Source organism: Procambarus clarkii, chromosome 31 (assembly GCF_040958095.1).
Source record: "Procambarus clarkii isolate CNS0578487 chromosome 31, FALCON_Pclarkii_2.0, whole genome shotgun sequence".
Classification (NCBI taxonomy): Eukaryota; Metazoa; Arthropoda; class Malacostraca; order Decapoda; family Cambaridae; genus Procambarus; species Procambarus clarkii.
Window position 1 is genome coordinate 6,590,155 of NC_091180.1, and position 72,089 is coordinate 6,662,243.

Consider the following 72,089-nt stretch of genomic DNA (forward strand, 5'->3'; position numbering starts at 1 on the left):
CGGTGCCGTCGGATGCTACTCCTGCTCCTGTCGCTGTTGCTCCCGTGTACCTTCCTGTTGCTCCCTGTGAGGCATCGCCGTGTGCACACCCGACTTCAGTTGCTGCGCCTGGCCCTGCATCCTCGCCTCGGGTCCCGGCTGTGCTGGATGCAGGGGTGGCTGTGGGGGCCCCTGATGAGTGTGGTCCAGTTTCCCCTGTGGTCGAGGCTGCTGCTGTTCTGCAGCGGGCGTCAGTTCGTCCGGCTAGTGGGGCCCGTGTTTCTGAGTCAGCTTCCGGCTCTGACGATCTCAGGCCGGTGCCCAAACGTTCCCGGCGTTCGTCGTCTGCCTGGGCTGATGTTGGGGAATTTAGTGACTGTGGGTCTTCGGGTGTGGATGGAGTAGTTCCGGATGCGTCGCTGGCTCCGCAGTTAGTGGTGGCGGAAGTCCATGTGCCTGCTGACGTTGGTGCCTGTGTCTCGGGTGTGCCTGATGTTTCTTCTCCACCGGGGGCCTCTCTGCGGTGGGGCGTGGTGGCCTCCGCTGCCAGGGATGGAGGGGTTGGGGATGGAGGGGTTGGGCGTGGCCTGGTGGTGACCTTGCGGAAGGATGTGCGCAGTTCGGTATCCCGGCGGTCGTCCGGTGGTGTGTGCGTCCACCAGCGTCTGGTGGACGCTGGTGCCCCTGTGATGGTGCCTTCTGTCCGGCTCCCTCCTCTGAGGATGTCCGTTGGGGACTTGGGGACTGTGTTACCAGAGGCTGTGATGCCGTTGGGTCACTGGGCGCGGATTGCTCTGTTACCGATCTGCGAGGAGGCGCTGGACTTTCAGGGTGGGGCAGTTCCATTGGTGTGGGAGCGTGTGCCGGTCACTCGGGTCAGGAGTGATACCATTTGGGTGCCCTGTTTGAGGGTGTTTGTGGCCAATGTCCCGGATGATATGGCGTCCCCGGTGGATGGTCAGGGCCCTTGGCAGTGGTTGCGATGGGAGGCGTTCCATGTACGATTCCCTCGGGACGTGTTTCCGGGCAAGTATGTCTGATGATTTTCTACTTTTGTACTTACTTTTGTGCTGTGTGCCCTTCTGGCTGTTTGTTTGCCTTTCGGTAGTTTGTGCCCGTGACTCTCCCTTTGTTTGTGGCGAGGCGGGTGGTTTGGTGTGTGTTTTAGTCTTCATGTATTTATTTTGTGTTATTACCGTGCCCTATGTGTTTTATTTTATGCTTATGTGTTGTGTTTGTCTTTATTTGTATCTTTTTTTTTATATTTTTTTGTTTGTTATTGGCTGGTTGTGTGGTGTGCTATTTTATTGTATTTTTTATTATATTTCATTTTGTTCATACTGTTGTGCTTTGTTGTCGGTCCTTCAGGCCGGCGCTTCTGTTTTGTTTCATACTGCTAAAATGTTTTGACTTGTTGCTATGTTCTTGTTTTGCTTGCATTGCATGCTTGTTTGTGTTTGTTTTCTGTTTTGTTCTCTATTTTGTAAACTTTTGTGTATTTATTCTGTATTTCCTGTACCCTTTCCAGTTTTGGTACTTGTTGTTCTGTCGGTCCTTCTGGCCGGCGGTTTCTTGTTTTGTTCTGTTATGTTTCTAATTTTATGTTTTATTGTAATTTAAATCGCATGCTTGCATGTAAAAATATAAATAAAAAAAAAAAAAAACTAGTATGACGTGGCTCACTGGCCACCAGAGGGCCAGGACGTGCTCGTTTGACCTGCCAGTTGTCGTCTGGTGCTGAGTGGAGGCGGGTGTGGATTGTGGTGTGGTGCGCCCGCTGGCCGGAGGGCCCGGCTGGTGGTATGGTGGTTGGTGGTGTGTCCCGCGTACGGTGGGTGGACACGGCGTGCCTTGACTTCTCAGGGGATGTGGACTTGGCGATTGTGGAAGTTGCTGTCGTCGATGTGCTTCAAGCGGATGTCCAGGATTTGATAGGGCTGGAAAAGCTTTCCCCTACGCGGGTGGCGATGACCTTCTGCAGGAGCTCACTGTACAAGGAGTTTGTGGCGCGTTGGGCCGGCCACTCGGTTCCAGTCACCGACACAGCTGTGTCTGTGGCCGTTTCGGATCCCTGGGGGGCCGTGCAGTACGTGAGTGTGCATGGTGTACCGGTGACGTTATCTGAGGTTGAGCTGCGGGTTGTGTTTGAGAAGTATGGAGTGGTGCAGTTTCATCGCTTCAACCATCTGCGTACAGGTCGGCTGAGCGGGCTGTGTACGGGCATTCGTACACTAGGTATGAAGATTACGTCACCGGTACCGTCTCGTCTTCTGTATCGTGGGCTCTCGCTCAGAGTATTTCATCAGGGACAGACTCGCACTTGTTTCCGGTGTGGTGCTGAGGGCCATGTGGCAGCGAGCTGTGATGCTCCTCGAGCTGAGGCTCCCTCCGTTTTCTTGGAGGGTGACTCTCCCCCTTTGGAGACGTGGGGGGCTTTCTCATCGCCTTCTTGCCCTAGCGAGGTGCCTGGGGTGGTTCCTGCGGCGGGTTCAGCAAGTGCTCCCTCTGTCCCTGTTTGGACATAGTACGTCTGCTTCCCCGGTGTGCTCTGTGGGAACGGGAGCTCCTGCCTCGGGGGTTCCTCGTTCGGTGGTGGCGGAGGTGCATCCGTGGCCGGAAGCTTCTGTGCGGTCCTCGGCTGCTGCTGTTGGTGTGGTGCCTGTTTCCCCTGCTGTAGATTGTCTGCTGCCTGGGGATGCTGGGGTGGTGGGGTGTGTGTCCTCCTCCCTGCCCTCTGACTCTGCGTCGACTCCCTCGTCGTCTGCGAAGGTCGCCTTGTCCAGTGGTTCATCAGCTGCGATTGCCTCGGCGTCCGTGGTGGAGGCCCCCTGTGAGCTGGAGTGTGCTCTCCCGCTTTCTGGGCCTGCTCCTTCTGCTCCGGTCTCCGGGCGTGGTGGTAAGCTGTGGCCCCATGCTGTGGAGGTTGCTGCTATGTGTGTCCGTGCTGCTTCGGCTTTGGGCCCGCCCGCGTCGGGTTCTTCTGGAGCACCCCTTGCTGGGGGTCGTTGTACCGACGATCAGCAGCCTCATGTGAAGCGCCGTCGTTCGGCTCAGGATACATCGCCTCGTCGGTTGTGGGCGGAGGGCGGTGTTGCGATGGAGGTTGCGGGCGAGGACATCGGGGAGGTTTCTTCTGTGGTGCCTCCAGTGACGGCAGCTGCGACTCCCGATGGTGGCACCCCTGGGTGGGTGGCTCATCGCGGTAACCGGGACCTGGTGGTCGTGTTGTCTAAAGATAACTGTCGGGGGGCTTCGGCCCTTGTTCCGGTTGGTGGGGGCTCTGCGGATCCGGCAGAGGGCTTGTCCGTGAGGCTGGGTACGGCGACTGGCGGTGTTCACTGTGATCGCCCTGGGGTCCAGGATGAAGTGCGGCCTGTGTGTCGCGACGGGTTGGGGGTGTCCTGAGGTTGTCCCGATGGCGCCCTCTGTAGTTTGTGCGTCCTTGAATGTTCGGGGTTTGAATGCTCTTGGGGTCCAGTTGGGCCTGTTGGATGTTTTGCAGGAGCAACGTGTGGATGTAGCTCTCATACAGGAGCATAATGTGCATGATGTGTATGTGTTGCAGTGTCTGAGCGTGCATTATCATGTGGTGCTCAACCCGCCGAGGACGCCTTTCGGGGGGACCCTTATGTTATTCTCTCGTAAGGCCTCCTTCTCCGTGCTTCACACGGAGTTGGACGAGGATGGGCGGGTGTTGTTTGTGCGGGTGGAGTTTTTGGGGGTCGTGATTCCGTTCTTGACAGTGTACGCCCCCTCGGGTGCAGCGCGTCGTCGGAAGAGGGAGGAGTTTTTTCGGGTGGGGCTTCTCTCTTTCTTGCGCCATGATACGCGGGGCATGATTTTTGGAGGGGACTTCAATTGTGTGATGAGTGCATGGGATTGTTGTAGCGCTCGTCCGCAGAATGTCTCGGGTGCACTGCTGGAGGTGGTGCGTTCATGTGGTTTCCGGGACGCTGCTGTGCTCTTTGGTGGAGGGTTGTCGTTTACTTTTGCTGCACGTGGGGTGCGTTCACGCATCGATAGGGTGTATGTCAATGGTGGGGAATGTACGGTGTATGATTTTCGCACTGTCCCGGTTGCATTCTCCGACCACAGTTTGGTGGTAGTCCGGGTTGGGGTGCCCAGTCAGGTGCGGGGTGGAAGCTAAACTGTGGGTTGTTGCATTCTCCGCGTGTTTGTCGTCAGTTTCGGTGTTGGTGGGTCGGGATTCGAGCCCGGCGTTGTGAGTTTCTGTCTGTCTTGGAGTGGTGGGAGTGGTGTAAAGTGCAGTGTCGTTTGTTTTTTCACGTGGTTGCTGAGCGCGAGGCTGCTGGGTGCTTTGGGTTGCTGCGGTTGTTGCAGGCGCAGCTGTCGAGGTTGTATGTAAGGTACGATGCTGGTGTTGATTGTTTTGATAAGATTGTGGACTACAAGGCGCATATATGCGGGTTGCAGAGTGAGTGGGCGGAGGGTGTGCGTGTGAGGGCTCGTGTAAGTGAGAGGGTAGACTGGGAACGGATTTCTCCATTTCTTTTAAGTAAGGTACGGGCCGCGCGGGACTCTGTTCTTTTTACGGCCTTGCAACGGCCAGATGGGACGGTTGTTTCGGACACTGGTGGGGTGTTGCACTATGTTTGGCAGGAGTTGGCTGCGCTGTATGCGGAGGTGGCTGGGGACGCCGCACTTGCGGAGGATTTCTTGGGTCGGTGCCTTCCTGGGTTGTTGGTTGCGGAGTGTGCTGGTCTGGTGAAAGAGGTCTCCTTGGCGGAGCTGCTTGTGGTGGTGCGGTCGTTTCGCTCCGGGAAGGTGCCGGGTTCGGATGGTCTTCCTATTGAGTTCTATGTCGCCTTTTGGGATGTGTTGGGGGATGTTCTGCTGGAGGTGATCCAGTCTTGTCTTCGGGAGTGTGTTCTGCCTATGTCTCAGGGCGTTGGGATTGTGCGGCTTCTCCCGAAGTCGGGCGATTTACGGTTCTTCTCAAACTGGCGGCCCATTACTTTGTTGAATGTAGACTACAAGATCCTGTTTAAGGTCTTGGCTGGTCGGTGTCGCAGTGTTGTGGCGTCTGTTGTCTCTGTGGAGCAGTTTTGTGGTGTTCCGGGTCGTTCCTTGTTGCATTGCAATGCATTGTTTCGAGATGTGCTCTTATACGTGTCCAACTCTCGCTTGTCGGCAGCGATGATTTGTCTGGATTGGTCGAAGGCTTTTGACCGTGTGTCGCTCGATTTTGTGTTTCGTGTGTTGGGGAGGCTGGGATTTCCGCCCTTGTTTGTTTGTTCGTTGGGTGCGTATGTTGTACACTCAATGTTGTAGTCGGGTCTGTGTAAATGGGTTTTTGAGTGATTCTTTCCCTGTGCGTCGCTCGGTGCTGCAGGGTTGTCCGCTTTTGATGCTCCTGTATATCGTCTTTCAGGAGCCATTTTTTCGGGCGATCAAGGGATGCCCGTTGATCGTCCCCCCCCCCCCCGTTTGCCGTCGGGTCTTCGGTTGCCTATCTGCGGTTATACAGATGATACCGTCCTGTTCATGGCCTCGGAGGGGTCGGTTGGGGCTTGGGGCAGTCCAGGTTGTGGTTGAGAGGTTTGAGTTGGCCACTGGGGCGCAGGTAAACCGTGCGAAATCCGGTCTTATGGGTCTTGGTGGGTGGTCCTCTCGCCATGTGTGGGTGGGGTCATGGTTTCCGGTTGTCACGTCTATGCGGGTTTTGGGGCTTACCTGGTTCGCTTCCTATGAGCGGTCCTTGGCTTGCAATTGGGATATGGTTTCCCGGAGTGTCGGTGTTGCGATTGGGTTGCTGGCTGTGCGCCCGTTGACGCTTTATCAGCGGGCGCTGCTTGTGAATTGCAAAGTTTTGTCCCGGGTCTGGTTCGTGGCTCGGTGTTTCCCCCTGGATCGTAAGCTGGCTTTCGGGTTGGAACTCCAGGTTTATCGTTATGTGTGGTGTGGTCGTTACCACCCAGTTCGCCGGTCGACGTTGGTGTTGGCTGTGCGGGAGGGTGGGGTGGGCATTCCTGATGTGTTCACGAGGGCTCGGGCGCTCTTTTGGGTCTCGTTGTGTCAGGGGTTTGACTTGGGTGGGGGGCTCAATGGTTTGTGTGTTTATTATTGCTCTGTTAGGTTTAGCTATTTGGTGGATTTTGGTGTTTGTCAGGAGGCGGCGGTCTGTACCCCCCCCCCCGGTTTACTCTTGGGCAGTGGCGATTCTTCGGGAGGTATGCCGTTGTCCGGGGTTCCTGTCCTTGTCGGTCAAGGCGGTGTATCGGGTTTTGTTTCGTCGTGTTCCACCGCGGGTGGAGGGTTTGTTCCCGTGTTGGGATTGGGGGGATGTGTGGGCGGCGCTGGGGGCTCGGTTTCTGGCTCCGCAACAGCGGGAATTGTTGTTTCGGCTCTTGCATTTGTCGTTGGCGTCTAATGCACGGTTGTGCATACTGGGTTTGAGTGCCTCTGATGCGTGTGTGCACTGTGGTTTCCCTGAGACGCAGTTGCATGTCTTTTATTTTTGCGGGCGGTTGCGGGGTTTGCTTGATTGGTTTCGGGATGTGTTGGTTGGGGTTTGTGGACCTGAGTGTCGGGGTGACCTTTTGAGGTTTTTGTTTTTGTCCTTTCCGCGGAGGTCGCGCTGTGTTCGTAATATGCTTTGTCTTCTTGTTGCTGACTTTGTGTATTGTGTGTGGGTGGGTCGGAGGGAGGGTTATGGGGTTGCTAGGCTTTTGGGGTTTTTGAGGGGTCGTTTGCGGTTCACGTGGTGGTGGGTGCAGCGTGCGTTTCCGAGCGAGTTCCGTGGTTGGTTCACGGGTGGGTATGTGCATGGGGTTGCTTTTGGGTGAGTGGTCTTCTGTTTTCATCCTAGATCCCCGGCCCTCCGGTGGGCCTCCTCGGGGGGGTTGTGCTGGGTGTGTGTGTGGTTGCTCCTGTGGTTGTGTGTTCGGTTTGATGTGTGGGGTTGTGTGTGAGTGTGGGTTTGCTTCTGTGTTGGCTCCTGCGTGGGCCGTTGCTTGTTCCTTGTGTGAGTTGAATGCGGCTGTTTTGTTACTCATTTTGTTGGTTTGATTGCTGTTCTTCCTGGAAGTGTGTTTGTTTAGGGTACGTGTATCTCTGTGTTTCATTGTTCGCCACGGATTCTTTCTTGGGGTTGTCATATAGTAGTGCCTGGGCCTTGGCCATGGTTTGTTTTTATGTTACTTATATGATTTGTGTGCGATATGCTTATGCTTTGTGTTATTTCTGTACTTGTGTGCATTGTGTATTTATATGTGTGTCTGGTTTATTCTGTATATGTTTGTTGTGTCTTTCCATGTCCGGATGCGTCCGTTTGTTGTATGTCCGTTACTATGTTTATTTTGTATTCGGACTTGTGTCCCTGGAGTTTCTGGGGTCTTATTATGCAATGTTCTCTTTTATGCCTGTTTATGATTATGTTTTTGTTGTTATGTTCTGTTCTTAGGTTCATGACATGTATATATTGTGCTATACTTTGTATATTTCTTTTATCAAATTAAAAAAAAAAAAACTAGTATGACGTGAGTTGGTGTTGTTTGCCAGTTTCGGCCGGTTGGGAGCGGGTGTGTCTCTGCTCGCCTGTGCTGACGTGGCGTTACGATGGGGGTCCCTCTACCCCCTGTCGTCTGGGCTCAGTCTGTGGGACTAGAGTTCTCTGTGCGGGCTGGTTACCCGGAGATTGCCCTGCATTGTGAAATGCTCTCTGTCCCTGTGTTTGCGATTTATGGGGTCGAGTTGGTAACGGCCCGTAGGGCAATTGTGAAGTTCGCAGAGGAGGTGGCATATCGCGATTTTCTCTGGCGATACGTGGGGCGGACACTACCCCTGCCGGATGGTGCGGGCACTGTAACCCTCTCGGATAGGAGTGGTGCACTTACTTACATCAGTGTGCATGGGGCTCCCTTGGAGTTTCCAGAGGCTCTGCTACGGCGGTATTTCGGCCGGTTTGGCGCAGTTGTTAGTGTGAGGGTGAACGTGGTGTCTTCTAGTCCTCTTAAGGGTGTGAGGTCTAACATTCGCACCCTGGGCATGAGACTCCGGGCGGATATTCCGTCCTCTGTGCGCCTTATGGGGTACAACGTTCGGGTGTTTTACGCCCGTCAGCCCCGGACGTGTTATCGTTGTGGTCTTTTGGGCCATCAGGTTGCTGACTGTTCTGCGCCTGCTGTTGCACCAGTGAATCTCTTCAGTGAGGAGGATTTTTCGCCCCTTCCTGTGGGGGATGATTCGGTGGGTGTGGACGTCTCTTCGGCTGAGCAGGTGCCCTCTGTATCGGCTGTTGCTCCGCCTGTTGCGCCCCCCTGTTGTTGCCGCATCTCCTCCGGAGGTTGTGTCCTCGCCTAGTGCCCCGCCTGCTCCGGCTGGTGTCCCTGAGCCTCTTCCAACTGCCGTTTGCTCGGACCCCTCGTCTTCCAGTTCTTCCTCTGCTGTGTCTGTCCCGGTCCCTGCACCCTCGCCGTCTGTTCCGGCTGTGCTGGGAGCTGGGGTGGATCCGGCATTCCCTCCTGTGCCTGGCCTGGTGCCCCGTGTGGTTGAGGAGGCTGCCGTGCTGCGGCGTGCGTCGGTTCGCTCGGCTGGTGCTGCGCGGGTCGCTGAGTCTGCCTCCGGGTCTGATGATGTGCGGCCCGAGCCTAAGCGTTCCCGGCGTTCTTCTGAGTGGGCTGAAGTTGGCGACTTCAACGAGTGTCGTCCTTCCGTTGACGGTGGGGTGGCTCCGGATGTGGTGCACACTACGGTGGTGGCGGAGGTACACTTGCCTGAGGATGCCGGTGCCGGCGTTTCGGCCTCCCCTCCTGGGCTGGTGTCCGAGGGTCCTGCTTCAGGTGCGTCGCCTGCGTGGGGTGGCTCCGGTTCTTCGTGGGGAGTGGTTCCCCCTGCTGTGGTTGGTGGCCTGGTGATGGTGTTGAGAAAGGATGCTCGCTCTGAGAGTTCTGTGGCCCCTTCCTCGGTACCCGTTTCCTCGGCAGCGGTCTTGCCGCCTCTTCCGTCTCCAGCAGTCTCTTCTGTGTCTCCTGCGGTATCCATGGAGGTGCTACAGTCTCGGCGTCCGGCCCCTGCTCCTATGTGTGCAACTTCGTGGCAGTCTCGGCGGCCCTCGTCCGCTTCTCCAGTGTCGTCTGCTTCCTCGATGGGCGTGGATGGCGCTCCCCGGCCTCGTTATGCGACTTGCGTTAGTGACCTCGGGCGTTGGCCGATGCCGCCCGATATAGATGTTCCTGAGTTTATGATACCCCCTCGGGCGAGGGGGATCAAAAACCCTACCGACCTTGAAGATTTGGTCTGGGAGGCTTACAAGGCGAAGTATCCTACCGATGTTTTCCCGGAGAAGTACATTTCTCACGCTGTTCCTCGCAAATGATTTCTGTGTATTCTGTGTTTCCTGTTGTGTACAGTGCGGATGGGGTGTGTGTGTGTGAGTGGGTGGGGTGGGTTTTGTTTCCCGGTTCCTGCGTGCTCCGGTGTATGTTGTAGGTTTTCTTTGTATGGCTGGTGGGTGGGTGTGCGGTTCCTGTATATTTGTGTGTTCGGTTGTGGATGTCGTATGCGCTTGTGTATGTCATATTGTGTGCCCTTCAGGCTGTTGGCGAGTGCTCTTTGTTCGGTTGTGCCATTTTGTTTTGCTTTCCGTTTGTTATGGCATGCTTTACCTGTTGTACGTGTTTGTTCTTTGTTTTGTTTGGGATGTATTGTGTTTGTATTGTTGTGTTCCCTGTTGTGCCTTTGATGTATGTTTTGTTTTATGGCGCTTTTGTTTTGTGATGTTATTGTGCTTGCTAGTTTGCCTTTGTATTACACTTTGCCATTGTTTTATATCTTGTTGTGTTATACCTTGTATGCCATTGTATTATACCTTGTTGTATGCTGTATTTTTCTGTGTCTTTATCGTGTTTGTGGTTTATTGTGACATGCTGTCGGCCCTTCTGGCCGGTGGTCTATTGTTTTCTTTTGTTCTGTTCTGTATTCTGTGTTGTTTTTATTGTATTTAAGTTGCATGCTTTGCATGTAAAAATAAAAATAAAAAAAAACTAGTATGACGTCACCCGTCGCCACGCCGTCGTCTGCGCAGCTCCCCCTTATCCCCTCCCCGGGAGGGGGAAGGGGGAGCCCCAGATCCCCCGTACCGGCGATCCACACCCCTAGTTTTTGAGGCTGATGCTATAGGCAGCAGTTGTGTGCTCTGGCTCCAGACTTTTACAGAGCTGTGCTTTGTGTGTGGCGTCTGTTCTCCAGGGGTGAGAGAGCCAGGAGTTCCTCTTCAGTACTCGGGCTGCATGCGCCTAGGGTTACCTTCCCTAGGTGCCCTGTAAGTACCCCTTGGTGCTTGAGGTTACCTTCCACAAGTTCCTTGGGATCTGCCTCTGCGGTCCTTAACTGCTCGGTTTTTGGCCGCCCTTTGGGTACTTGGGTGTTTTGTCTCCCTAGTTTACCTTAGGGTAAGAGGCAGTTTTGCACTGGTGAGGGGGGCAGGTGCCGCGCAGCTTGTTGTCACCAATCACAGCGGTCGGCTCTGTTCTTTGAGGTACATTGTCCTCTTGCGGAGTTTTTTTTTTTTTTTTGCCTGGGTAGAGGTTTCTGCCCTACTTGCCACTGATGTTTGGCCTCATCCTGATGCTCAGTGGTGCCCCCTGCTAGGTCCCTGTGAGTGTACACGTCCCTGAGGTTCAACTGTAGACGGTTGTTTGGTAGTTTTGGGTGCCGGTTAGCAGTTCCCTGCCTGGGCTTACCTGAGCACGAGTCCTCTTCAAGTAAACACTCAGGATCCTGGGAATCCCCTAGGGGTCACGTGGGTCCGATGGATGTGACCCCGGAGTACCCCCTCGCTTCATGCGAGTTTGAGGGTTGCTCGGTCCACTTCTCTCAGAGTGACCCTCACTATTTTTCCCTCTGTCACACTGCCTGTTGGGTTGGTGACACGTTCGACCCAGAGTCCTGTGAGTTTTGCTGCTTGCTGGTAACTCAATTTACCCAATTTGTGGATGATCATCTTCGGGTACAGGTAGCGCAGGCGTTTCATGCTAGTTTCGGTTACTGCAACGTGCTAGGTTGGTTGCTCACCTGGATGCCCCGCGACTGCCCCGTTTTACTTATCAGGACCCGGACTTGGGAGTGGGGGTCTCTTCGATCCTTGTTGAAGGGTCGCACCTCCTCATCCTTCCCCTTCTGTTGTTCGTTCTGGTCCCCCCTCCCCTGCTTCCGGCCCCGAAACCTTTGAGGGTTTCGGGGTCGGGGCAGGGGTTAGTTGGTCTTGACTCAGGCAGCCTCGGGGGAATGCCTGTTCTGCTGTGGCGACGGCACTCCAGTCTCCTCCCCTAGTTGAAGCCTCTGGGGTCTGACCGGTGGGCCCCATTTCTTTCTGGCTTCTTCGGGTGCGCTGGCCTTGTCTGGTGGGGTCGGTGCTTGGGGGGGGGGGAGTACTCAGCCTCGGGTCCTGCTGGGGAGTACCTTGGGGCTGGAGATAGGCTAAGTTGGGGGTCTTGGGCCCCGCTGGACCCCACCTGGGTTTTTCTGCCCTCCGAGCGGGGCTTACTGTTACAAGAAGTGGGGGTTTTCTTTCCCCCCCTCTGCATACAAGTTGGACTTGATGTGTGCCCCTCCCCTGGTTCGGTTCCGTGTTCCCCTGGGTGCTTCACTGACATGTCGTCTCTTGGCTGGGACTTTGTGACCAGTGCTCACCAGGCCAGCCAGGGACAGTGGGGTCCGTCCTTCCGTCAAGCCCACAGCACTGTGCGAGAGTTCACGGCGGTGTGGTTTGCTCTTTGGAGGCTTCGTGTTGCCCCTGGTTGACAATCCGGCTCCATTCGGACTGCTCCCCAGTAGTTTATTGCCTGAACCCAGGGGGTTCCATGCAGTCCTTGGCTCTTTGGCGCTGGTCGCTTCGGGTGACTCGTCTGCTGAGTTCTCAGGGTTTGGCTTTCCTGGCAGTTTAGGTGCGGGAAGTGTCCAACGTTTTGGCCGACAGCCTGTCTCGTTTTGTTTCCCCTCTCCACGGAATGGACGGTCGACGCCGACTCCTTCCGTTGGCTTTGCCAGACATTTGGACGCCCAGAGGTGGACCTCTTTGTGTCTGCGTTGGTGCGGAGCCTGCTCCTTTATGTGGCGCCCTTTCCCGACTGCGAGGCCGTCGGGGTCGACGCGTTTCGGCAAGACTGGTCGAGATGGGAGGGTTCCTGTACCTCTTTTCCCCAGTTCGGCTGTTACTCCAGGTCCTGACTCACTTGGAGACTTACCAGGGGAGAGTTGTTCTCTTGGCCCCATGGTGGCCAGCCCAGCCGTGGTTTCAGGCACTGCTTGCTTGGTGTTCGGACCCGAAGGTTTTCCCATGGCTCCGCCTCTTCCAGTAGATCGGACCGGTATGTCACTAGGATGGTTCGATCTTCTCCTCGAGTCTTCGCGTATGGTATTTTTTACTTTGGTTTATCATCATCTCTATTGTGATCAGGTGGCTTCCTTATTAGTGTCCCACCTGCGGGCTTCGTCTCGGCGGCAGTATGAAGTTTCCTGGCGGTCCTTCTGGTTCTTCTTACGTCTTTGTCGTTGTACTTCGTTTTCTGTTAGGGTCGCATTATTCTTTCTCTCTTGGTTGTAACAGGACTGTCTCCTTATGCCTAACACTGTCACCTTGTCGTACAGCGCTGGCGGAGCCGCTTCAGCTTGCTTTCGGTATTGATGTTACGTCTGCGCCGTTTCGCATGCTGTCTTGGGCGTTGTTTCACCTCCGGCCTGCTCATGCGCTGCCTGAGCCATCCTGGTCTTTGGACAGAATGCTCTCATTTCTTTCTTCTCCTCGGTTTGTTGTGGCCTCTTCAGTTCCAGATTGTGTTTCAAAGGCTCTCTTCCTGTTGGCATTAGCCTCTGGGGGGTCGGGTTGGTGAGCTTCATGCTCTCCTCTGGCGCAGGGGTTTCTGCTCCTTCAGTTGGGGAGATTGATTTGTTCGTCTCCAACTTTCTCCCTCTTTTCTGGCGAAGAATGAGACTGCTGCTTTCCAGGGTTGTTGGGGTCCCTGGGTTGTTGATGCTTGGTTGGTTCGGCCGGGGGTGCCTCATGTTTTGTGTCCGGTTGCGGCTCTCCGTCATTATTTGCACACCACGGCTTCTGTGTCTGTGGACGCGCTTTGGGTTGATCCGGTTTCCCTTAATCCCTGTTCACGGGTGCGGGTCTCCCAGGCAGGGTTATTAAGGCAAGCCAGCCTTAATATTCGCATTCGCGGCTCTTGCCACTGTCTTTGGTAATATGTCCTGGGCTGACATATGGGTGCGGGTATTTGAGAAGTCAAACAGGGTCCTGGCTGCTCAATACCTTGTTAATGTTCCTGGGCCCAGTCGGGCTTGTGTCGTTTTGGGCCAGCGGATGTAGCCGGTTGTCTCAACTTTGAGTTGAGGAATGAGGGGCAACCGCCTCCTGGTAAGTCCCTATTCTTTCCTCTGTGGGTAGCTAGCTCCACGGAGCAGTAGGGGCTCCCCCCCCCAGAAAACCAGCGTTGAATATAATGAAATGCCATTTTCTGGGCGAGTCCCGGAGGCTCCCCGGCATCCCTCCCTCCCTCCGGTTGGCGTTTTTTCGCGTTTTTGACATTCGGCCTCAGAGCTGAGGTGTGGATCGCCGGCTCGGGTAGTCTGGGGCTCCCCCTTTCCCCTCCCGAGGAGGGGGGAGCTGTGCAGACGAAGGCGCGGTGACGGGTGACATCATATTGGTTTGCTCGTTTTTGTTTAAGGAGTTCTATCCACTCGTTCGGCTTTTGGTTGCAATTTTCACCAGAATCGGGGTTTGTTTTAGAACGCTTACCTTTCTGGGTTCCTAACCCGGTCGATGGCAGACATAGAATGCTTCCAACAACATGGGGGTTTCTATAGGTCATTGCTCCCCTTGCCTCTCTAGACGGGTCCAGGTTCTGGCTCGTGGTCCCCGGTAGGCCCAAAGAACTCCATACACATGACTGATGCCAAAGTCTGACATTAGCATATCAGCGTAGTAAGCTCCGGGAAACCTCCAGGACTCACCCAGAAAATGGCGTTTCATTACATTCAGCGCTGGTTTTTTTTTATCGGATGCACATCATGTTCGATGCTCAGACACGAAAGAAGCAAATCAAATGCAAGTTGCTTTCAAAAAGTGCTTTAGAGTTAATAGAATGCCGCCCTGCTCCTTATTATCCACCTGCATTGTCCGTCTTACAGTCGTGCTCCTCCTTGTAGAAGGTCCCGATTTTTAGGACAATCGTATGTTTGCAACTCCCAGTGACACTGATGGTGCAACAGTCTTACCAGTTTGGTGCCTTCTTTTGATAATTACTTACAAAAATATGTAGCAATAAGAAAAGTAAGTAATACAAAATAACAAGTATTTTGATGTTTTTAATGCCTTTGACACTTGACGATCAAAATGTAAGAAAACATTTGTTTTCTATCTCCATAATATCTGCAAATTTTTTACAAATACCATAATGGATAGATACATTGATTGCCATTGTTGATACCAGTAGTTAATTTAACAACAATATTATTGCAGTCTATCTGAATCCAAAGTTGAAATATTTGGTAAATTATATTTGATTCCATTTGTATACAGAATATGGTGCTTAACTAAACAAAATCAAAGTGAAATGCAGTTGTTCTTTTTGTACCCTGTAATTCCTGAAAAAAGTGCCTTTTCTCTCCAATAAGCAAAATAGCAGAAAGTAAGTTCAAATGCAACTTGAGAGACTATTCCTTTATATCAACTAAGGAAAACATCTACACAGTAGTAGTACATATTACTGATACTATTAGATGAGAGTAGAGGTCATTATAAACTCACTATCCCTCATGTTGTTAGTTTTGGTACAGTACTACAATATGCATAAAAAGTAAAGAATCATTAGGCCTTTCTATTTATATTATCATAATGCTCCAAAGAAGCTATATCATACTCAAGAGAGTGGTTCCTATTTCACAGAGGGAGGTCAGATCTTGGAGATAATGATTGGCAGATGTTAAGATGTTGAGATGCTTATCCTTGGATGCTAGTGAAGTGAGCAACATATCAGAAAATTGGTATGGTACCTCATCCTGAAATAAATTTAAAAAATATATAAGAATTAGTATACAGCACAATGAATAATTAACTAGTATGCATTTATATGGCATTTTGAGTTTCTTCCCAAAACATAATCATCATGTAACATCTGAGCATAAAAGCATTTTATTTAATAACTAAACTATGCAAGGATGTGGCAAATACGAAACACTGACACTGTTAATTGTTATATAGAACACCAATGTGATGTCTTCACTGTTGCCATTGTTCAGTTACTGCACATGCAGTAACTGAGCAATTTTACTACTTTAGAGTAGTAAAACAGTTTGAATTGTAAAGAGAAACTGGTTAAAAATAATCTATGCATTTACACGATATGCAAATGCTGCCTACAAAAGTGACTGGAACAAGAATGATGTTGGAAATAAATGCATTCTTAAATGCCTCATAAATCTTAAACAATTTACAGCAAAAATACTACAAATCATAACTTTCAAATAAAAGAACTTGTGTCAGGGTGAAATAGTATTGTAAGTTTCTACTTACAGATTCCCAATGAATGATGTATACTTTGGAGAAAATCTTTAACGAAGATGGTGCCGTTGGGATGAGGTACTGCCATGTCTCCTCGATCGTGTCTTCGTCTCCGTCCAACGTCTGCACTGTCTCTTCCAGATCTTCCTTACCATTGGGCAAGTCGTCAATTGCTTCAAAAACATTGTACATAGGTCCCAAGAGTAACAAGCCAGCCACTTTATCAGGATGTTTTAGCGCCAACTGAAGCGCGATCTGAAAAACATAATTGTGATAACATTATATTTGCGAGTGCCTGTACCTACACTGGCATTATAGTTTAGTTTTAGTAAGGAGTTCCTTTTGTTTAAATAACTAAAGTATGCCATACTTTAATGGTATTTAAATCTAACATTTTCAATACAATGTATATTGGAGTATGAAGCATGCAGTATGTTATTAGACTTACATGCAAATACTTTTATGACAAGGTACACAGACAATATGCAATAAACATTCAGAAAATTCAACAAAAATATAATAAAATATTAGATTTCTGTGGAGAGCCCCTTCGGCTCCCCGGAGCTATACCGGGGTGATGTTTGTATTATATATTAGACCATGGCAACAGACAATCGATGGAGTTCTATGCCTACTGGGGACCACGAGCCAGAACCTGGTCCCCAGAAGAGGAATGAGGAGCAATGGCCAACAGACACCCCATGTAGTTGGAAGCAATCTATATCTGCCAACTACCAGATGGCAGCCATCTCAGTAAAACACTGAGCCATGTAAAACTGTCATCTGCCATCTCGGTAAATCTTTGCCATCTTTTACTGCCATCTCAGTAAAACATCTAAACTATTGGGACCGACTAAAGAGCCTAAATCTGTACTCCCTTGAGCGCAGGCGGGAGAGATACATAATAATTTACACGTAGAAAATATTAGAGTGGCTGGTCCCAAACCTGCACACAGAAATAACATCACATGAAACCAGAAGACATGGCAGGATGTGCAGAATACCCCCGTTGAAAAGCAGAGGTGCAACAGGTACTCTGAGAGAGAACTCTATCAACATCAGAGGCCCGAGACTGTTCAACACGCTTCCGCTACACATAAGGGGCATAACTGGCAATCCCCTCAGTGTTCGAGAGAACTGGATAAGCACCTCCAAAGGATACCTGATCAACCAGGCTGTGACTCATACGTCAGGCTGCGAGCAGCCGCATCCAACAGCCTGGTTGATCAGTCCAGCAACCAGGAGGCCCGGTCGACGACCGGGCCGCGGGAACGCTAAGCCCCGGAAGCACCTCAAGGTAACCTCAAGGTAGGTAAGGTACCAGGTTAGGCACCCAGAAAGGTAGGAATTCCAATACAAACTACAGATAATTAAAAATTGCAAACCGAAAGTCAAACGAGCAAGTAGAACTCCCCAATCGGAAAAGAAGCCAAGAAGCATGACATCACCACAGGTGCAGCGCTGCTGTTTGTGCAGCTCCCCCCCTCCCCGGGAGGAGGAAGGGGGGCCCCCCAGACCTCCTGGCCTCCCGATCGACTCTGGCTAAAATCCTTGTGCAGTGCTGTGCCTTGTGGTGTTGTGCTGCTGTGTTGTGGTGTGTGAACAGATGTTATTCCAGAAGTACTGGGGCTGCATGCACTTAGGGTCACCTTTCCTAGGTGCCCTGTAATTACTGCCCTTGCAGTTTGAGCTTACCTTCCACAAACTGTTCGGGGGACTGCCTCTGCAGGGTTCTTTTGCTGCTTGGTGATTGCCCATGCTTGGGGTCAACAGGGGTTTTCCCTATCATTGTTTGGCCTTGGGTAGGAGGTTGTATCATCGCTGGCAGGGATGCTAGGTACTATGCAGCTGTCTTATGATGCGCATAGCAGCCGGTTCTGTTCCTCCTAGAGACGTTATGCATATGTGGGGTTTTTATTTTCTTTTATTGTGGTTTGTCTGGTGGGGGGTCTGCCTGGTGTGGCTGTAGGACCACTTGTATTATTTTGGTGGGCCCTCTGCTAGGTTCCCGTGATTGCCAACATCACAGGGGTTCAGCATTTTGTTTGTTTGGTAGTTTTGGGATAACTGGTTAGAAGTACCTTGTATAGGCTTCCCTTAGCAGTCAGCCTAAGGGCCCTGGAAACCACCATTGGGGCTTTTTGGTCCAATAGATGTGTCCTCTGAGTTTCATCTCACTTCGAGCAAATTTGAAGATTGCTCTGTCTCCTTGTCTCAGGATGTCACTCACCGTTTTTGCCTCCGCCATGCTGCCTGTTGAGTCAATGACACTTTTGACCCGGAGTCCTGCAAGTGGTGTTCCTTGCTTGTACTCCAGTTCACCCAGTCCACTGCTATTGATATTCAGATGCAGGCAGCTTCAGCATTGCATGCGAGGTTTAGGCTGCTGCAACTAATACCGAAACTTGGGGAACGTTAGTCGCCTCGACTTTGGTTTCGTCTGCGCTCCCTGGTCTTTCTCCCTGGTCTCCTACTGTATATAGTTCATACTGCTATACCCTCTGCTCCTGGCTTCCAAACGTCTGAGGGTTTCGGAGTCGGGGGCAGGATTTTCTTGGTGTCGAGACTCAGGCGGCTTCAGAGACTGCCCCTTCCGGATTGGCGGCAGAGGCATTCAAGCCTGTTTCTCCTGCCAGGGCTTCCGGCGTGTGCCAGCGGTGACCGCCCCCCTTCTTCCCAGCCTTTCCAGTGGACTCTGCCTTTTCTCCAGAGGCAGGGAGTTTGGAGGACTGCTCTGGCCTGGGTCCTGACGTGGAGGATCCTGGGCTGGGGAGGAGTTGACTTGGAGGGGGGTTTGACCCCACTTGGGTATTGGTACCCTCGGCATGGGGCTTGTTGTTACAGGGGGAGGGGTTTTCCTATCCTCTCCCCCTTCCCTGTACGAGTTTGATTTGAGTTTGGCTCCTCCCCAGATTTGGTTCTGGTATGGTATCTTCTGGTATACTAGGTTCCTTAGTTCCATCTTTCTGGAGATTTTCGGCTTCCCGCATCCCGCCTAGGGTGGTGCAGGAGGCCATTGCGGCTTACCTCCTGTAAGACCCGGATTAAGCCTCGATAATGGATCCTTCTTCATTTGAGTTTGGCTCTTCTTTTCCTTACTGGGTACGTTACGAGATGCCGGAGTCTTCCTGGCTGGCAGACTGCCGTTTTTTTCGTTGGGGGCGTGGCATGCATTCTGTTGGACTAGCACGTTTAAGTAGCAGGAGTTGACTACGGTCGTTCAGGTTTACCTGGGGAGCGAGTTGGAGCACTTCAATGCATGCTTGTTCGCCCCTGTGCTTTCTCACGATGTCGGCCAGGTGCAGCTTCACATGCAAGTTCCTTCCTTTTTGTCGTTCCTGGTACCTGAGGATTTGTACGCCTGTAGGCACTTGGCTTCAGTATTGCCCTTCTTTTCCCTCCTGGAGCTGTCTTCGGATTGGCTCGAGGAGGACATGGAGGAGCTGGGTTCTGGGTCAGCATCCCGTGCGCTTGCCTCGGCGGCTTGGGTATTAGCTGCCATGTTGAAGTTGTTTATGCTGATTCTGAAGGAAGTGGTGACTCTGGTCTTTGTTTCTTGCCTCGCATGCCAAAGGGCAGTGCTCGTCAAGTCTTTGAAATCTGCATGCTCCCTGGCTCCTAGATTTTAGTCCCCTTTTTGTCCATTGCTGTTTGCAGAGTCTGCAGTGGTGCATTTTCTGCAGGCACCTTCGTTTAGTTGCTGGCCTATGTCGGCATTTTTGGTCCTCCGGGAGGGCCGTGGGGATCCTGATCAGAAGGGTCGTGCCAAGGATTGGGGTTCCTTTGGTTGTGGTAAGCCAGTAGTGCCAAATTCAGGGCCGGCCCCTCCTGTGGAGCCGTCGGCGTCTGGTCGGCACAGTGATCGCTCTGAGCGTCGGTTGGGCTCTCATAAGGGTCTTTGGTCCTTTCGCGGTGCGCCCCATTGATGGGGCGATGGGGGAAGGCTCACGCAGTTTGCTCTCACCTAGTCCCACAATTCGTGGGCATTTTAGATCTTTTCCTCAGGTCTGCAGTGGCATTGGGTAACTCCTGCTTCTGGGGGTTGACACGACAGTGTCCCTCAGGTGGGTTTCCCGCCTGTTTCCAGTTCCAAAACGAGACTGTGGATCTGAGGTTCATTCTGGACTTGTTTTGTCTGAACCCCTGGGTCTTTTGCCCCTCTTTTCGGATGACCACTCTGCCCCCAGGTCTGGCTGCTTTTGGGACTGGGCACTTGGACCTCAAAGACGTATATTGGCACGTCCCAATTTATCCGGGATTCAGGGACTGGCTCGGTTTTGTTGTAGGGTATCAGGCTTACCACTTAAGTTGCCTTCCATTCGGCTTGAATCTGGCATCTCATGTATTTACACTCCTTATCCAGGTCGTGGTGACCTGTTTGAGTCTGTTTGGGGTTTGGGTTGTGGCCTACCTCGACGATTGGCTGGTCTGGGCTTCCAGCTAGTCCGAGGGATTTGGTTCTTTCCCAGCTCGTCGAGTTCGGGTTCATGGTGAGCTTGAGGAAGTCCCATTTGGTTCCCTCTCAGATTTGAACTTGGCTGGGTCTTGTGTGGGACTCTCAGACCGCTTCCTTGTCTCTCCCTCCAGCGGCTGGAAGGGGTGCACAACCAAAAACAGCCTTCAGGGTGTTTTTCGAGGGCACCCAGGTCACTCGTCAGTTACTCAAGCAGTTGTGTGCGTCTGAATTTTGCCGTGCTGGTCTACCCGTCGAGTTGTATTGTATCTAGCTTCGGCGCCTGTTCTTGTTTCTTCGGGGACATCCCTTCTGCCGCTTACAGAATCTCTGAGGTTCGAACCCCAGGGGCCTTGCGTTGGCTGCTGCATCGCCGGCATTCTCTTCGGGTTTTTCGGGATTCAGTGCTGTGGCACCTACCCGAGCTCTTGCTTGATGTGTTCACGGATGCGTCGTCTCTCGGCTGGGGTTTTGTGACCAGTGCTCACCAGGCTGGCCAAGGTTGGTGTGGTCTGTCCTTCCGTCGAGCTCACAGCAAGGTGCAGGAGTTCACGGGGGTATGGCTTCGGATGGTTCATGTCGCTCGTGGATCGACAATTTGGCTCCATTCAGACTGCTCCCCAGTGTGCTCCCCAGCGGTTCATTGCCTGAACCGAGGGGGGTTTGATGCAGTCCTTGCCTCTTTGGGGCTGATCGCTTCGGGTGACTCGTCTGCTGACTTCTCGGGGTTTGGCTCTCCTGGCGGTTCATATCCAGGGGAGTGTCCAACTGCCTGTTCTATTTCATTCCCCTGTTCACGGAATGGATGGTCAATAATGCCTCCTTCCTTTGGCTCTGCCAGACGGTCGGGCACCCGGAGGTGAACCTCTTCGTGTCAGCCTGGTTGAGGAATCTTCCGGTATATGTGGAGCCCTTCCCCGACTGCGTGGCTATCAGGGTCGATGCCTTTCGGCTGAACTAGTCGAGGACGGGTTACCTGTCCTCTTTACCCCGGTTTGGTTGTTGCTCCAGGTCCTGGCTCGTTTGGAGTCTGCAGGATTATTCCGTCCAGCCAGCCTGTGGTCTATCCCCATGCACACATGTATGTTTGCGGCTTTGGTTGCTGTTTTTGTTAACACTTCTTGGGCTGACATTCGGGCACTGGGCTTTTGGAGGTCGAACAGGTGCAGCTTCGACCTCCGACTACTGCACCTGTTTGGAGAACGAACAGGTGCAGTACTGTGTAGCCAAACTGGGCTGCACAGTACCTCGTTAATGTTCCTGGCCCTTCTCAGGTGTGTGTAGTCTTGGGTCCCAGGTTGCAGCCAGTTATCTCGACTTTGAGTTGAGGAGCGAGTGGCGGCCGCCTCCTGGGTAAGTCCCTTTTTTCCTTTATCTTTAGTTAGGTAGCTTCAGGGAGCCGAAGGGGCTATCCACAGAAAACCAGCGTTGAATGTACTGAAATGCCATTTTCTGGGTGAGACCCGGAAGCTTCCCGGCATCCCTTCCTCCTTCCCTCCATCCGGTCGGTGTTTTTTTTTGTGTTTTTTATATCCAGCCTCTTAACTGGGGTTGTTTACCTGGCGTGGGAGATCTGGGGCCCCCCTTCCCCCTCCCTGGTAGAGGGAAGGGGGGGCCCCAGAGCTGTGCAGACAGTGGCGACATCATGTTTGTGTGCTTGTTTTCTGATTGGAGAGTTCTGCTTGCTCGTTCGGCTTTCGGTTTGCAATTTTTAACCAGCTGTAGTTTGTTTTGGGATTCCTACCTTCCTCGGTGCCTGACCGGGTAGATGACAGATAGTCTGCTTTCAACTACATGGGGGTGTCTATAGGCCATTGCTCCTTGTGCCTCTCTGAGGGGCCAGGTTCTGGCTCGTGGTCCCCGGTAGGCATAGAACTCCATCGATTGACTGTTGGCTCGGTCTAATATATACTCATCAGCCCGTTATAGCTCCGGGAGCCTCCGAGCATCACCCAGAAAATGGCGTTTCATTACATTCAACACTGTTTTTTTAATGAAAATATTTAAATTTAAAACACTGCCTCATTTTATCACTGTATTTTTTAAATGTCAAAAAACCACTTATTTTAACTAAATATATTTTTAAGTTATGTTAACCGTAGAATATGAATTTTAATGATTGAACACATTACAGTACAGTACTTAGAATTTATATAAAACTCACCCATGCCCCAACTGAGTGACCAATGATGATCTGTGGCCCCCTAGTCTTGTTTAACATTTCAAGAGCATCGTCCATCCATATCTGTAAGGTATTTTTCATCTGCCTCGGACGCCAGATTATTTTGCTGTATCCCACGTGTGTGGGATCATACCTGAAAGTCACAACATGAGTGATCATACCTGAAACACACAACATGAGTCATCATACATGAAACACAACATGAGTCATCATACCTGAAACACACAACATGAGTCATCATACATGATACACACAACATGAGGGATCATACATGAAACACACAACATGAGGGATCATACATGAAACACACAACATGAGTCATCATACATGATACACACAACATGAGGGATCATACCTGAAAGTCACAACATGAGTGATCATACCTGAAACACACAACATGAGTGATCATACATGAAACACACAACATGAGTGATCATACCTGAAACACACAACATGAGTGATCATACATGAAACACACAACATGAGTGATCATACCTGAAACACACATGAGTGATCATACATGAAACACACAACATGAGTGATCATACCTGAAACACACAACATGAGTGATCATACCTGAAACACACAACATGAGTGATCATACCTGAAACACACAACATGAGTGATCATACCTGAAACACACAACATGAGTGATCATACCTGAAACACACAACATGAGTGATCATACCTGAAACACACAACATGAGTGATTATACCTGAAACACACAACATGAGTGATCATACCTGAAACACACAACATGAGTCATCATACATGAAACACAACATGAGTCATCATACCTGAAACACACAACATGAGTCATCATACATGATACACACAACATGAGGGATCATAAATGAAACACACAACATGAGGGATCATACATGAAACACACAACATGAGTCATCATACATGATACACACAACATGAGGGATCATACATGAAACATACAACATGAGTGATCATGCATGAAACACACAACATGAGTCATCATACCTGAAACACACAACATGAGTCATCATACATGAAACACAACATGAGTCATCATACCTGAAACACACAACATGAGTCATCATCATGATACACACAACATGAGGGATCATACATGAAACACACAACATGAGGGATCATACATGAAACACACAACATGAGTCATCATACATGATACACACAACATGAGGGATCATACATGAAACACACAACATGAGGGATCATACATGAAACACACAACATGAGTCATCATACATGATACACACAACATGAGGGATCATACATGAAACATACAACATGAGTGATCATGCATGAAACACACAACATGAGTCATCATACCTGATACACACAACATGAGGGATCATACCTGATACACACAACATGAGGGATCATACATGAAACATACAACATGAGTCATCATACCTGAAACACACAACATGAGTCATCATACATGATACACACAACATGAGGGATCATACATGAAACATACAACATGAGGGATCATACCTGATACACACAACATGAGTCATCATACATGAAACACACAACATGAGGGATCATACCTGATACACACAACATGAGGGATCATACCTGATACACACAACATGAGGGATCATACATGAAACACACAACATGAGTCATCATACATGAAACACACAACATGAGGGATCATACATGAAACACACAACATGAGTCATCATACATGAAACACACAACATGAGGGATCATACATGAAACACACAACATGAGTCATCATACATGAAACACACAACATGAGGGATCATACATGAAACACACAACATGAGGGATCATACATGAAACACACAACATGAGGGATCATACATGAAACACACAACATGAGGGATCATACATGAAACACACAACATGAGTCATCATACATGAAACACACAACATGAGGGATCATACATGAAACACACAACATGAGGGATCATACATGAAACACACAACATGAGTCATCATACATGAAACACACAACATGAGGGATCATACATGAAACACACAACATGAGTCATCATACATGAAACACACAACATGAGTCATCATACATGAAACACACAACATGAGTCATCATACATGAAACACACAACATGAGGGATCATACATGAAACACACAACATGAGTCATCATACCTGATACACACAACATGAGTCATCATACCTGATACACACAACATGAGTGATCATACCTGAAACACACAACATGAGGGATCATACCTGATACACACAACATGAGGGATCATACCTGATACACACAACATGAGTGATCATACATGAAACACACAACATGAGGGATCATACATGGAACACACAACATGAGGGATCATACATGAAACACACAACATGAGGGATCATACATGAAACACACAACATGAGGGATCATACATGGAACACACAACATGAGGGATCATACATGGAACACACAACATGAGGGATCATACATGGAACACACAACATGAGGGATCATACATGAAACACACAACATGAGGGATCATACATGGAACACACAACATGAGGGATCATACATGAAACACACAACATGAGGGATCATACATGAAACACACAACATGAGGGATCATACATGGAACACACAACATGAGGGATCATACATGGAACACACAACATGAGGGATCATACATGAAACACACAACATGAGGGATCATACATGGAACACACAACATGAGGGATCATACATGAAACACACAACATGAGGGATCATACATGGAACACACAACATGAGGGATCATACATGGAACACACAACATGAGGGATCATACATGAAACACACAACATGAGGGATCATACCTGATACACACAACATGAGGGATCATACATGAAACGTAAAGCATGAGATATCACACTTGAATCATAAAATCCAGAAATAATAAAAATTCAGAACAATTTGGAGGATGTTGTTCCGGACAAGTTCTTCAAAAGTTCAGATGTAACACACACACAAGGAGCAATATTATCAAGCTCAACAAGCCACAATGTAGGACTGAAGACGGGAGATGCTTTTTCACTCACAGGGTTACAATCCCTTGGAATCGCCTACCCGCTGAAGCCGTTAAAGCGAAAACTCTGTTACATTTTTAATTCAGCTGGAAAAAATCATCAGGGCAAATGGGGGAACCTTTGACAAGCTGCAGGCTTCCTGTTCTCATTGAGGCCATTTGAGTGTTAGTGGCCTTCAGGTAAATTCAGGTAAATGAAGCATAAGGGGTCATACCTGAAATATATAGCATAAGGCATCGTAGCTGAAATTGAAACAGAAATAGGTTTATTAAGGTATAAATATACATAAAGTGATGATGTAGTTCAAGCTATTCTCACCCCATTTAGTATATGATGTACTAAATTCATTATATATATATATATATATATATTATATATATATATATATATATATATATATATATATATATATATATATATATATATATCTTTCCAGGCGATATATATATATATATATATATATATATATATATATATATATATATATATATATATATATATATATATATATATATATATATATATATATAATGAATTTAGTACATCATATACTAAATGGGGTGAGAATAGCTTGAACTGCATCATCACTTTATGTATATTTATACCTTAATAAACCTATTTCTGTTTCAATTTCAGCTACGATGCCTTATGCTTTATATTTCAGGTATGACCCCTTATCTTACCAGCCCTATCAAACCCCCATACATTACGTCCTCCTTTGATGGAGTGATAGACGGCCGACAGGCCTTAATAAAAAAATAGGGTTGTTCTATTCTTAAGAATAGTACAACCTACAATGAACACCCAAATCACGGAACTATATACTCTACCCACCATGAGAGTAAGGACAAGACCAGAACATAACGATGCCAACACAGAAGACACTGTTCAACATAACAGGCCAATTACACCTGATTAATTTTTGTATGTAGATAGAAGCTGCCTCGTATGGGCCAATAGGCCTTCCTCAGTTACCTTTATTCTTATGTTCTTATGTGCTTCATCCCCCATTTATCCCTTATGTATCCCTATATTTTCTCTAATTTTTTTCTTATGAAATGATAAAGCTACCCATTTCATTATATATGAGATCAATTTTTTTTATTGGAGTTAAAATTAACGTAGATATATGACCAAACCTAACCAACCCTCCCTAACCTATCTTTATAGGTTAGGTTAGGTTAGGTAGCAGAAAAAGTTAGGTTAGGTTAGGTTAGGTAGGTTAGGTAGTCGAAAAACAATTAATTCATGAAAAGTTGGCTTATTAGGCAAATCGGGCCATGCATAGTAGGCTGAAAAGTGCGTTCTGGCTACCAGGTACGACATATATATATAATATATATATATATATATATATATATATATATATATATATATATATATATATATATATATATATATATATATATATATATTATTAAATATGACCGAAAAAGTAAGATTAATAATTCTAACACGAATTTTCTCAATCTTTCGTACATTACGCTTCACTGTTGGAGGTAAATCAAAAATCACTTCTCCAAAATTCATTTTTATTTCTAGTCTGACGCGACACGGGCGCGTTTCGTAAAACTTATTACATTTTCAAAGACTTCACAAATACACAACTGATTAGAACTTGCGTTTCCCTGATTTTATATCTACATTTGAGTGAGGTGGGAAGGGTGATGTGGCATTAACACAAGACAGAACACTAGGGGATATTAATAGGGTATTAAAAGTATCAACACAAGACAGAACAGAAACAATGGGTATTGAATAGAAGTGTTTGTAGAAAGCCTATTGGTCCATATTTCTTGATGCTTCTATATTGGAGCGGAGTCTTGAGGTGGGTAGAATATAGTTGTGCAATAATTGGCTGTTGATTGCTGGTGTTGACTTCTTGATGTGTAGTGCCTCGCAAACGTCAAGCCGCCTGCTATCGCTGTATCTATCGATGATTTCTGTGTTGTTTACTAGGATTTCTCTGGCGATGGTTTGGTTATGGGAAGAGATTATACAGTATGTTCCTTAATGGAGCCCTGTTGCTTATGCATCGTTAAACGCCTAGAAAGAGATGTTGTTGTCTTGCCTATATACTGGGTTTTTTGGAGCTTACAGTCCCCAAGTGGGCATTTGAAGGCATAGACGACGTTAGTCTCTTTTAAAGCGTTCTGTTTTGTGTCTGGAGAGTTTCTCATGAGTAGGCTGGCCGTTTTTCTGGTTTTATAGTAAATCGTCAGTTGTATCCTCTGATTTTTGTCTGTAGGGATAACGTTTCTATTAACAATATCTTTCAGGACCCTTTCCTCCGTTTTATGAGCTGTGGAAAAGAAGTTCCTGTAAAATAGTCTAATAGGGGGTATAGGTGTTGTGTTAGTTGTCTCTTCGGAGGTTGCATGGCTTTTCACTTTCCTTCTTATGATGTCTTCGATGAAACCATTGGAGAAGCCGTTATTGACTAGGACCTGCCTTACCCTACAGAGTTCTTCGTCGACTTGCTTCCATTCTGAGCTGTGGCTGAGAGCACGGTCGACGTATGCGTTAACAACACTCCTCTTGTACCTGTCAGGGCAGTCGCTGTTGGCATTTAGGCACATTCCTATGTTTGTTTCCTTTGTGTAGACTGCAGTGTGGAAACCTCCGCCCTTTTCCATGACTGTTACATCTAGAAAAGGCAGCTTCCCATCCTTTTCCGTCTCGTAAGTGAAACGCAGCACGGAACTCTGCTCAAATGCCTCCTTCAGCTCCTGCAGATGTCTGACATCAGGTACCTGTGTAAAAATGTCGTCAACATACCTGCAGTATATGGCCGGTTTCAAGTTCATGTCGACTAAGACTTTTTGCTCGATGGTACCCATGTAGAAGTTTGCAAACAGGACACCTAGGGGAGAACCCATGGCGACCCCATCTACTTGCTTATACATGTGCCCATCCGGGCTCAAGAAGGGTGCCTCTTTAGTACAAGCTTGGAGTAGTTTCCTCAGAATACTTTCTGGCATGTCAAGAGGAGTACAGGCTGGATCACGATACACTCTGTCGGCTATCATTCCGATTGTCTCGTCCACAGGTACGTTGGTAAACAGCGATTCTACGTCCAACGAGGCTCTTATCCCTGTGGCCCGTGCGCCCCGCAGTAAGTCCACAAATTCCTTTGGAATTTGTGGACTCCTTATGAATCTGCTGACTCCTTATGTTCCTTGCGCCTTCAGCCTGAAGTCTCCAAAGGAATTTGTGGACTTACTGCGGGGCGCACGGGCCACAGGGATAAGAGCCTCGTTGGACGTAGAATCGCTGTTTACCAACGTACCTGTGGACGAGACAATCGGAATGATAGCCGACAGAGTGTATCGTGATCCAGCCTGTACTCCTCTTGACATGCCAGAAAGTATTCTGAGGAAACTACTCCAAGCTTGTACTAAAGAGGCACCCTTCTTGAGCCCGGATGGGCACATGTATAAGCAAGTAGATGGGGTCGCCATGGGTTCTCCCCTAGGTGTCCTGTTTGCAAACTTCTACATGGGTACCATCGAGCAAAAAGTCTTAGTCGACATGAACTTGAAACCGGCCATATACTGCAGGTATGTTGACGACATTTTTACACAGGTACCTGATGTCAGACATCTGCAGGAGCTGAAGGAGGCATTTGAGCAGAGTTCCGTGCTGCGTTTCACTTACGAGACGGAAAAGGATGGGAAGCTGCCTTTTCTAGATGTAACAGTCATGGAAAAGGGCGGAGGTTTCCACACTGCAGTCTACACAAAGGAAACAAACATAGGAATGTGCCTAAATGCCAACAGCGACTGCCCTGACAGGTACAAGAGGAGTGTTGTTAACGCATACGTCGACCGTGCTCTCAGCCACAGCTCAGAATGGAAGCAAGTCGACGAAGAACTCTGTAGGGTAAGGCAGGTCCTAGTCAATAACGGCTTCTCCAATGGTTTCATCGAAGACATCATAAGAAGGAAAGTGAAAAGCCATGCAACCTCCGAAGAGACAACTAACACAACACCTATACCCCCTATTAGACTATTTTACAGGAACTTCTTTTCCACAGCTCATAAAACGGAGGAAAGGGTCCTGAAAGATATTGTTAATAGAAACGTTATCCCTACAGACAAAAATCAGAGGATACAACTGACGATTTACTATAAAACCAGAAAAACGGCCAGCCTACTCATGAGAAACTCTCCAGACACAAAACAGAACGCTTTAAAAGAGACTAACGTCGTCTATGCCTTCAAATGCCCACTTGGGGACTGTAAGCTCCAAAAAACCCAGTATATAGGCAAGACAACAACATCTCTTTCTAGGCGTTTAACGATGCATAAGCAACAGGGCTCCATTAAGGAACATATAATCTCTTCCCATAACCAAACCATCGCCAGAGAAATCCTAGTAAACAACACAGAAATCATCGATAGATACAGCGATAGCAGGCGGCTTGACGTTTGCGAGGCACTACACATCAAGAAGTCAACACCAGCAATCAACAGCCAATTATTGCACAACTATATTCTACCCACCTCAAGACTCCGCTCCAATATAGAAGCATCAAGAAATATGGACCAATAGGCTTTCTACAAACACTTCTATTCAATACCCATTGTTTCTGTTCTGTCTTGTGTTGATACTTTTAATACCCTATTAATATCCCCTAGTGTTCTGTCTTGTGTTAATGCCACATCACCCTTCCCACCTCACTCAAATGTAGATATAAAATCAGGGAAACGCAAGTTCTAATCAGTTGTGTATTTGTGAAGTCTTTGAAAATGTAATAAGTTTTACGAAACGCGCCCGTGTCGCGTCAGACTAGAAATAAAAATGAATTTTGGAGAAGTGATTTTTGATTTACCTCCAACAGTGAAGCGTAATGTACGAAAGATTGAGAAAATTCGTGTTAGAATTATTAATCTTACTTTTTCGGTCATATTTAATAATATATGTCTACAGGAAAGACTGCTACCAAAATATACTAATATATATATATATATATATATATATATATATATATATATATATATATATATATATATATATATATATATATATATATATATATATGTTGGTTGACTCTTCAGAGGTTGCATGGCTATTTCACCATTCTTTTTATGATATCCTCAATAAAACCTTTAGAGAAGCCGTTGTTGACTAGGACCTGCCTTACCCTACAGAGTTCTTCATCGACTTGCTTCCATCCTGAGCTGTGGCAGAGCACGGTCGACGTAAGCGTTGACAGCACTCCTCTTGTACCTGTCTGGGCAGTCACTGTTGGCATTGAGGCACATGCCTATGTTTGTTTCCTTAGTGTAGACTACAGTGTGGAAGCCTCCGCCTCTTTCCACTGACTGTTACATCCAGAAGGGCAGCTTCCCATTATTCTCCATCTCGTAAGTGAAACTCAACACAGAATTCCGCTCAAATGCCTCCTTCTTATCCCTACAGACAAAAATCAGAAAATACAATTGACAATTTGCTATAAAACCCCAAAAACGGCAAATCTACTCATGAAAAACTCGCCAGACACCAAGCAGATAGCCATGAAGGAAACCAATATTGTCTATGCCTTTAAATGCCCACTTGGGGACTGTAAGCCCCAAAGAACTCAGTATATAGGCAAGACAACAACGTCTCTTTCCAGGCGATTAACAGTGTATAAACAACAGGGCTCCATCAAGGAACATATAATCTCTTCTCACAACCAGACCATCACCAGAGAAATCTTAACAAACAACACAGAAATCATCGATAGGTACAGTGATAGCAGGCGGCTCGACATCAGCGAGGTACTACACATCAAAAAGTCATCACCAGCAATCAACAGCCAATTAATGCACAACTATATTCTACCCACTTCAAGACTCTGTACCAATATAGAAGCATCAAGAGGAAGTATAGGCCAATAGGCCCTTTGCAGTTACTTCTATTCTTCCCTTCCACTTATCCAATTTATACCCATTGAACCGTGTTCTGTCTTGTGTTAGTCAAAAGTTTGTTTCTAACAAAAGAGCTATTGCTCTGTACCTCATACAAGTGTGGTTTAGGCCCAATAGACGAGTGAGGAGGGGGACGCCTGAGGCCTGATCAACAGCCTCCCCTCGCAGGTCAGCAACACAGCTACAAATGCCACTTGTAATTCACAAGTGCAGGTGATAACCAAGTTTCAGACACACCTGGTGTGTATGTGTGTGTTCCAGATTGGCTATTAGGCTTCGTAACTGCAGGAGGTACAATTACACCCCCGATAACGAGTGCAAACGCAGGGGAGGACCCTCAAACGTCCGTCCCCTACGCTGCCTATGACATGACTGTAGAGAACAGGTGTGTATGTATATACACATAATATATATATATATATATATATAATATATGTCGTACCTATAGCCAGAACTCACTTCACAGCCTACTATGCGAGGCCCGATTTGCCTAATAAGCCAAGTTTTACTGAATTAATATATTTTCTCTAATTTTTTTCTTATGAAATGATAAAGCTACCCACTTCATTATGTATGAGGTCAATTTTTTTTATTGGAGTTAAAATTAACGTAGATATATGACCGAACCTAACCAACCCTACCTAACCTAACCTAACCTATCTTTATAGGTTAGGTTAGGTTAGGTTAGGTAGGTTAGGTTGTCGAAAAAACATTAATTCATGAAAACTAGGCTTATTAGGCAAATCGGGCCATGCATAGTAGGCTGAGAAGTGAGTTCTGGCTACTAGGTACGACATATATATATATATATATATATATATATATATATATATATATATATATATATATATATATATAATATATAAAAATATACATGTTATACCTAATAGCCAGACCGCACTACTCGGACTAGTATGCAAGCCCCGATTTGCCCATTAGGCAAAATGATTTTCGTTATTTTAAAAAATCAAACTGATTTATTTGAATTAATATTATTATATTATATTAAGAACATTACTTACTGACTTAGTTATGTTAGGTTATGATAGGCTAGGTTGTAACAGTTGTTGAAGTTATCGGGGAGCCGGTCGGCCGAGAGGACAGCACGCGTGACTTGTGATCCTGTGGTCCTGGGTTCGATCCCAGGCGCCCGCCGAGAAACAATGGGCAGAGTTTCTTTCACCCTATGCCCCTGTTACCTAGCAGTAAAATAGGTACCTGGGTGTTAGTCAGCTGTCACGGGCTGCTTCCTGGGGGTGCATGGAGGCCTGGTCGAGGACCGGGCCGCGGGGACACTAAAAAAGCCCCGAAATCATCTCAAGATAACCTGAAGAAGCTTACATGAGTGGAGACGTGTGAGATACCTGACTTAGGAGACTGTCACGGGGATGTGAGGTAAGGGCACACAAACCTCACCTAGAGAAGTCTCAAAGGTTGTTATTTATGTATTTATTTAGTTATATTATCCTTATAGTTATAAGGAGCCGGTCGGCCGAGCGGACAGCACACTGGACTTGTGATCCTGTGGTCCCGGGTTCGATGCCAGGCGCCGGCGAGAAACAATGGGCAGAGTTTCTTTCATCCTATGCCCCTGTTACCTAGCAGTAAATAGGTACCTGGGTGTTAGCCAGCTGTCACGGGCTGCTTCCTGGGGGTGGAGGCCTGGTCGAGGACCGGGCCGCTGGGACACTAAAAAGCCCCGAAATCATCTCAAGATAACCATCTCAAGATATACAAGAAGGTACATTGGGGGTTAAGAGAGAACATAGTAATGAAGTTGATTTGACATTCTTGTAAAGCCACTAGCACGCATAGCGTTTCGGGCAAGTCCTTAAACCAACAGATAATTTCAAGTAGATAATTCACAGTATGATTGACAAAAAATGTTTACAGGTACTTTACGGCTTTACTTTACAAGTACAGGTACGGATAATTTTAAGTAGAAAAATTATAGTAAAGTTGATAGAAAATGTTTACAGATACATTGTAAGAAATTTTGAGACAAAAACAAGGATTATAATAATATATAGTAATAACAATGAATAATATATAGTAATAAGAATGGACTATAATGAACAAGGATTACTATAGTAATAACAATGCACTATGATGAACAAGGATTACTATAGTAATAACAATGCACTATGATGAACAAGGATTACTATAGTAATAACAATGCACTATAATGAACAAGGATTACTATAGTAATAACAATGGACTATAATGAACAAGGATTACTATAGTAATAACAATGGACTATAATGAACAAGGATTACTATAGTAATAACAATGCACTATAATGAACAAGGATTACTATAGTAATAACAATGCACTATAATGAACAAGGATTACTATAGTAATAACAATGCACTATGATGAACAAGGATTACTATAGTAATAACAATGCACTATAATGAACAAGGATTACTATAGTAATAACAATGCACTATAATGAACAAGGATTACTATAGTAATAACAATGCACTATAATGAACAAGGATTACTATAGTAATAACAATGCACTATGATGAACAAGGATTACTATAGTAATAACAATGGACTATAATGAACAAGGATTACTATAGTAATAACAATGCACTATAATGAACAAGGATTACTATAGTAATAACAATGCACTATGATGAACAAGGATTACTATAGTAATAACAATGCACTATAATGAACAAGGATTACTATAGTAATAACAATGCACTATGATGAACAAGGATTACTATAGTAATAACAATGCACTATAATGAACAAGGATTACTATAGTAATAACAATGCACTATGATGAACAAGGATTACTATAGTAATAACAATGCACTATGATGAACAAGGATTACTATAGTAATAACAATGGACTATAATGAACAAGGATTACTATAGTAATAACAATGCACTATAATGAACAAGGATTACTATAGTAATAACAATGCACTATGATGAACAAGGATTACTATAGTAATAACAATGGACTATAATGAACAAGGATTACTATAGTAATAACAATGGACTATAATGAACAAGGATTACTATAGTAATAACAATGCACTATGATGAACAAGGATTACTATAGTAATAACAATGCACTATGATGAACAAGGATTACTATAGTAATAACAATGCACTATAATGAACAAGGATTACTATAGTAATAACAATGCACTATGATGAACAAGGATTACTATAGTAATAACAATGCACTATGATGAACAAGGATTACTATAGTAATAACAATGCACTATAATGAACAAGGATTACTATAGTAATAACAATGCACTATGATGAACAAGGATTACTATAGTAATAACAATGCACTATAATGAACAAGGATTACTATAGTAATAACAATGCACTATGATGAACAAGGATTACTATAGTAATAACAATGCACTATGATGAACAAGGATTACTATAGTAATAACAATGCACTATAATGAACAAGGATTACTATAGTAATAACAATGCACTATGATGAACAAGGATTACTAGGTACAGTAGGATCAAAGTTCAGGGTTATACATTGGTCCACTAAGGCACAATTTGAGGATCATTTCAAGGAATAATGCAGTAGATATGCACTCAATATTTCAACCATGATATCAGATGATATCATGGTTGAAATATCATAAGATTACAATGGTAAAGTAATATGGCTTAGGTACAGATATTGGGGGATTGGATAGCACTATATACAGTGCAAGTTAAAGCACTAGGTAGGAAACTATGAAGATGAAATTAGATAGTTTTTGGTTTTATTTTTGAATAAGGCAAAAGTTGGACAGTTTTTCAATTCATTAGAGAGTGAGTTCCATAGACTAGGTCCCTTTATTTGCATAGAGTGTTTACACAGATTAAATTTGACTCTGGGGATATCAAAAAGATATTTATGTCTGGTGTGGTGAGTATGTGTCTATTACATCTGTCCAGGAAGAGTTTCAGGGCAGGGTTTGCATTTAAGAAAAGGGTTTTATAAATGTAATTGACACAAGAGAATGTATGGAGTGAATTTATGTTTAGCATGTTTAGGGATTTAAACAGGGGAGCTGTGTGTTGGCTGTGTTTATTATTGTCCTGATAGCAGATTTTTGCTGGGTGATGATGGGCTTGAGGGAGTTTGCAGAGGTTGAACACTATGCACAGATACCATAAGTAAGATGGGGATAGATAAGTGTGTAATAGAGCGAGAGGAGAGCAGAGTAGGGTACATAATATCTGATCACTGAAGACTGGCGATGTGGTGTCTACACGGAAACTTCATCACTGCTGTATCTTGACTGTGTACTGGTCCCATTTGATCCAAACATCACAAATGTTGATAATTCTATTGCCTTGATAGGGAAGACAGATTAGGATTTATTATACTGAACTAATTAAATAAATGTATAATACTAAAAACTGTCCATATGGTGTGTCCATTCGTTCCTTTTTATTCCTTCATTGAGAGTTACCAGGCCCAAGTATCATGTGGGCATCTCTAAGTTTTGGTTACAATTGTTCACATATTAAATTATCTTCCTCCCGCCCGTAATTATCAAAAGTATTTTATAAATACTTGGATGCAAGTGAATAGTGAGAGTCGACTGTCGGCTGTCTAGAGTGGAGTCGAACCCTCTTCCCCCACTGTGCCAATGTCGATATTCCGGAATAAGTCACAGTAAGTGACTGTTCGAGTACGGTGCCCATCATCTTCTTAGAGTAATTAACATCTTCACCTCTCCCGTGGCTAGTACCCATCGCCGTCGTTCACTGTTAAGTACTCATTTTCATCAAAGACGAAGGTCGTGTCATACACTGCTCCAACACACTGCTCCTGACCCTAGCACAGCACTGCCCTGCCTCAGTACCTGGCTGTGTCCTACACTGCACCAACACTAACACACTGCTCCTGACCCTAGCCCAGCACTGCCCTGCCTCAGTACTTGGCTGTGTCCTACACTGCACCAACACCAACACACTGCTCCTGACCCTAGCCCAGCACTGCCCTGCCTCAGTTCCTGGCTGTCCTACACTGCACCAACACTAACACACTGCTCCTGACCCTAGCCCAGCACTGCCCTGCCTCAGTTCCTGGCTGTGTCCTACACTGCACCAACACTAACACACTGCTCCTGACCCTAGCCCAGCACTGCCCTGCCTCAGTTCCTGGCTGTGTAATACACTACACAAACACCAACATATTGCTCAGACAACTTTCCCAATATGCCACCACAACTCTGGGCTAAAAATTAATAACAGACTGTTGTAGAGGTTCATGCAAAATAGAAAAGAACTACAGTAGACTTTGAAAGAACATACAAGCATCCCGTCCCAAACACGACTCGTGAACAGAGGCTGTAGGATAAATACATGTGTGCAACATACATATCTCACCTTAGAAAAGACAAGTGGTACAAACTGCACAAGTTACTCAAGAATCGTATTGTCACACTTGTGTTGGTTGCCTCGTAGCCGGGAATATAGACGACACCTTTGTCACGACATCCTTCTTGTATTGTGTAGGCCAGCACACGAGAGCCATGGACATCCACAACCTAAAACAGTGAATGAGCGTAACATATGGTTATAAACCTGAAAGGCAAGTGTGTACAATTTTCCAGTATTTAAATGAAGATATGTAAGTTTTCCGGTTTATATTGCAACCTGCCACATAAAAGTAATTATACATATAGCGATTGGCTGGAATGTACAGAAATGTAGTTCCTGAAACAAAAAGTTCGGGCTTTGTTCTATTAAACTTGTCTCACCTTACAGATAGCTTCCCCCCCCCCCCCCCCCGCACCTTACCTTAGTTACAGACTCCAGCATCACCTCACAGCTCGCAGTATCTCGACACCACCTCGCCATGCTCGAAACTGTAACCATATTGTTAGTTTACTCTTCTGTCAAGGTAGCGTAAAGTGTATGAATCTGCTCTAGGCGCAGTCAAATCACCTACGATAGTCTTTTCCTTTCTTAAGGTCTTAACTTTTGGAGAGTTAAGTATCACATAACTCTTGGGGGAGTGGATAAACGTACACTTCTTTAGTTACTCTTCCCTAGTCCTGTCTAAACTGGATTATGGTTTATGGTTGCGGCACACACTCCGTCTCCGTGACCCTCCGTTGTCCTGATGCTCCGTATTGTGTGACATTGTGCAGACTCTGGAAACTTTCAGTCTTCACTAGTACAGAGTTTGTTAGTGACTGGTGTCCTGTCCTTGCATGATGGTCGTGATCAGTATTGTCACTGATATTACACGCGCTCCCTTCAAGAATCCTATCCTTATTTGTATTGTTGTTCTTCTTCTTCTTCATTTAGGGGCGACGACGATCGAGTGATCAGATGCACCCGGGCGTGCCCGTAAAGGGTTAATCGCGAAGCCTAATGGCAATGACGCCTGTCGGCGGAAACTCGTGTGCCTCGCGCCCAATAAACATGCAGATATGCAGATGATTGAAAAGCCCCTAGAGTCCCTCAGGGTGACAAGCACCGGCCCCGCCCCACACAGAGAACACTGGGGAGCCCCTAGAGTCCCTCAGGGTGACAAGCACCGGCCCCGCCCCACACAGAGAACACTGGGGAGCCCCTAGGAGTCCCTCAGGGTGACAAGCACCGGCCCCGCCCCACACAGAGAACACTGGGGAGCCCCTAGAGTCCCTCAGGGTGACAAGCACCGGCCCCGCCCCACACAGAGAACACTGGGGAGCCCCTAGAGTCCCTCAGGGTGACAAGCACCGGCCCCGCCCCATACAGAGAACACTGGGGAGCCCCTAGGAGTCCCTCAGGGTGACAAGCACCGGCCCCGCCCCACACAGAGAACACTGGGGAGCCCCTAGAGTCCCTAAGGGTGACAAGCACCGGCCCTGCCCCACACAGTGAACACTGGGGAGCCCCAGGAGTCCCTCAGGGTGACAAGCACCGGCCCCGCCCCACACAGAGAACACTGGGGAGCCCCAGGAGTCCCTCAGGGTGACAAGCACCGGCCCTGCCCCACACAGAGAACACTGGGGAGCCCCTAGAGTCCCTCAGGGTGACAAGCACCGGCCCCGCCCCACACAGAGAACACTGGGGAGCCCCAGGAGTCCCTCAGGGTGACAAGCACCGGCCCTGCCCCACACAGAGAACACTGGGGAGCCCCAGGAGTCCCTCAGGGTGACAAGCACCGGCCCCGCCCCACACAGAGAACACTGGGGAGCCCCTAGAGTCCCTCAGGGTGACAAGCACCGGCCCCGCCCCACACAGAGAACACTGGGGAGCCCCTAGAGTCCCTCAGGGTGACAAGCACCGGCCCCGCCCCACACAGAGAACACTGGGGAGCCCCTAGAGTCCCTCAGGGTGACAAGCACCGGCCCCGCCCCACACAGAGAACACTGGGGAGCCCCAGGAGTCCCTCAGGGTGACAAGCACCGGCCCCGCCCCACACAGAGAACACTGGGGAGCCCCTAGAGTCCCTCAGGGTGACAAGCACCGGCCCCGCCCCACACAGAGAACACTGGGGAGCCCCTAGAGTCCCTCAGGGTGACAAGCACCGGCCCCGCCCCACACAGAGAACACTGGGGAGCCCCTAGGAGTCCCTCAGGGTGACAAGCACCGGCCCCTGCCCCACACAGAGAACACTGGGGAGCCCCTAGAGTCCCTCAGGGTGACAAGCACCGGCCCCGCCCCACACAGAGAACACTGGGGAGCCCCTAGAGTCCCTCAGGGTGACAAGCACCGGCCCCGCCCCACACAGAGAACACTGGGGAGCCCCTAGAGTCCCTCAGGGTGACAAGCACCGGCCCCGCCCCACACAGAGAACACTGGGGAGCCCCTAGAGTCCCTCAGGGTGACAAGCACCGGCCCCGCCCCACACAGAGAACACTGGGGAGCCCCTAGAGTCCCTCAGGGTGACAAGCACCGGCCCCGCCCCACACAGACAACACTGGGGAGCCCCTAGAGTCCCTCAGGGTGACAAGCACCGGCCCCGCCCCACACAGAGAACAGTGGGATGCAAAACCAAAAACTTGGCCCCCAACTGGAACGCCGAGTCATCAAGTGTCCTCCGGCAGAGCAGAAGCCAGCCTCCCACCACGTCTGAGGGCACACCTGGAGCCCACCACACCAAACTCCCAGCACATCTCGGCCAAGTCGGCGCCGACCACCGTCTCCCAGCCCGAAGAACTAGCCAGAAAACGTTCAAAATCTATCAACTATCCTGTGACCCAAGGTGATATGTGCGCTAGGCGTCATAACAATCCGGAGATAGAAATGTCCGGATTGAATAGAAATGCGAGACGGCAGTATCAAAATCCAAAATCGCGAAACATACAACCCATTCTTGACTCAAGTCCATTACATCCAGCAGTCGACCCCACAGATGCATTCATAAATTGTTACATGCTGTACATTCAAAACGGGAATTTTTCCAAATATAACTTAATATTATAATATATTAGCAGATTGTACATATATAGGCATAGGTTAGATTAGTGTCAGAGGTTTCCCTCTGAGCTAGCTTACATTTATTAGATAGTAGAATATAACTGGATATTTTGGTCTTAGAAAATTTCAGGGGTGTGCACGGGTGTGCAACAAAGGCTTGGTGCACACCCGTGCACCAAGCCTATCTCCTACACTATCTCCCTTAGTGTAGGAGATAGGAGGTCGAAATTGGGTGTCTTTAGAAAGCAGATGCCTTCAGCTATCCGGGGAACCAAGGATCATTGCTGTAGCACTTCTGGGTGAAGAGTTACAGGTTTTGCCTGAATTTATGCATAAGACACATAGTAACAGGGAGAGAGAAGAGGGAAGTAGGCACTGGCTCAAGTGTTTAACGGTTCCCCTGCTGATGACGTGACGTCACCAGCCGGCTCCCTTCCCATTGGATCCAGCACCACGAGGCCCTAGGCCGAGCTCGAACCCGATTGGTCGAGCCTGGCACAAGGGGACACGTGCCCCGGCCTGCCCGTCAAAATGCCAGTATTCTGTCCTTAAGTAAGTAAGTAATTATCAAAAGAAGGCACCAAACTGGGAAGGCTATGTAGCACCATCAAATACGCAAAATAATCAGAGGGCGCTAAATATCACCAAGGATGCCAATACGAGAACAAAAACGCATAAGGCGAACGATATCAAAAGTATCCGAGTCACCAAGAATTCTATCGAGGGAAAGGTGACCGCGAGGGGCGGTCGGAAAGCAAGACACACGCTCGTCCTGGAAGTCAGGACATTCAAGAAGGACATGCACGACCGTAAGAGGGACAATACAACTAGGACAATAAGGAGCAGGGCGGCGCTCCATCAAGTGACCATGGGTTAAGCGAGTATGGCCAATACGCAACCTCGCCAGAGCTGTTTCCCACCGCCGGTTACGGTGGAAGGAGGACGGCCACGAGGAAACACAACATTTAAGAGTACGTAGCTTGTTACCAGTAACAGACAACCAAGAAGCCTGCCAACGGGTAAGGACTGACGACGACTCCCAGATCCGATTATACAGACTCAGTAAATACTGAGACGTGCTCGGAGGGAGATGGCGAAGCATCTCATAATGAATACCATCGGAGCCCGCCGCTGTAGAACAGCAGAGGGCCAGGGCAGAACGAAGTTCAGAGAGAGAGAAGGGATCATTATAGGGAAGCTGAAGATGAGTGCAGAAATCTAAAGGACGAGACTCAAGGACAGGTTTACGAAGAAGGAAAGATTGGGGAAGATGAAGACCAGAGCTAACAAAAGAAAAGTGGGAACCCAGTTCGGAAGCGACCTGCAACGGGTCCGCCACAAGAGTATCATGGAGGTGAAGGACCGGTGAAACATCGGGAACGAACTTACCCGCTATCTTGCGGATACGCTTCCAGATCTGGGCCAGAGGGGTTTCGGACGTAATTGTTGAGACATAAGATGCCCAACATTCACGTTTAGCCGTACGGATGGCCCTACGGGCCACCGCACTCGCTTTCCGAAAGAAAAGAAAAGAATCGGTCGTCTGCCTACGGCGGTGCCTCTTCCAGGCTGCACGCTTACAGCGGACAGCCCGAGCACAGTCCACATTCCACCAGGGAACGCACTTCCGTGGACCCCGGGAGGAAGAGCAAGGGATTGAGTGGAGGGCAGCGTTGAAGACAGTGTCATGAAAAAGGAGGAGAGCGCGAGAGAGAGGCAGAAGGGAGAGGTCAAAGAGAGAGTAGCACTGAGGGAAAATAGGGTCCAGTCCACCTTAGCAAACTGCCACCTAGGGAAAGAGAGGGAAGGGCGAAAAGAGAAAAAGGAAACAAGGATGGGGAAATGATCACTTCCATGGAGGTCATCAAGAACCTGCCACGTGAAATCTAAGTAAAGAGAAGAAGAGCAGAGAGAAAGATCAAGACAAGAAAGGGTGCGAGTCCGAGAGTCCAAATGAGTGGGCTCACCAGAATTCAGAAGAGACAGGGAAGAAGAGAGGAGAAACGGCTCAAGAAGGCGACCCCGGGTATTCGTCAGAACGTCACCCCAAAGAGAATGACGACAATTGAAGTCACCCAGCAGGAGCACAGGCTCCGGCAAGGAGTCTAGGAGGTGTTTCAAATCAGGAAGAGAAAGCGGGACACTCGGGGGGAGATAAATGGAACAAACAGTGTACCATTTCCCTACAAAGACACGAGCAGCAGAACAATGGAGAGGTGAAGGAAAAAGTAAAGGAACAAAGGGAACATCAGCACGAATCAAAAGAGCAGAAGAATTAGAAGCCCCAGCAACAGCTGGGGGGGGGGGGGAGAGAAAGGAATAGCCACGGAAACGACCAGGACGAGCACCAAGCATCGGCTCCTGGAGACAGACACAAAGGGGCGAAAACCGCGAAATCAGAAGTTGGAGTTCGAGGAAATTAGCGTAATAACCTCGAACGTTCCATTGAAGGATGGACAACGACGAGAAGAGAAAGGACAAAAACAGAGAACAAGGAAGAAACAAAGGCGAAAGAGCAACAGAGCACGTTAAAGAATATCAGGGTCGGGATCAGGGTCAGCAAAGTCAGGGTTAGGGGGCATGGGTAAACTGAGCAAAGACGGAGGGAAGGAAACGGGAGAACAGATCAGAGATGGGCGGGCGGGGTCCAGAGGAGGAGGACGAGGAAGAGGAGGAGACAATGGAGAGGAGCAGGCAAGGACAGCAGCAGGAAGAGGAGGGGTAGAAAGAGGGGAGCGTACCTCAGCAAGGGCAGCAACTGAGAGGGAAGCGGGGGCTAAAGAAACCTCCATAGCAGGAACAGGGGGCGCAACCACCGAAATGGGAGGGGAAGGAGCGAGAGAGGCAGAAGTAGGGGCCGAGGAAGAAAGCGAAACCTTCTTACCCGCCGGGGAGGAGGAAAGAGAGGAGTCAGGTTTACGCTTCTGACGTAAAGAGACAGGTGTTCCAGCAACCACGTACTGGGCAACGGATTCTAGCGTCTCAACAGGAGAAGCTGAACGAGAGCACACATGACGGCCGTTTGGAGAACGATGGACATCAGCCCGCACCGACAGGCGGCGGGGAGAGTCAAGAGACGGAGGGGAGGGATGGGAAGGAGGAACGGAGGGAGACGAGGAAGAAGACACAGGAGACACGACAGACCGGGTAGAAGGAAGGGGAACCCCAGACAGAGGACCAAGAGGAGGATCCTTCGGGAGAGAACCCAAAGGAACAGAGGAGAGGGCAGTGGGCGCATCAGGGTCCAGGGCCCGGAAACGGTTGTGAGTCTGAGGAAGGCGGGAAGGACGAGGAGAGGAAGAGCGCAACACGCGAGCATAAGAGATATTAGCATAAGGCGGGAGCCAGCGAACCTGGCGTCTCGCCTCAGGAAAAGATAAACGCTCCCGGTGCTTCAAGTTGAGGACGGCTGCCTCAAGCTTGTAATGGACACACGCACAGGAGAAGGCAGGATGGGCCTCACCGCAGTTGAGGCAACGAGCCTGGGGGAGAAGTGCACTCCGACTTAGAGTGACCTTCGCCACCACACAAAGGACAGAGAGAGACAGTCCCGGAACAGCGGAGGGCACCATGCCCAAACCTCCAGCACTTGTTGCAGAGCCGAGGAGAAGGAATGTACTCCTGGACAGAGCACCTGGCACCAGCAAGAATGACAGAGGGTGGAAGGGTCCTACCATCAAAGGTAATCTTCACAACCCGGAGGGGTTGACGGCGACTACCACGAGGGGGACGAGTAAACGTGTCCACCTGGAGAATAGAATGGCCCTGGGCAGCAAGGATATGTCGAATATCGTCGTGGCAGTCGCGCAGGTCCCGAACACCAGGTCGCAACATGGGGCGGGAGCAAAATAGTGCCAACACTGGCATTCAACTGAGCGTTCTTCGAGACCCGAACAGGGGTCTCGCCAAGGCAGGATAAGGCAGCCAAGCGGGAAGCAGCATCCTGAGAAGGAGCAGCAACGACACGTGTACCGAGACGAGTGGGGTTGAAAGTAATGCGATTACTTTCGCATTATTACATCCACGGAATCAACGAGATGTCGATGGAGGGAGAAATCGTCAGGAGGCGCAGAATCAAGAGGGAGGAGATCAAAATATTTGGCCCACGAAGCGGGACCAAACAAGGCTTGATAGGTAGCAGAACTGGAAGGAATCGAGCGAGGGCGGCCGTGACGAGGACGGCGGTGAGAACCCCCAGAGAGAGAGGGGTTAAAAGGCGCAGTAGTTACAACTAGAGAAGGAGCCGCGCCAGGGGACGAGGTAGTCACCACTGGGGGCTTGGGGCTCGACCCAACCACAGAGGAGGGAGGGGAGCCAGGGGAAGGAGTCAGAGAGGCCAAAGGAGGAGCAGGTCGGGGCCCGATGCAGCGGAGGCTACAGAGCCCGGTCTTCCAATACGGACCGACTCGGGGGCTTGGTCGCCCACCCCACGAGCCTGAGAAGGTAAACCAGAAGCAGCCGAAACAGGGGTTATCATCATTACGAAAAGAAGAATTCATTCACGAATGTGCCCCCACACCCACCATGGAGCCACAATTAGAGGCAGGACACCCAACAAGAAGCTATCGCCGATCTTGCCGGGGCCTCCTAGGGGTGCGTCGTGAGTATACGCCCCACAAACGCCACCTTAAGAAACCGACAGTCCGTCGAGATCGGGTTCAGTGACGAAAGGGGGATTGACAATAAAAGGTTCCCCTCGCTCTCGACGTCGGGTACTACAGTTCTACGGGTGCAAGAGTATGCCTCCTCAAGCACCCGGGCGTCAAAATAGAAGAAGTCCAAGGGAAGAACCAGAACGAGCAAAAGGTCGGCAGGAAACGGCAAGCAGATAGGAGAAGAGGGGGGAGAAAAACGAAACAGAAGGAAAAGGAAAAGATGCCCAGCAGAATTGGAGAGGACGGCAGCAGGAGCACAAGGCTTGAAAAGGACAGAGGACTGTCCCAAGGAGCATCATACTCCGACAGCCGCCCACTAAGCCCCCACACGGCGACAACGAGCTGAGCGGGGAGGGGGATTCTGTCCTTAAGTGTTGTCCTAGGTGGATGTGGTCTTGTCCTGTTCAGGCCAGAACAGGGTAATTTGCCTATCCACATCGAGTTCAGCCTATTGAAGTGATTCTACGCCGCTCCACGATTGCCGTTGCAGAATCCGGTAATCGCAGCTAGGGCTCCGTCAGAAGTCATATAACGAAGACACGAATTAGAAGGACTTAAGCCATCACGTGATCCCCGCAGAAGCACCTGGAGTGTGTGTCATGTGAATCATGTATCATCGGCTTAACCATGAGTGATCCGTCATTTTATTGCTCAGTAAACTGTGAGAAAGGAATCGAGAAATGTGATTCCAAGTGTTTGAGTGAAGATCGTGTTTTAATCTTCAAATTGTGGAAGTTGTGGACTCCAACTCTTTTGGAGTTGTGGACTCTGAAATGTCGTCCACTCTGTGATCACTGCGTGCTCCGTCACGTGGTGCCCCCTAAGATATTCCAGCGTGCATTCAGTCAACCTTCAGCAGTAATCATGCTAGTGTATAAACCGGTGTATAATTATGTGCGCACTTCTAAAAAGGTTATTGGTGTGGGAGCCAAGCCATTTTCGTCCTTAGTGTTTTGCGCGCGGCTACCTCATCTCAGCCGCCGCCAAGGGTCCAGGTAGTCACGCTCGCCTCATACCCTCACCACCTCACCCCAGCTGCCTGAGGCGGAGCCTTAGCCACGCTTCACCCAGCTGCACCTCAGTCCATCCTTGCTCACACTCGCTCCGCTATCTCCTGGGTCTACAATCAACAGCAGCTGGATTAGTGAGTGTTAATGTTACGTGAGTGGTTGTCGTACCGGTATAATTAACGTGAGTACTCAAACCTGAATTGTTCTCTGTATCATTCGTACGTGCCAAATTCCTGGTGTTGATTTAATCAGCCGATCGGTGTTCGTTCTCTATAATCCCTCTATGGGACCAAGTTCGATTCCCCGAGGAAGCACGATAGGTAAAGGCCTACTACAGTTATTCTGTGTGATTACTGTAGCTGGACCTTAAGTGTGTTCGTCATCTTACACTACATTATTACACATTTAGAGACTGTCATTTGTGTGTTTTATTGTTTTTAGTGTGGTTTCAATATTATACCACTATACTGTGTTGTTTAACCTACATCCATGCCGTGCTGTCTTTACTTCCAGGAGACCACACCAGAAATAAATATCTCTTTGATATCCCCAGAGTTAAACTTAATCTGTGTAAACACTCTATGCAAATAAAGGGACCCAGTTTATGGAACTCACTCCCTATTGAATTGAAAAGCTGTCCAACTTTTACATCATTCAAAATCAATACTAAAAAGTACCTAATTTCATCTTCATAGTTTTTCACTTTTTGCCTTAAAATTGCACTGTATCTATTGCTACCCAATCTCCCAACCTTTATGTACCCAATTTGAACATCTTTACCATTGTACTGAACATCTTTACCATTGTGATCATTGCTGTCTTATATGTGCTGTCAATCTGCTGTATGGTGTCTATTAATCTTGTTTAAATTACTAATCAAGCTGTCAATGTAATCAATCAGAGCTTTAATATAACAATGTGCTTTAATATACTTACTAAGCTCTCTCATCTCATTTTTCTCTTGCAATGTATCTTTATCATTTATCAATTCTGATAGAAATTACCTACTTAAAATTATCTGTTAGATTAAGGACCTGCCCGAAACGCTGCGCGTACTAGTGGCTTTACAAGAGTGTAAATACTGTACTATCCAATGTATTCTCACAAACCCAATGTACCTTCTTGTATATTTATAAATAAATAAATAAATAAACATGCTGTAAGTAACAAGTAAGGTTATTGTGTGTATTCATTCTTATTTTATTGACACGAGTGACAGTAATGCCCGAAACGCTTTGCGTAATAGTGGCTTTAGGCATTGTATGTACTAGCTATACCTATAAGTTAAACAATCCTTGTAAATATTTATTGTATGTATGTACCTTACCTAAATAAAATTGTATTGTATTGTATTGTGTGTTGTGTTCATTAGTGTGTACTATATTGTGTTGGTCTCAGTGACCCGGTGTTGTTTGACTCAAGTGTCATTATTGTGTACTGTTTGTGTTGGTCTCAGTGACCCGGTGTTGTTTGACTCAAGTGTCATTATTGTGTACTGTTTGTGTTGGTCTCAGTGACCCGGTGTTGTTTGACTCAAGTGTCATTATTGTGTACTGTTTGTGTTGGTCTCAGTGACCCTGAGACGAGACTTGCTCCTGCCACTAGTCTTAAAACAATGGCAGACCTCCCTCACCACTGATGCCTTGGCTCTCCTTGTCCAGATGTCAGTATGTGGTAGAAGGGTCACATTTACTCTATTATGATACTAATAATTAAGTTAATTGAAATGAGATGATGAGATTTTATGATGTAATAAGTCCAAAGACTACTATATTTAAGAATAATTCCCAACGGAATAGCTGGTGAATTTATAGTACTATGTGGCAATGATATCCCATTTTCTATTGACAGAAAATTCCACTACAAGTTACATTTTCTATGGGTTAACTTGTGTATACAACAGAAGCAATATTATCTGCCTATTGTATGTAATATTAATAAATGGTGTCGAGTTTTCCGACAAGATAGATCGACGGACGGATAGATGAATAAAAAGATGGATAAATTGATGGACCGAAATCGATTGACAGATGAATTGATGGATGAATTGATGGATGGATAGATCGGTAAATAGATGGATAGATGTTGGATATATAGATGAAAAGATGGATGGATACAGATAGATAGATGTATGGATAGATAAATGGACAGATGGGAGACAAACAGACCCAGGCAATGATGCCCCCCCCTTGTGTACTATATTAAGTCTCAGACAGCCTATATTAGGCCTAGGGTGATTAGACTAGGTTAGGAGTCATTAGCAACATAGATAGAATAACTTCCCAGGTTGTTCAAATGATTTTGAACAAATGATTTGTTCAAATAATACCAAAAGTCTATTACTGTCACTTGGTGGATCAGGTACATATAGTTGTAGGATGGAGCACATGGTTATACATGGAGTATAGCACATGGTATACTACACATGGTATACTACACATGCTATACTACACATGGTTAAAACACATGGTTACTACAGATGCTATACTACACATGGTTACTACACATGCTATACTACACATGGTTACTACACATGCTATACTACACATGGTTACTACACATTGTTACAACACATGGTTACTACACATGCTATACTACACATGGTTACTACACATGCTATACTACACATGGTTACTACACATGCTATACTACACATGGTTACTACACATGCTATACTACACATGGTTACTACACATGCTATACTACACATGGTTACTACACATGGTTACAACACATCATGTTAAGAGGATGGGTCGGGGTTGTTACCGATGCAAGGCAGCATTGATTGCATGCATGGTCACCACTCCACCACCTTCCCCAACTTACCTTGTGAAAGTGTACTGTGTCTTCCTCCTTGCCAGCCTCAGCCTCACTCACCTGGAGAGATTGTGGTTTACAGAAAGAAAATTCATTAAAATATTAAAGCCAACGTTTTTGTGACAAGTGTTTATTATTGTTGTTTTTAACGTGTTAATGAAAAGGCCAAAATAAGCTGCCTTGCATCAATACAATCATGGTCAGTAATCAACTTACTTCCGTCATTTTTGGTTAGCATATATTGTATAATGTAAAAGATGAGGAAATATTTTCAAAATTTTTACGAATTGACATCAATTTTGATTACTTTGAGAGCTGGAAATTAATATTGACTAGCACTTTTATTTGATAATTATTGCACTTACTAAGAGGTCACCTAACGATTTTTATAGTATTAATGTAATTATTGTTTAGGGTCTTCCCCTTCCTGATTGATAATTGAGATGGTTCAGCCAAGATCTTACATATCTCCTTCATATGCTCAACTTACACATTGTGACTCAAGAGGTAAAACAAGCCTCGCTATAGCCTCGCCGGTGATAGCCTCGGCTATCACCTCATTATGTCCGGTCGTGATGGTCAAGTGGATTAAGGCGTCTTGTACATACCAGATGCGTTGCTTCTGGGAGTATGGGTTCGAGTCACTTCTGGGGTGTGAGTTTTCAGTTGCATATGTCCTGGGGACCATTCAGGCTTGTTCGCATTTGTGTTCCTCACGTGTTGCCCCAAAGAATGAGGTGATTTGGTAAAATGCTATGCCCAAGATAACTATCCGAGTGCCGGCGGTGGGGTGGTTCAAATAGCCTCGGCTATCACCTCATTATGTCCGGTCGTGATGGTCAAGTGGATTAAGGCGTCTTGTACATACCAGATGCGTTGCTTCTGGGAGTATGGGTTCGAGTCACTTCTGGGGTGTGAGTTTTCAGTTGCATATGTCCTGGGGACCATTCAGGCTTGTTCGCATTTGTGTTCCTCACGTGTTGCCCCAAAGAATGAGGTGATTTGGTAAAATGCTATGCCCAAGATAACTATCCGAGTGCCGGCGGTGGGGTGGTTCAAATAGCCTCGGCTATCACCTCATTATGTCCGGTCGTGATGGTCAAGTGGATTAAGGCGTCTTGTACATACCAGATGCGTTGCTTCTGGGAGTATGGGTTCGAGTCACTTCTGGGGTGTGAGTTTTCAGTTGCATATGTCCTGGGGACCATTCAGGCTTGTTTGCATTTGTGTTCCTCACGTGTTGCCCCAAAGAATGAGGTGATTTGGTAAAATGCTATGCCCAAGATAACTATCCGAGTGCCGGCGGTGGGGTGGTTCAAATAGCCTCGGCTATCACCTCATTATGTCCGGTCGTGATGGTCTAGTGGATTAAGGCGTCTTGTACATACCAGATGCGTTGCTTCTGGGAGTATGGGTTCGAGTCACTTCTGGGGTGTGAGTTTTCAGTTGCATATGTCCTGGGGACCATTCAGGCTTGTTCGCATTTGTGTTCCTCACGTGTTGCCCCAAAGAATGAGGTGATTTGGTAAAATGCTATGCCCAAGATAACTATCCGAGTGCCGGCGGTGGGGTGGTTCAAATAGCCTCGGCTATCACCTCATTATGTCCGGTCGTGATGGTCAAGTGGATTAAGGCGTCTTGTACATACCAGATGCGTTGCTTCTGGGAGTATGGGTTCGAGTCACTTCTGGGGTGTGAGTTTTCAGTTGCATATGTCCTGGGGACCATTCAGGCTTGTTCGCATTTGTGTTCCTCACGTGTTGCCCCAAAGAATGAGGTGATTTGGTAAAATGCTATGCCCAAGATAACTATCCGAGTGCCGGCGGTGGGGTGGTTCAAATAGCCTCGGCTATCACCTCATTATGTCCGGTCGTGATGGTCAAGTGGATTAAGGCGTCTTGTACATACCAGATGCGTTGCTTCTGGGAGTATGGGTTCGAGTCACTTCTGGGGTGTGAGTTTTCAGTTGCATATGTCCTGGGGACCATTCAGGCTTGTTCGCATTTGTGTTCCTCACGTGTTGCCCCAAAGAATGAGGTGATTTGGTAAAATGCTATGCCCAAGATAACTATCCGAGTGCCGGCGGTGGGGTGGTTCAAATAGCCTCGGCTATCACCTCATTATGTCCGGTCGTGATGGTCAAGTGGATTAAGGCGTCTTGTACATACCAGATGCGTTGCTTCTGGGAGTATGGGTTCGAGTCACTTCTGGGGTGTGAGTTTTCAGTTGCATATGTCCTGGGGACCATTCAGGCTTGTTCGCATTTGTGTTCCTCACGTGTTGCCCCAAAGAATGAGGTGATTTGGTAAAATGCTATGCCCAAGATAACTATCCGAGTGCCGGCGGTGGGGTGGTTCAAATAGCCTCGGCTATCACCTCATTATGTCCGGTCGTGATGGTCAAGTGGATTAAGGCGTCTTGTACATACCAGATGCGTTGCTTCTGGGAGTATGGGTTCGAGTCACTTCTGGGGTGTGAGTTTTCAGTTGCATATGTCCTGGGGACCATTCAGGCTTGTTCGCATTTGTGTTCCTCACGTGTTGCCCCAAAGAATGAGGTGATTTGGTAAAATGCTATGCCCAAGATAACTATCCGAGTGCCGGCGGTGGGGTGGTTCAAATAGCCTCGGCTATCACCTCATTATGTCCGGTCGTGATGGTCAAGTGGATTAAGGCGTCTTGTACATACCAGATGCGTTGCTTCTGGGAGTATGGGTTCGAGTCACTTCTGGGGTGTGAGTTTTCAGTTGCATATGTCCTGGGGACCATTCAGGCTTGTTCGCATTTGTGTTCCTCACGTGTTGCCCCAAAGAATGAGGTGATTTGGTAAAATGCTATGCCCAAGATAACTATCCGAGTGCCGGCGGTGGGGTGGTTCAAATAGCCTCGGCTATCACCTCATTATGTCCGGTCGTGATGGTCAAGTGGATTAAGGCGTCTTGTACATACCAGATGCGTTGCTTCTGGGAGTATGGGTTCGAGTCACTTCTGGGGTGTGAGTTTTCAGTTGCATATGTCCTGGGGACCATTCAGGCTTGTTCGCATTTGTGTTCCTCACGTGTTGCCCCAAAGAATGAGGTGATTTGGTAAAATGCTATGCCCAAGATAACTATCCGAGTGCCGGCGGTGGGGTGGTTCAAATAGCCTCGGCTATCACCTCATTATGTCCGGTCGTGATGGTCTAGTGGATTAAGGCGTCTTGTACATACCAGATGCGTTGCTTCTGGGAGTATGGGTTCGAGTCACTTCTGGGGTGTGAGTTTTCAGTTGCATATGTCCTGGGGACCATTCAGGCTTGTTCGCATTTGTGTTCCTCACGTGTTGCCCCAAAGAATGAGGTGATTTGGTAAAATGCTATGCCCAAGATAACTATCCGAGTGCCGGCGGTGGGGTGGTTCAAATAGCCTCGGCTATCACCTCATTATGTCCGGTCGTGATGGTCAAGTGGATTAAGGCGTCTTGTACATACCAGATGCGTTGCTTCTGGGAGTATGGGTTCGAGTCACTTCTGGGGTGTGAGTTTTCAGTTGCATATGTCCTGGGGACCATTCAGGCTTGTTCGCATTTGTGTTCCTCACGTGTTGCCCCAAAGAATGAGGTGATTTGGTAAAATGCTATGCCCAAGATAACTATCCGAGTGCCGGCGGTGGGGTGGTTCAAATAGCCTCGGCTATCACCTCATTATGTCCGGTCGTGATGGTCAAGTGGATTAAGGCGTCTTGTACATACCAGATGCGTTGCTTCTGGGAGTATGGGTTCGAGTCACTTCTGGGGTGTGAGTTTTCAGTTGCATATGTCCTGGGGACCATTCAGGCTTGTTCGCATTTGTGTTCCTCACGTGTTGCCCCAAAGAATGAGGTGATTTGGTAAAATGCTATGCCCAAGATAACTATCCGAGTGCCGGCGATGGGGTGGTTCAAATAGCCTCGGCTATCACCTCATTATGTCCGGTCGTGATGGTCAAGTGGATTAAGGCGTCTTGTACATACCAGATGCGTTGCTTCTGGGAGTATGGGTTCGAGTCACTTCTGGGGTGTGAGTTTTCAGTTGCATATGTCCTGGGGACCATTCAGGCTTGTTCGCATTTGTGTTCCTCACGTGTTGCCCCAAAGAATGAGGTGATTTGGTAAAATGCTATGCCCAAGATAACTATCCGAGTGCCGGCGGTGGGGTGGTTCAAATAGCCTCGGCTATCACCTCATTATGTCCGGTCGTGATGGTCAAGTGGATTAAGGCGTCTTGTACATACCAGATGCGTTGCTTCTGGGAGTATGGGTTCGAGTCACTTCTGGGGTGTGAGTTTTCAGTTGCATATGTCCTGGGGACCATTCAGGCTTGTTCGCATTTGTGTTCCTCACGTGTTGCCCCAAAGAATGAGGTGATTTGGTAAAATGCTATGCCCAAGATAACTATCCGAGTGCCGGCGGTGGGGTGGTTCAAATAGCCTCGGCTATCACCTCATTATGTCCGGTCGTGATGGTCAAGTGGATTAAGGCGTCTTGTACATACCAGATGCGTTGCTTCTGGGAGTATGGGTTCGAGTCACTTCTGGGGTGTGAGTTTTCAGTTGCATATGTCCTGGGGACCATTCAGGCTTGTTCGCATTTGTGTTCCTCACGTGTTGCCCCAAAGAATGAGGTGATTTGGTAAAATGCTATGCCCAAGATAACTATCCGAGTGCCGGCGGTGGGGTGGTTCAAATAGCCTCGGCTATCACCTCATTATGTCCGGTCGTGATGGTCAAGTGGATTAAGGCGTCTTGTACATACCAGATGCGTTGCTTCTGGGAGTATGGGTTCGAGTCACTTCTGGGGTGTGAGTTTTCAGTTGCATATGTCCTGGGGACCATTCAGGCTTGTTCGCATTTGTGTTCCTCACGTGTTGCCCCAAAGAATGAGGTGATTTGGTAAAATGCTATGCCCAAGATAACTATCCGAGTGCCGGCGGTGGGGTGGTTCAAATAGCCTCGGCTATCACCTCATTATGTCCGGTCGTGATGGTCAAGTGGATTAAGGCGTCTTGTACATACCAGATGCGTTGCTTCTGGGAGTATGGGTTCGAGTCACTTCTGGGGTGTGAGTTTTCAGTTGCATATGTCCTGGGGACCATTCAGGCTTGTTCGCATTTGTGTTCCTCACGTGTTGCCCCAAAGAATGAGGTGATTTGGTAAAATGCTATGCCCAAGATAACTATCCGAGTGCCGGCGGTGGGGTGGTTCAAATAGCCTCGGCTATCACCTCATTATGTCCGGTCGTGATGGTCAAGTGGATTAAGGCGTCTTGTACATACCAGATGCGTTGCTTCTGGGAGTATGGGTTCGAGTCACTTCTGGGGTGTGAGTTTTCAGTTGCATATGTCCTGGGGACCATTCAGGCTTGTTCGCATTTGTGTTCCTCACGTGTTGCCCCAAAGAATGAGGTGATTTGGTAAAATGCTATGCCCAAGATAACTATCCGAGTGCCGGCGGTGGGGTGGTTCAAATAGCCTCGGCTATCACCTCATTATGTCCGGTCGTGATGGTCAAGTGGATTAAGGCGTCTTGTACATACCAGATGCGTTGCTTCTGGGAGTATGGGTTCGAGTCACTTCTGGGGTGTGAGTTTTCAGTTGCATATGTCCTGGGGACCATTCAGGCTTGTTCGCATTTGTGTTCCTCACGTGTTGCCCCAAAGAATGAGGTGATTTGGTAAAATGCTATGCCCAAGATAACTATCCGAGTGCCGGCGGTGGGGTGGTTCAAATAGCCTCGGCTATCACCTCATTATGTCCGGTCGTGATGGTCAAGTGGATTAAGGCGTCTTGTACATACCAGATGCGTTGCTTCTGGGAGTATGGGTTCGAGTCACTTCTGGGGTGTGAGTTTTCAGTTGCATATGTCCTGGGGACCATTCAGGCTTGTTCGCATTTGTGTTCCTCACGTGTTGCCCCAAAGAATGAGGTGATTTGGTAAAATGCTATGCCCAAGATAACTATCCGAGTGCCGGCGGTGGGGTGGTTCAAATAGCCTCGGCTATCACCTCATTATGTCCGGTCGTGATGGTCAAGTGGATTAAGGCGTCTTGTACATACCAGATGCGTTGCTTCTGGGAGTATGGGTTCGAGTCACTTCTGGGGTGTGAGTTTTCAGTTGCATATGTCCTGGGGACCATTCAGGCTTGTTCGCATTTGTGTTCCTCACGTGTTGCCCCAAAGAATGAGGTGATTTGGTAAAATGCTATGCCCAAGATAACTATCCGAGTGCCGGCGGTGGGGTGGTTCAAATAGCCTCGGCTATCACCTCATTATGTCCGGTCGTGATGGTCAAGTGGATTAAGGCGTCTTGTACATACCAGATGCGTTGCTTCTGGGAGTATGGGTTCGAGTCACTTCTGGGGTGTGAGTTTTCAGTTGCATATGTCCTGGGGACCATTCAGGCTTGTTCGCATTTGTGTTCCTCACGTGTTGCCCCAAAGAATGAGGTGATTTGGTAAAATGCTATGCCCAAGATAACTATCCGAGTGCCGGCGGTGGGGTGGTTCAAATAGCCTCGGCTATCACCTCATTATGTCCGGTCGTGATGGTCAAGTGGATTAAGGCGTCTTGTACATACCAGATGCGTTGCTTCTGGGAGTATGGGTTCGAGTCACTTCTGGGGTGTGAGTTTTCAGTTGCATATGTCCTGGGGACCATTCAGGCTTGTTCGCATTTGTGTTCCTCACGTGTTGCCCCAAAGAATGAGGTGATTTGGTAAAATGCTATGCCCAAGATAACTATCCGAGTGCCGGCGGTGGGGTGGTTCAAATAGCCTCGGCTATCACCTCATTATGTCCGGTCGTGATGGTCAAGTGGATTAAGGCGTCTTGTACATACCAGATGCGTTGCTTCTGGGAGTATGGGTTCGAGTCACTTCTGGGGTGTGAGTTTTCAGTTGCATATGTCCTGGGGACCATTCAGGCTTGTTCGCATTTGTGTTCCTCACGTGTTGCCCCAAAGAATGAGGTGATTTGGTAAAATGCTATGCCCAAGATAACTATCCGAGTGCCGGCGGTGGGGTGGTTCAAATAGCCTCGGCTATCACCTCATTATGTCCGGTCGTGATGGTCAAGTGGATTAAGGCGTCTTGTACATACCAGATGCGTTGCTTCTGGGAGTATGGGTTCGAGTCACTTCTGGGGTGTGAGTTTTCAGTTGCATATGTCCTGGGGACCATTCAGGCTTGTTCGCATTTGTGTCCCTCACGTGTTGCCCCAAAGAATGAGGTGATTTGGTAAAATGCTATGCCCAAGATAACTATCCGAGTGCCGGCGGTGGGGTGGTTCAAATAGCCTCGGCTATCACCTCATTATGTCCGGTCGTGATGGTCAAGTGGATTAAGGCGTCTTGTACATACCAGATGCGTTGCTTCTGGGAGTATGGGTTCGAGTCACTTCTGGGGTGTGAGTTTTCAGTTGCATATGTCCTGGGGACCATTCAGGCTTGTTCGCATATATATATATATATATATATATATATATATATATATATATATATATATATATATATATATATATATATATATATATATATGACCATTGTTTATATGGTCAAACGCTGTTCGAAAGTTGATTTACAAGGTCAAAAGTTACTCTCCTCGGTCAAAACGTGGTTTACATGGTCGAAAATTGGTTTACAAGTGCAGATGTTGGGTGACATGAGTAGATGTGAGTGAGGCGCATGTGAGCCGGCCCGCCACGAGGGCCTTCACCACACCAACACTACATTTGTCATGCCCGAAACGCTTTGCGTAATAGTGACTTTAGGCATTGTATGAACTAGCTCTATCTATAAATCCACCAATCTTTGTAAAATCTCTTGTATGTATGTACCTTACCTAAATAAACATTTATTTATTTATATTTATTTGCTTGGCCTAAAGTTTCCTAAAGCAACCGAAATATATTTGCATTATTTTTTAAATTAGAATGAACGAATTACATTCTCTACAAATTTAAAATAGCGATCACCCATGAAGATAATTAGTAAGAAAAGAAGGACAAACTAATTCAATTGATAAGAAAAGGAAAACAAATGGCCGCCTTGCAACAGGAGCCGCCAAGGGGGAGACGACGACTCACACGGAAGGACAAAACATATATTAAATCTGATAACCATTCGATGCTTACTCTCTGGGGGGGCGAGAACACCTTCCGGGTGATGTGTGCTAGGAGGTAAGGTGTCTCTGGTGCCTGCGGGAGGTGACAGTACCTCAGGAAGTGAGAATATCAAGAGCGGCGTGGAGTACGAGGAGGAGGTCGGCCGCTTCCCGCCGCCATATTGCTGGAACCTCGCCGCCCACACTTACATATTTTATCCATAATTTAATAATAAATGAATTATTATATATACATTATATAAATATAATAATAAACCAGATTTGATTTTGATTGGGTGATTTTTATATATAATATTTTTCTTTAATATTTAATTACATGGTTTAGAGTCCTTGTGTAATACACGACGTGATAAATATAAATTGTGTGTATATATATATATATATATATATATATATATATATATATATATATATATATATATATATATATATATATATACAGTATTCAAAAATACAATTATATATTTTGTTCTTTTTGACATATATATTTAACACGAACGCAAGGGATTTTTTGTATTAATGCTAATAATCTAAATTAATAGTAAATAATACGTTTATATAGACATATGGATAGGCTATATATGGCAAAATGTAAAGTATTTTGTTATTACCAATATTCATTAAGTTCTTTACTCTAAAATACAATAATTTTTCGTCCACTGAATATACACGGAAGTGTCTAAAATAACTGATTGAACTTACTTGTCCTTACTTGAACATTCACTGAGTGTACTTGTCTACTGGCTCTTACTCACTGAGTTTACAACTGGAGTATTCATTGTTCACTGAGTTTACAGCTGGAATATTCATTGTTCACAGAGTTTACAGCTGGAGTATTCACTGTTCACTGAGTTTACAGCTGGAATATTTACTGTTCACTTAGTTTACAACTGAAGTATTCACTGTTCACTGAGTTTACAACGAGTATTCACTATTCACTGAGTTTACAGTTGGAGTATTCACTCTTCACTCAGTTTGCAGCTGGATCATTTACTGTTCACTCAGTTTACAGCTGGAGTATTCAATGTTCATTCAGTATACAGCTGGAGTATTCACTGTTCAATGAGTTTACAACTGGAGTATTCACTGTTCACTGAGTTTACAGTTGGATTATTCACTGTTCATTGAGTTTACAGTTGGATTATTCACTGTTCATTCAGTTTACAGCTGAAGTTTTCACTGTTCACTCAGTTTACATCTGGAGTATTCACTGTTCACTCGGTTTACAGTTAGATTATTCACTGTTCGCTGAGTTTACAGCTGGAATAATCACTGTTCACTCAGTTTACAGCTGGATTGTTCACTGTTCACTCAGTTTCCAGTTAGAGTATTCACTGTGCACTCAGTTTACAGCTGGACTGTTCACTCAGTTTACAGATAGAGAATTCACTGTTCACTCAGTTTACAGCTGGAGAATTAATACACTGTTGGGAGAGACATTACCTGTCATTCTCTGCCCTAAATAACGATATACCAGTCTAAGTCTGAGAGTTGCAGTGCAACACTGGTTGCTGTTTCCTGCAGTCCGAGCACACACTTCTCATACGAGAACTTGTACATTTAAAATTCGTCTGAAAAAAATCCCTGATTCAAATCACTTAATCCCAACTTAATCTAACCTAACCTATCTAGCCGAACCTAGCACAGCCTAACCTTAGCTAATCATGAGTGAGTTTGAATACATATACTAACCCAATAATTCAAATGGTTTTAACAGCAAAAAAATGAGCTGTCTCATGGTCTTGTGTACGATTTTACGAGACGCGGATGAGCCTCGGGGAAATTCAGGTAGACTCTATGCTATGTTTCCTACCCTTAATAGAAGTCAGTGATTGCTCCTCGGGTGATTGATTTAGTGTTCCTTTCATTATATTCCATATTATAACCCATTCTTCATGCATGATAGACCCTGAAGCTGCTGTGGGTGATATGCATTCTTTGACTGCTGCAATACTCAAGGTCTGCACAAAGTAGGTAAAACTGAGTAACTAGGCTCCTAACCTACCTGTACTAGGCCTATTTAAGTAATCTTAGACTTCATATCATACGCAATATCTATCGAAATTGAATACATATTCAGGGAAAAGTTAGGATTCATTGCCTATACTTTCTCTGGCCCTATACAAAAGGAAAGGTTACAAAACGTGGAAATTGTTGTCCATATTTTGTACTCCCATCATTGATAACTCTAGGTGATGTAAGCCTATCATGTTTGGATGACAGGTTGGCACATGCCGTCCTATGGTGACACTGTACTTGACAGGCCCAGGAACTGACAGCCCAGCGCCCTGCTCCCATGATGAGGTTTACACATATATGTACTTGGTTTACAGATCTTGAAAATTAAAATTCACTACATGCTAAAATAAAATATAGGATATTTGTCTCAAACTGTTAGAATTACGCCACTGTTATTGAAATATGTAATAACTTATGGAACATTATACAGTCAGCCCATCCTGTCAAACGTACAAAAATGGACTGACTCAAAAACGTTGACGTTTTGTACTATTGAACATTCCAAATAGTATGCTAAAATTGAAACAGTTACTAAAATACCTAACTTGTCCAAGGAGCACGTAAACAATCCTAGGCGTTATATATGTTATTTTAAGCCTATTATAGAATTTAAACTAGGAAAGTTAAGATTTGGTTTTGGATCCACTAGACAGTGAGACATTGTAATTGCCAGAATTAGGCTGGGATATTGATATCTATGGCAGGTGGCTGCAGGTAATGAATTCCCCCAATGGTGAACATTACAAATGTAAACTATGTGAACAAGAGCTGGGACATACTCTCCAACACTACTATCTGCGATTGCCCTGTTATAAGTGACTTCAGACCTAATGGTATGAGGTACTTTGAGCTCTGTAATTACTTCATACACTCAGGAATATTGGAAGATATTCTTGTGCTGTTCCCAGATTTTGCTAGTGGAGGCTAATAGTTTTTTTTTTTTTTTGTACATTTCATGTTCTCTCCTGATTCCATATATGACTGGCTGTTCTGTGAGGTGGGGATGCTGGATGAGCTTGTGGATGTATTTTTATGTACACTGTGTAATCATACATAATAGGGTACCAGCACATTGCTGTGTATACCTAAGTTCGTTAAAAAAAATATTTGAGAGGAATCTTATAGAAACTGGTAAAAAACAATTATAATATAACATTTCCATGATTCAGTGCTTAGCTCTTATGAAAATAATATAGTTATTATTTAGTAAAATTTAATTAATTTTTGTATTGAAGCTGGTATTTACTCCCTTGAGCCCATGTATGACTAACCATCCTGTGAGATTGGAGTATTAGATTGAACTTATAGCTAGTTTTTTATCTACACTGTTTAATCTTTCATATAGAATAGGGTAGCAGCACATTGCTGTCTATACCTAAGCTTATTAATTAAAAAAAAAAACTGCCCTCTACAAAATAAATATGTAATACAAAACGTGAACATTGTTGACTGCAACAGTTAATGTTTGTATGTTCGACCAAGTTATTGCTGTAAGCACTATATTTTTTGGAGGATGGGTTGTTAGAGAATTGTCTTAATATTTGTGAAATAGTTTTTACATTTAGATATATAGTGATGTAGAGTGAGAGTAGCCTCCTTGAGTTTACATTTGGTGAAGTCTACATCAAGAGACGGTGCTCACAAATGTTTATACAACCTAACAGAGACGATCAGTAATAACATCTGTGGAGGACTTGATTACGGTTGATTATAATAACTAGTGTAGATTTATCTTGGCATCTAGCTTATGCAATTGAAGTTCTCTGTGAATAATTGTTCTTAGTGTGCTTATAGCACTCCCAGGTGAGAGGCTGCTCCTGTGACCACATATAATTTGTCTCCCACTTACACTTCAGTACTTGGAGACAATTATGTAATTATGTTTATATGAAATATTCTCGTAACTCTTTCGATATAACCATTTTGTTATGTGTGAGGCTTCAGGCAGGAGAATGCAATACCTAGTCTTAATAAAAGGACTCCGAGAACAGTCACAATTACAGGCTGGCATTACAATTACAACAGTGAGAGCAAGAGGCAAGGGATCCATTGCAACACAAGAAATCGCTTGCTTCATCATATTTGCATTGCATGTCCGGTGTTGGAGAGTCGTGTCTACAATACAGCCGGTTAATACAGCTCGACGTTCCGGCTTTAGCAGATATATACATCCTCTTAATGAAGATTGTATTTTTGCTCTGTCCCTAGGCTAAGCTTACAACCCAGCCTAGGGCGGTAAATGCTTTGCCTCGGCACTAGGCTTCACAGCCTAGTACCACATGACGGTGAACTATGTCTGCCCAGGGTGACGCCACACATCACCCTGAATCAGTATCACCCTGCCTACACTCTGAATCAGCATCACCCTGCCTACACCCTGAAGGAGCAGTAGAACGTCGCTCACAGGATGGGGTATATGGAACATAACAGCTCACAGTATGAGTATGGGGTACACTACAGCTCACAGTATGAGTATGGGGTGCACTACAACTCACAGTATGAGTATGGGGTACTCTACAGCTTACAGTATGAGTATGGGGTACACTACAGCTTACAGTATGAGTATAGGGTACACTACAGCTCACAGTATGAGTATGGGGTGCACTACAGCTCACAGTATGAGTATGGGGTACACTACAGCTCACAGTATGAGTATGGGGTACACTACAGCTCACAGTATGAGTATGGGGTGCACTACAGCTCACAGTATGAGTATGGGGTACACTACAGCTCACTGTATGAGTATGGGGTGCACTACAGCTCACAGTATGAGTATGGGGTACTCTACAGCTCACAGTATGAGTATGGGGGTACACTACAGCTCACAGTATGAGAATGGGGTACTCTACAGCTCACAGTATGAGTATGGGGTGCACTACAGCTCACAGTATGAGTATGGGGTGCACTACAGCTCACAGTATGAGTATGGGGTACTCTACAGCTCACAGTATGAGTATGGGGTGCACTACAGCTCACAGTATGAGTATGGGGTGCACTACAGCTTACAGTATGAGTATGGGGTACACTACAGCTCACAGTATGAGTATGGGGTACTCTACAGCTCACAGTATGAGTATGGGGTACACTACAGCTCACAGTATGAGTATGGGGTACACTACTGCTCACAGTATGAGTATGGGGTACACTACAGCTTACAGTATGAGTATGGGGTACACTACAGCTCACAGTATGAGTATGGGGTACACTACAGCTTACAGTATGAGTATGGGGTACACTACAGCTCACAGTATGAGTATGGGGTACTCTACAGCTCACAGTATGAGTATGGGGTACACTACAGCTCACAGTATGAGTATGGGGTACACTACAGCTCACAGTATGAGTATGGGGTACACTACAGCTCACAGTATGAGTATGGGGGTACTCTACAGCTCACAGTATGAGTATGGGGTACACTACAGCTCACAGTATGAGTATGGGGTACACTACAGCTCACAGTATGAGTATGGGGTGCACTACAGCTCACAGTATGAGTATGGGGTACACTACAGCTCACAGTATGAGTATGGGGTACTCTACAGCTCACAGTATGAGTATGGGGTACACTACAGCTTACAGTATGAGTATGGGGTACACTACAGCTCACAGTATGAGTATGGGGTACACTACAGCTTACAGTATGAGTATGGGGTACACTACAGCTCACAGTATGAGTATGGGGTACTCTACAGCTCACAGTATGAGTATGGGGTACACTACAGCTCACAGTATGAGTATGGGGTACACTACAGCTCACAGTATGAGTATGGGGTACACTACAGCTCACAGTATGAGTATGGGGTACACTACAGCTCACAGTATGAGTATGGGGGTACTCTACAGCTCACAGTATGAGTATGGGGTACACTACAGCTCACAGTATGAGTATGGGGGTACTCTACAGCTCACAGTATGAGTATGGGGTACACTACAGCTCACAGTATGAGTATGGGGTACACTACAGCTCACTGTATGAGTATGGGGTGCACTACAGCTCACAGTATGAGTATGGGGTACTCTACAGCTCACAGTATGAGTATGGGGGTACACTACAGCTCACAGTATGAGTATGGGGTACTCTACAGCTCACAGTATGAGTATGAGGTGCACTACAGCTCACAGTATGAGTATGGGGTGCACTACAGCTCACAGTATGAGTATGGGGTACTCTACAGCTCACAGTATGAGTATGGGGTGCATTACAGCTCACAGTATGAGTATGGGGTGCACTACAGCTTACAGTATGAGTATGGGGTACACTACAGCTCACAGTATGAGTATGGGGTACACTACAGCTCACAGTATGAGTATGGGGTGCACTACAGCTTACAGTATGAGTATGGGGGTACACTACAGCTCACAGTATGAGTATGGGGGTGCACTACAGCTTACAGTGTGAGTATGGGGTGCACTACAGCTCACAGTATGAGTATGGGGTGCACTACAGCTCACAGTATGAGTATGGGGTACACTACAGCTCACAGTATGAGTATGGGGTACTCTACAGCTCACAGTATGAGTATGGGGGTACACTACAGCTCACAGTATGAGTATGGGGTACTCTACAGCTCACAGTATGAGTATGAGGTGCACTACAGCTCACAGTATGAGTATGGGGTGCACTACAGCTCACAGTATGAGTATGGGGTACTCTACAGCTCACAGTATGAGTATGGGGTGCACTACAGCTCACAGTATGAGTATGGGGTGCACTACAGCTTACAGTATGAGTATGGGGTACACTACAGCTCACAGTATGAGTATGGGGTACTCTACAGCTCACAGTATGAGTATGGGGTACACTACAGCTCACAGTATGAGTATGGGGTACACTACAGCTCACAGTATGAGTATGGGGTACACTACAGCTCACAGTATGAGTATGGGGTACACTACAGCTCACAGTATGAGTATGGGGGTACACTACAGCTCACAGTATGAGTATGGGGTACACTACAGCTTACAGTATGAGTATGGGGTGCACTACAGCTTACAGTATGAGTATGGGGTACACTACAGCTCACAGTATGAGTATGGGGTACTCTACAGCTCACAGTATGAGTATGGGGGTGCACTACAGCTTACAGTATGAGTATGGGGTACACTACAGCTCACAATATAAGTATGGGGTGCACTACAGCTTACAGTATGAGTATGGGGTACACTACAGCTCACAATATAAGTATGGGGTGCACTACAGCTTACAGTATGAGTATGGGGTGCATAATATCTGAACAAAGCTGAAACAAAAGAGGATCACTTAAAGTGGCATCTCTTCACAGTTGAGAGGAGCCGACCCACGGGTCTCCCCACTCTTGTGAAACACACATTGCACAGTGTGTGCAACGTCGCCCGGAATTAATACAACAAATCATGACTAATTTACATCTCAAACCGGTATTGCTGAGATGTTCTGAGCTCGTGGGCCCTTGCTCTAGATGATTAAAGATCGGGACAGTTGCTTCTGTCAGCTTCCAGACCCGGACAGTTGCTTCTGTCAGCTTCCAGACCCGGACAGTTGCTTCTGTCAGCTTCCAGACCCGGACAGTTGCTTCTGTCAGCTTCCAGACCCCGGACAGTTGCTTCTGTCAGCTTCCAGACCCCGAACAGTTGCTTCTGTCAGCTTCCAGACCCGGACAGTTGCTTCTGTCAGCTTCCAGACCCGGACAGTTGCTTCTGTCAGCTTCCAGACCCCGAACAGTTGCTTCTGTCAGCTTCCAGACCCGGACAGTTGCTTCTGTCAGCTTCTAGACCCGGACAGTTGCTTCTGTCAGCTTCCAGACCCCGGACAGTTGCTTCTGTCAGCTTCCAGACCCGGACAGTTACTTCTGTCAGCTTCCAGACCCCGGACAGTTGCTTCTGTCAGCTTCCAGACCCGGACAGTTGCTTCTGTCAGCTTCCAGACCCCGGACAGTTGCTTCTGTCAGCTTCCAGACCCCGGACAGTTGCTTCTGTCAGCTTCCAGACCCGGACAGTTGCTTCTGTCAGCTTCCAGACCCGGACAGTTGCTTCTGTCAGCTTCCAGACCCCGAACAGTTGCTTCTGTCAGCTTCCAGACCCGGACAGTTGCTTCTGTCAGCTTCCAGACCCGGACAGTTGCTTCTGTCAGCTTCCAGACCCCGGACAGTTGCTTCTGTCAGCTTCCAGACCCCGGACAGTTGCTTCTGTCAGCTTCCAGACCCCGGACAGTTGCTTCTGTCAGCTTCCAGACCCCGGACAGTTGCTTCTGTCAGCTTCCAGACCCCGGACAATTGCTTCTGTCAGCTTCCAGACCCCGGACAGTTGCTTCTGTCAGCTTCCAGACCCCGGACAGTTGCTTCTGTCAGCTTCCAGACCCCGGACAGTTGCTTCTGTCAGCTTCCAGACCCCGGACAGTTGCTTCTGTCAGCTTCCAGACCCGGACAGTTGCTTCTGTCAGCTTCCAGACCCGGACAGATGCTTCTGTCAGCTTCCAGACCTCGGACAATTGCTTCTGTCAGCTTCCAGACCCCGGACAATTGCTTCTGTCAGCTTCCAGACCCGGACAGATGCTTCTGTCAGCTTCCAGACCCTGACAGTTGCTTCTGTCAGCTTCCAGACCCCGGACAGATGCTTCTGTCAGCTTCCAGACCCTGACAGTAGCTTCTGTCAGCTTCCAGACCCCGGACAGTTGCTTCTGTCAGCTTCCAGACCTCGGACAGTTGCTTCTGTCAGCTTCCAGACCCCGGACAATTGCTTCTGTCAGCTTCCAGACCCCGGACAGTTGCTTCTGTCAGCTTCCAGAACCCGGACAGTTGCTTCTGTCAGCTTCCAGAACCCGGACAGTTGCTTCTGTCAGCTTCCAGACCCGGACAATTGCTTCTGTCAGCTTCCAGACCCCGGACAGTTGCTTCTGTCAGCTTCCAGACCCCGGACAGTTGCTTCTGTCAGCTTCCAGAACCCGGACAGTTGCTTCTGTCAGCTTCCAGACCCCGGACAATTGCTTCTGTCAGATTCCAGACCCCGGACAGTTGCTTCTGTCAGCTTCCAGATCCGGACAGTTGCTTCTGTCAGCTTCCAGAACCCGGACAGTTGCTTCTGTCAGCTTCTAGAAACATGTAGTAGCTTCTATTAGCTTACAGACACAGGAGTTGTTTTCCAGTAATATTCAATATACCCTGAATATCCAAGTAATGTTCATCAAACTTATAAATGTAATGCAGACGAGAAGTCGCAATCACAGTCAGAAGTCAGTGTATAAATGTAATGTTCATTATGAGTAACCACGTAATGTTCACCATGAGTATTCCCGTAATGTTCATTATGAGTAACCACATAATGTTCATCATGAATGTTCATCACATTTATTTATTTATTTATTTATTTATTTATTTATTTATATATATACAAGAAGGTACATTGGGTTTGTGAGAATACATTGGATAGTACAGTATTTACATTCTTGTAAAGCCACTAGTACGCGCAGCGTTTCGGGCAGGTCCTTAATCTAACAGATAATATTAAGTAGGTAATTTCTATCAGAATTGATAAATGATAAAGCTACATTGCAAGAGAAAAATGAGATGAGAGAGCTTAGTAAGTGTATTAAAGCACATTGTTATATTAAAGCTCTGATTGATTACATTGACAGCTTGATTGGTTATTTAACAAGATTAATAGACACCATACAGCAGATTGGCAGCATATATAAGAAGACAGCAATGATCACAATGATAAAGATGTTCAAATTGGGAACATAAAGGTTGGGAGATTGGGTAGCAATAGATACAGTGCAATTTTAAGGCAAAAGGTGAAAAACTATGAAGATGAAATTAGGTACTTTTTAGTATTGATTTTGAATGATGTAAAAGTTGGACAGCTTTTCAATTCAATAGGACGTGAGTTCCCCTAAACTGGGTCCCTTTATTTGCATAGAGTATTTACACAGATTAAGTTTAACTCTGGGGATATCAAAGAGATATTTATTTCTGGTGTGGTGATAATGGGTCCTATTACATCTGTCCAGGGAGAGTTTCAGAGCAGGATTTGCATTTAAGAACAGGGTTTTGTAAATGTAGTTGACACAAGAGAATTTATGGAGTGAGATTATGTTTAGCATGTTTAGGGAGTTAAACAAGGGGGCTGAGTGTTGCCTGAAAGCAAAATTTGATATTATTCTGATAGCAGATTTTTGCTAGGTGATGATGGACTTGAGGTGGTTTGCAGTGGTTGAACCCCATGCACAGATACCATAGTTGAGATAGGGATAGATTAGTGCATAATATAGAGAGATGAGAGCAGAGTTAGGTACATAATATCTGATTTTGGAGAGTATACCAACTGTTTTAGAGACTTTCTTAGTTATGTGTTGTATGTGGGTACTGAAGTTGAGTCTCTTGTCTAGGAATAGGCCAAGAAACTTTCCATCATTTTTATTGCTAATGTTTACATTGTCTATCTGAAGCTGAATTGCATTTGTAGATTTGCTTCCAAATAAGATGTAGTAGGTCTTTTCTATGTTAAGTGTTAGTTTGTTGGTTGACATCCATAAGTGGACTTTTTTTAGTTCATTATTAACAACATTATTTAGTGTATGTGGGTTGGGGTTGGAGTAGATGAGGGTAGTATCATCAGCAAACAAAATAGGTTTCAGAATGTTAGAGACATTAGGCAGATCATTGATGTATATAAGAAATAGAAGAGGTCCCAAGATGCTGCCCTGTGGCACTCCAACGGTTATTGGTAGAGTGGGAGAGGTTATATTATTGATGGCTACACATTGGTGTCTATCACTAGATATGATTGGATATAGTCCAGTGCATGGCCTCGGATTCCATAATGATGGAGTTTACATAAGAGGTAATCGTGATTAACAGTATCAAAGGCCTTTCTCAGGTCAATGAAGAGTCCAATCGGAAACTCAATTTTGTCAAGGGCTGAGTAAATTATATCAAGGAGACTAATAATTGCATCGTTGGTACTCTTTTGGGAGCGGAAGCCAAACTGACAGGGGCTAAGAATGTCGAATTTTACGAGGTAGGAGTAAAGCTGTTTGTAGATAATTTTTTCAAATATGTTTTGATAGTATGGGTAGGTTCGATGTTGGTCTATAGTTGTTTATGTCTGCCGGATTACCTCTTTTATGAACTGGCGTTACTCTTGCTTTTTTAAGGATATCAGGGAAGGTATGACACTCAAGGGAATTGTTGAACAGCAGAGCTATAGGTGGTGCAAGGGCATGGGAGGCGCTCTTGTATACAATAGATGGTATTTCACTGATGTTCCCAGCTTTGGTTTTTAGTGAGTGTATGATGGACACAACATCTGCCGGGCTGACTGGTGAGAGGAGAAGAGAGTTTGGATAGCTGCCTGAGAGATATGTGTTGATATGTGTCTGAGTCTGTGGGATTTTACTTGCAAGGTTAACACCAACCGATGAAAAGAAGCTATTAAATTCATTCGCCATTTCTAGGTCAGATGACGGTGTAAGGAACATAATGTTCATTATAAGTATGCATGTAATGTTCATCATGAATGTTCATCACATAATGTGTATTATAAGTATACATGTAATGCTCATCATTATATCTACGAAATGTTCATCATGAGTATCCACATAATGTTCATCATGAGTATCCACATAATGTTCATCATGAGTATCCACATAATGTTCATCATGAATATCCACGGAATGTTCATCATGAATACCCCTTCCCTTTCCAACCCATTGTCGTCGTGCGGGGGGCCTGGTAGACGGCTGCCGGGGTGTGATGCTCCATGGGACGGTTCTCTGTCCTTTTGCGGACTTATGTTCCTGGGGCCAGATTTACGAAGGTTTTCCTTCTTAGCGCCTTCGTGGCGGCTACGTCGGTATTCAGGTAGCTACACTAAGTCGAAAAACCTTCGTAAGTTCATTCCGGGATCTAAGTGTGGTTTCGACCACTCGTAGCTTTACGTAAACTGGATATAACTCAATTTTTCTCTACTACATAACACTGGGATCGATTTGAAGATTTTGGAACATAAACAAAAGATTATAGCAATTGAATCTCGTGAAGAGGAGTCCTTCGTGTTAGTTATATATGCATTCTCTGCTTGAAACTTTGAGTAAATATGTCTTTTATGATATTAGGATTAGTTTTATAATAGCAAGATATTATACCAGTAGTTATTAAGTAAATAAACACTGGTGAACATGAAATATGAGAGAAGGTGATGAGACCTGCCTGATGGGATCATTTACTATCACCAAATGCACCTGTTCACCTAGTAGTAAGGGTGTACCTTAGCTATACATACCCATTTCAGATTTATTTAGTTTGGTTTTATTTTGAAATTAAATCTGGGTGAGACATAAAATAAAAATATGCTGCACAAATGATGTTAGGTAAGGAGAAGGGTAAAAATTTCAAAAACTTTATTCATTGAATACTTAAAGCTATAATTATGACTATATGGACTATTAAAAAAGAGAGAGAGAAGTAGGGGTCAAAGACCTCTTCCTGTTATACAATTTGGGTGTGGAACAAGTAATTATCAAAAGAAGGCACCATGCCGGGAAGGCTATGTAGCAGTAAGGCAGTGAGGTGAGGCAGCTACTTATTTGAGAAATGCTTATTTTATTTACCTTATAAGCTGAGGCAACTTATTTTATTTGAGGAATACTCAGCTGATTCCTCTACATTTAGCATGGAACAAATTTGTGTCCAAGACCTCTTCCTGTTACACAATTTGACTGTGTGTAACCAAACTAGAAGTGCTCTACAAATCAAGGGACCCAGAATGTGGAATGACCTCCCGAATTATGTCAAAGGCTGTACCTCTCTCAACCAGTTTAAGAGTAAAACCAAGTACTGCCTAATTTACTCCATGTAACCTACCTTACCCCCTAAATGTCAACCCTGTCTTGCTATTTTTTAAACAATGCTGTTTGTTCACCAACGTGTACAATTGCTGATTTGTGCTATGTTACCCCCCCCCCCTTTTTTTTATTCCTTCTTTCAACACAATTTATACATAATCCCGATTACTATTAAGTTTTAGTCTGTGTTTTTTTCCCCCCACACCTTGCCCGAAATGCTATGAGTATTAGTGGCTTTAGGTATTGTATGTACTAGCTCTGCCTATAAATCCAACATTATGTTTGTAAATCAACTGTATGTACTTTTCCTGAATAAAATGTATTTATTATTATATATTTATTTTTTAATCAGTAAGTATTAAAAGAAGACACCAAGCTGGGAAGGCTATGTAGCACCATTGTGTGTAACAATAAACTAATTTTTTTTTCTAACAAATAATGCACCTGTATGGTAAAACAAATCCTGTCAGCTGTGTAAGGCACTACGGGCTCACCATAGCCCGTGCTACTTGGAACTCTGTTCCAGGTAGCGAATCTTTAACAACAACATGTCAGCTGTAAAAATATTGATGCAGTTACTTAAATAAAAAATATAGTGAAAGAAATATTACTGCTTTATTTTTATCCTATCTTTTTGTACTGTACAGTATATTCAAGAAAGTGAAAAATTGAGACATAATGCACAATTTAATGAATGATTAGCATGGATTAGCAGTTCAAAAGAAATATGATTATTACATATCAACATGTGATCTTAATGATCCATGGTTAACATAATTTAATAAGGATAATACAGTACTGTATTTGTAATAATACAAACTATAATTTGAAATCTTTATTACTGATTTTTTTTTTATTAAGAAGATTAGGTATACACAGCAATGTGCTGCTACCCTATTCTATATGGAATATTACACAGTGTAGATAAAAAACTAGCTATAAGTTTATCTAATACTCCCATCTCACAGGATGGTTAGACATACATGAAATCAAGGTACAAAATACCAGCCTCACTACAAAAAACAAATCAACTCTGACTAAACAACTCTAAGCAATTTTCACAAGAGGTAAGCACTGAATCATGGAAACATTATATTATAATTACTCTTACCAGTTTCTACAAAACTCCTCTCAAACAATGTATTTTTAAACATGTTTAGGTATACACAGCAATGTGCTACTTCCCTATTCTGTATGAAGGACCACACAGTGTAGATCAAAAACCAGCTACAAGCTCATTCAACATCCTCACCTCACAGGATGGCCAGTCATACATGTAATCGGGAGAGAACAAAAATACTTAATGCTGATTTATAAGCCTCCACTGGCAAAATTCGGGTGCAGCACAAGAATATCTTCCAATATTCCTGAGTGTATGAAGTAATTACAGAGCTCAAAGTACCTCATACCATTTGGTATGAAGTCACTGATAACAGGGCAATCACAGATATAGTGTTGGAGAGTATGTTCTCTCAAGTAGGACTAAAAACATGTTTTTTTCCACCAAGAGGGTTATAAACCCATGGAACCGCCTACCTGCTGAAGCCGTAAATGCCAAATTCCAGCTAAAAAATATTACGACAATTGGCGGGCCCTTTAACAAGCCGCCGGCTTTCTGTCCTCGTCGAGGCCACAAGATAGTTAGTGGCCCTTGGGTAAATTCAGTAAATATATACAATAATTGTCAGCGCATCTTCCGAGCAACAAGGACAGCTACACAGTATCTCTTAGAATTACGTAGGTAAACAACAAATGTAACATATTTGTTTACTACAATGTCGGTGCTGGCTGTAGAAGTTGAAAAAACAGTTTTACTTCGAAATATACTAATTTTATAAGAAAATTCGACGTAAATAGGAGGCAGTAGAGCTCCGATAAGCCAGCGCTAAATCTTCAATATGAAGAATGTTGCCTGATCTCTGATTGGCCAAACGAAACACTGCATTGACCTCTATCGGCACGCAGGATGAACCAACAAATATCTTCCTAAGTGGGCCTACGTGAATTGCACCTCAGCATCTTCTTAGGGCATACTTAGGAACCTTCGTAGCAAACTTACTTGCGAAGAAATACATGGAGCTTCGTGAATCTAGGTCCTGCTGCTGTCTTCACTAATTGTGCTGGAAGTATTTTCCTTTTCCTTATGTTTCATTTTTCTCCCCACCTCTTCTCCTTTCTAATTGTCATTTCCCGCCGACCTTTTGCCAGTCTTGATTATTCTTTCAGACATCATCTGTTTTGACACCCAGGTGTTTGGGGAGGCACACTCTCTCACCCGTAGAACTGTGGTACCCAACGTCGCAAGCGAGGGTACGCTATTATTGTCAATCCTCCTTTCGTTGCTAAATCCGAACTCGACGGTCTGACGGTTCTTAAGGTGGCGATTGTGGGGCATATACTCATGATACACCCCTGGGGGGCCTCAGCCTGTCACTTGTTGGGTGTTCTATCCTCTAATTGTGGTTCCATAGTGGGTGTGGGGGCTCATTCGTGGTTAAAATTTTTACTTCCTCGTTTCTATGCTGCTGAATAATCCTCATATAACTTCACAGGCTTGTGGGGTGGGCGACTAAGTACTCGAGTCGGACTATGTTGGAAGACTGGGCTCTATAGCACCCGTTACATTGGGCCCAGACCTAGCTACTCCTTCGACCCTCTTCCTACCTCCCTCCACTCCCCTCCCTTCTCTGTGGTATGATTGAGCCTCAAGCCCTCTGTGGTGACGATCTCATCACCTGGAGCGGCTACTTCTCTCATTGTGACAGCTGCACCTTTCACCCGCCCCCCTCTCACTGGGGGTGCTCGGCGCCGACTCCACGACAAACGTCCTCGGACGATCCCTTCCAGTGCTAATATGTTCAATACCTTGTTTGGTCCTGCTATATGGACTAAATACTTAGTCTATATAGCAGGACCTATAATCTATAGTCTATATAGATTATAGGTCCATATATACTTAGTCTATATAGCAGGACCTTAGTCTATAATAATTCTACCCTCCCTAACAATTTCTTCCTCCATAAACACCTTGTTGATACAGTGGATGCCTGTTACTTTCATCCCCACCCAATTTGGTACACATGCCATTGCTGCTCTTTCTCAAGATGCAGTTACCCGCTAAGTTACACTGTCCTGCGTTGAATAGACCCCTGTTAGG

The 72,089-nt window shown here is 46.2% G+C and overlaps 1 protein-coding gene across 1 annotated transcript; it reads right to left on the reverse strand.

Annotated features, from left to right (window-relative positions):
* Positions 1-14,293: 14,293 nt before the first annotated feature.
* On the reverse strand, positions 14,294-48,035 carry LOC123758948 (uncharacterized). The gene is made up of 5 exons (XM_069334144.1): positions 47,974-48,035; positions 36,453-36,613; positions 22,123-22,273; positions 15,518-15,760; positions 14,294-15,003 (listed from the first exon to the last, which is right to left on the reverse strand). The coding sequence occupies exons 3-5, from the start codon at positions 22,219-22,221 to the stop codon at positions 14,854-14,856; spliced, it is 492 nt and encodes a 163-aa protein (XP_069190245.1). The 5' UTR covers positions 22,222-22,273; positions 36,453-36,613; positions 47,974-48,035; the 3' UTR covers positions 14,294-14,853.
* Positions 48,036-72,089: the final 24,054 nt, after the last annotated feature.

Bases quoted from the DNA above. Each gene is read 5' to 3' on its own strand.
- LOC123758948 (XM_069334144.1), bottom strand. From the start codon at position 22,221: ATGAAAAATACCTTACAGATATGGATGGACGATGCTCTTGAAATGTTA. The intron at 15,761-22,122 runs GTGAGTTTTATA...TATGTTTTTCAG, and splicing joins GTCACTCAGTTGGGGCATGG to ATCGCGCTTCAGTTGGCGCT. The intron at 15,004-15,517 runs GTAAGTAGAAAC...AATTTATTTCAG, and splicing joins ACATCATTCATTGGGAATCT to GATGAGGTACCATACCAATT.